The sequence below is a fragment of the Cryptomeria japonica genome, chromosome 11, assembly GCF_030272615.1.
Source record: "Cryptomeria japonica chromosome 11, Sugi_1.0, whole genome shotgun sequence".
In the NCBI taxonomy this organism is placed as follows: Eukaryota; Viridiplantae; Streptophyta; class Pinopsida; order Cupressales; family Cupressaceae; genus Cryptomeria; species Cryptomeria japonica.
Window position 1 is genome coordinate 177,912,637 of NC_081415.1, and position 72,089 is coordinate 177,984,725.

Here is a 72,089-nt window from a genome sequence, read left to right on the forward strand (position 1 = left end):
GTCTAATATAGGTGTACAAGGTGTAGGTGAAGAAAGTGAAGTGGGTGTCCCTCCTTTGGGAATACAAGTGAAGATCAAGAACAAAACATTTCATAGAATATAGGGAATGTTGTAGGAGAGAATAAAAGAGTAATTGGTGGAGATGATAAAAAGAAAGAGGACAATTTTGAAAGAGATCATAATGTAGCATAGGATTTAGTGAAGTAAGAGACATCTATGGATATAGATCAAGGTTCTACATTTTTAGATTCTTTCAAGGACCTACTAGGACTATAGATGCAATTTCAACATGTGGTGACACCACAATTGTTGCAGATTCCAACACATGAGGGACAAGTTGACTTGTCCAACATTTCTCCCCTTCATAAGTTGTAGTTTGGTGACATCTTGCATGCTTCTACAAGAAAAAAGATGTTGCAGGAACATTTGAAGAAGACTTGTCTGATTGATGATGTAGTGAAGGTGATACAGGAAGGATTACCACAGGTAAACATAGATTCCTCTTTGGCTCTGGAGAAAAAATTGAAATTGTTAATGGGTTCTTTCAAGGATCATTCACCACATGTTGAGAAAAAATAGAACAAGAGATAGTAAGGAAGTTGAATGATAAAAGGCTGGTAGAATCATAAGATAGGTGTGCTAATTTACACAATAAATTGCAAGAAAACTTGAAGATGTTTAAAGATTGTGTTGATGAGGTAAATTTTATTTACTAGTTTTTCTTCAAATGGCCAAGTTCCACTAAAAGTATCAACAGTCAGATTGATTATTGAATCACAAATTTGTCAAATGGCTAGTACATATGACTTGTCAAAGGACAAGGATGGAGCAAGTAGAGCACACATAGAAAACCTACATTTACAATTGCCCTTACTTAAGAACCAAAGGTGGAAAAAAAAAATACAATTAGTTGAGATAAGCAATGAAATTGAGGTTGGCTTCATTATCCAAACTACTTGGTGAAGCAAAGAAAATTGAACAAAATGTGAAGGTCACCAGAAGTGTGGATGAAGTTGAGGATTTGTATAATACAGTTTGAATTTCAGAATCCCATTATCACCTTAGCTAATTTGAAAATTCGGATTCAACTCTGGCCCACCTTAAGGTAATTTATAAGGTTATTGTACCCTCTAAGGGAGTTTCAAAAGTGTAGATAAGGCAATTTTTTCCTTGTATAGTTTTTCAAAGGTTTGTTGTATCAATTTTTGTTTTTTGTTGAAGACTTCATGTACATAGCATTAGTTTTGGAGGATCTCCATCCAAGGGAGATAAATTTTGGTAGAGATCATACAATTAAAAAAAATTCATGGACACTTTTTAGTTGTTATAAGTAGGAGATAGTATGCCATTTTCCCTTGATGTCAAAGGGGGGGAGAAGGCTTGTAGTTTCCATTAATGACAAAGAGGGAGATTGTTGACAATGTCTGTAACATTTTGTTGTCATTGATGTCAACCCAATATGTTGTCATTGATGTTAGCTTGAGGTCAACTTGATGACCTATCAAAATTGTATAGAGGATGATTGATATTGTTGAAGAGGTTGATAAATGGGGGGAGATTAGCATATTTGACAGAGGCATTTGAGAAATATAGTTTGATATGATCAAATATGATTGAAGTCAACCGGGAAGAGCATCAATTCTATCCATGGCATAATATTAGTCCAAATGCATGTTATGTATATGGTAACACATTTTTACACATGCTTTATACATTAGTTGTGGGATGCAGTGACATTAGTTGATGATGACATGCTCAAGAGTTAGTTGATTGACATTTAAGTTTGGATCCATACTTATGTTGTTGAGGAAAATTATCTAAGGGTTGAACAATGTATTTTTTCCAAGTCAATGAGTCAGTATTTTGGTCCGAATTCCTTCGCCCTGCATGGTTTGGCCTTGCAATTTTAAGGATAAACTTGATAGTTCTATTTTTCATTTAGGAGGCTAACAATAATTTTTAAAGTTTTTTATAAGTAAATTTTGAATAAATCTTTCAATTATTTTGTAGTGAAGTTTTGGTTAAGTTATCTTTAATAAATTTATTGCACTACTATTATTATTTTATTTTATTCACTAAAGGGATAAAAATGTATTCAACACAAAGAGAATTACAAAGCAATAAGAGCTAGAAGGCCTACAAAGAACAATACATTAAACATTTCTATCTACATCAACAATCTGCTCCAACATGTGAGACAATTCCAAAGTTAATTGGCTCTTATCCTCAATATTTCATCCATCCCTTCGATTAGAAGCCAATTTGGCATGGAAGTCTGCAACTCCATTCTTCTCCCTAGGAATGTGAGTAAAAATAACAGATGTCAAAGAACAAGACAACCATAAAATCTATCTAACAACCTAGACTAAGTGTTAATCACCATCATCAAATTGTTGCTCATTCAGTAGAGTAACCACAACTTGTGAATCAAATTCAAAAATAATCCTAATCCAACTAATATCACAACCTCTTTCCATAGCATACAACATGGTGGGAGCCTCCATGTAATTATTTGTAGACAAACCTTTATAAATTGAAAAGATGAATTGGACAAGACCAGAGCTATCATGCTCTACACCACCAATACAAGCATGACCGGGGTTCTGCCTAGAAGAGTTATTAGTATTTATCTTCAAAATTCCATGAGGAAGAGGGTCCTGACAACCCAAACGATTAATATTTTGCAAAGGTTGCCTACCCCTATTCCTCTAAGCCTACTTGAAGCCTGCTCCAAGAGAAAGAACAACCCTCTGAACAAGAAAATTGAGCTAATTGTAAATATCAACATCTCCAAGATCCACATCGCTAGCAAGATCAGACTTTTCCAAGATAGTCTCATGAAGAGTGTGAACAATCCTCCCCCACAAATGGTGAACAACCATTCTAGCATCTTGAAAGATTTGCATATTCCTTTCCAATCAAATATGCCAAATAATGAAAGTGAGTCCAAGAACCCAAGCAACCTAAAGAAAAGAAGGCTTAACTGGAGGCTTACCCCAACGATCCCAAAACTCAACCAAAAAGGAACTCAACCAAAAAGGAGACATGCCAAAAGACCTACTACCAAACTCCCCAGTAGAGGTGCCAAATCACCCTAGAAAAAGAGCACTAAAAAAAGAGAAACGCGCTCTTCACTCTTACAACACAACACACACAATCTTCCTCGGGTCCCAAAAAAGAGCAAGGCCTCCAAAGCTACCTAAGGCTCCATGCACTGACACTGACCCAACTGCCAAATATGAGGAGCACATTGTAGCATGCCATCCACTAAAAGCTTAGTTTCTTGGACACAAATAATATTCGGAGAATGAGCCGCAACCAAATCACGAATAGCCTTTTGATGAGGGGTGCTATTCAACCCCCTTACATTCCAGGAAAGAATAATCATTGAAGAGATTGGGTGAAATGAGCATCAATATGTTTCACGGACCTAGACTCCACCAACATCTCTCAAGCCAATTTAACCTTCTCTTGATCCTTCTTTTGACCTACCTTAGAAGGCCCTTTCTTAAGGGATCGTTGTTGTAAGCCCAAATCCTAAGAAGAATCCTTGCTTGAGCCAAATTCTATCACCTCCTTGAATCACTTGGATTCGGCAGAGTAAGACTTCTAGGAGGCAACTAGGGATCCAACATACCTTGAGAAGATTGAATATCTAGAATGGTCCCTAGCTCCTACACCACATCCATTCCCACAACAATAGCTCTAGAAGTCAAGTCAACTAGAATCCCCTCTTTCGAGGTCAAAGTCTCAAACACCTCAAACCGATTAAATCCCTCCTCATTCTGCCTATCCTTGAAAGCCCTCTTCTATCCCCACTCCTTATTACGAAGCTTAACAAGCGTAAAACTATCCTTAGTGGATCCACTATCAATAGTAGGGGTTTTTCCTTTGTCCCCTTTATCCACCTTCAAAATTAGGATAGGAGAAAATTTGTTACCACGAGCAACTTTATTTACCTTAGGACATTGTCATTGAAGGTGTCCATACTCATGACAAATCCAACAGTAAAAAGGAATAGTTTCATTATCTAACTATTGAACCCAAGACAAAGAACCTAGATAAATTTCCAATGAATCTAGCAAGGAGTTATTCAAATCAATCTCCACACAAATACGAGCAAAGGTAATTACCTTTTTATTAAGGGTTTGTTGAGTCGTTCCAACTGGCTTCCCAAGCAAAGTAGTAATCTTTTGCAAAATATCAAGTTGTCAAAACTCCAATGGAAGTCAAGGAAGACGTACCCAGATAGGAACCCTAGAAGGAAGTTCATTGGCCAAATTCAAACCTACATGTTAAGGTATAATGAATAAGCCAACTTGATTGAAAAAGTTGGGACCACCCTCAGAAACCCAATTCCAATCAGCCATGCTTGAAAAAAACTACCATAAAATAACTATTGGCAGCCAACATTAGTTATGTTTCCCTTCAACTTGCCAAGTACAAGGGATTCATGATTCTAGCACTGACAACGAAATATGAATTCCAAGAAATTTGCAAATGAGAGCATGATTCTTCAAGTAAGAGACATCTTCCATGACCAGTTCTGGTGGAATGACCAAAATCAGACGATCTGAGCTCTTGGCCAAACAACCATTAACTTTTTTGAATTTGGAAACCCCGCCCACATAAAAGGACTCTGGCGAATGCTCATGCACCCCCGAAGACGAACCTTCGTGCTTCAAAGCACAAAGAAATTGCTATTTGGAAGAAGATCAAAGCTCCTCCATTACCACCAAACCCTTAGCACCACAAATACAAAATCAAACACTAATCAAAAGCCCTACAACCCCAATCGCACCTCCCAGATAGCTTACTGAAAATCCTGCACCCCCCAAACACCTTATCGACAACCCTGCACCCCCGAATAGTTTGCAAAAAAACGACGCACCCCACAATAGTCTCCCACCTCACTCCTGGGCCCACGTCGTTGAAGCACCCATATCCTGCACAAAAGAAATAAATAGAACATGTGAGGCTAGCATTGCAATAATAATTCAAACCAAAATGATTATTTCATTTAAATAATGTTTTTTATATGTTACAACTCCATATGCCATTGGCATATTGATCTTACATAAATCTATGTAAAAGACACCAAGAGATGATCAAAGATCAAACATAGCAGTTGAACAATGACAGATTGACACTAGGTGCATAAAAAATAACCAAAGGCTCCAAGTTTCAACTAGGAAATGACAAACATAAAAATTATATGGTTGACCCTAACCACTAGATGCAACTAGAAGATCTAAATCAAAATCAAAACTTGAGTTTGAATCACTACCATTATAAGGGGTTGCTCAAATAATGGAACCCAAAGCAATCCCTCCTTTGTCTCCTCCTCATCAATCTATATAACATCTTTGAGATTTTCATACTAGCATAGGGTTGAAGTTTGACGATACTCAAGAATTTGTCAATCCTATAGCTGCAAAGCATTGTGTATAGCCACTAGCTTCTCCAATCATCTAGAGGTAAGGTTGTTCCACTTTATCAATTGGATGAAGATATATGTGGACCAATTGCTCTCTACAATAGAGAAATTGGCAACCTGTGAAAGAAGACGAATGGCAAATAACCTTAACTCTAATGCATCTTTGTCATGCCACGTCCACCATCCAATGGATCAATTTGAGCTAATGTAGCTCTATTTGACCTCGCCTCCAATTTGCTAAAAATTGGACCACAAAGATTGATAAATGTAAGCCACTATGTGCAAAATAAAGCAAATTCCTCTTCAGTACACATTTTCCCAAGGACCTTCATGAAGTCGTCTTTCACCTCTTCATCATAAGATGGAGTCACTTTCCCAAGTCTTGTTGCACACTATTTGGGATTGAGATTATAGACAGCCATATGAAGCAGTGTGTTCATCTTTTACACCTTCACGTCACAATGGGCATAAGATGCTCTTCATTAAATCTTAAAGTAGGGTCTCTGTTATGAATTGCTTGCTTAATTTGTCCAATCATGTTAATAAAGGTATCATAAATCTCTCCAAGGCTAGGAAAGTCAATGTCAACATATCTAATCACTCGCATAATACACTCAATGAAGGAGCAAACATATCTGCAAGTGCCAACAAGTTACAAAAAATAAAATCACAAAAAGAACTGGAAATATTTTACGAGTTAGAAACATTAATAAATTATTAAATTAATACATTAAAAATTGAAATATAAAATGAGTAATTTTCTTACCTCGTTGTGGACCACCAATCATCATGAAAGATTTTTTGGTTTCACAATGCTTCCTTCCGATGTGCTTGCCTCTTGCCATCTAGCCGACTTTGTGTTGTAAAGCACCCTCTCTAGAAAAATGAAGTAGTTGGCATATCTAGTCTCCATAGGTTTGAGGAACTCCTTTCTCGAAAATGTCCTAAAACAAAGTAAGTGAAGTGTGATAGTTGTGAATGAACGTTTACACATCTCTAACCTCTGACACTACTGCCTTCACTCAATCTATCTTCTCAATGTCTAGGTATTGTTCAATGCAAATTCAAATAAAAGAATTTCAAACAAATTTGCAATTTCAAATAAAAGATAAAATACATTTACAATGCTCTTTTTGTATGTTAGAAATTTTGAAAAAATGCAAAACAAAAGTAAGATTAAGTGTTTACCTCTAATGTGGTGGATTTGAAGTCCTGGTCTTCTTTTTCAACTGTTATTCACTCCTCGTTAACTCGTTGCTATTCTCTTGAGTTACTCAACACTCATTTGCAAATGTCAAAATGAGAATGTTTTTTTTTTTTTTTAATAAAATAAGTTCAAGTTATGTTTGAAGAGATGGGGAAGTCCTTGTGGACCCATCCATGACTTTTTTTATTTTATTTTTTAACTGAATTTACACCTTCTTGGGCCATAGGGTACAACTAGCCATCTTTAAGACAGTTGAGGATGCTTAGGCATCCCTTGGCCATCCCATGCCATCCCCTGGCTTTTAAGATCCATTTTGGGGATGTCTCCTATTTTTTAGGCAATAGGGGACAACGGGACATTTTTTAACCATCTCAGACTCCTCAAAACATCCCCTACAAGAGACGAGGCAAAATACATAGGGATGTGTCCTCGAGGAGCATAGTTTAAGAGGGAAAAAAAAAATCTCAAAAGGATGTATTATATCTTATGCTATGGCATGTTGAATCATTTTGCTTGTTCGTGGTGGTGTATCTTTACTTTGAGGTATTTTACTCATGTTTTATTCATATATCCCAATCATCCTATGAAATTTTAATTGGTTATTTATATATCCCAATCATCCTATGAAATTTTAACTGGTTTGGATATAATTATTATAGTCCTATGATATTCTAATTGATTGTCTTTAAATTTCTAAATAGAGACTGAGTTGATTGATAAATGACAACTATGTTTCTAAATGAACTTAAGAAAAATAAAGAGAAATTATGAGTGTATAGTTAATTCACATTTAATTAAATTATTAAATATTATTTAATAAATAACTTTGAAGTTGTAATTATAGGTCCAAATAAATTTATCCGTCATATAAAATAGCTATTGGTTCAAATAAATATCTTGGAATTGTAATTATAATTCCAAATAAACTAATGTTATAAACTAGTTAAAAAATACCCATTTTATTGGAAACAATAAGCCAACCAGAATAGACCAAAGATTGTGTTCCAGAAAAGATTGTGAATCATGTTATTGAGAACTTACGAGAATCAACAGGAGGGTCAAATTCCATCAAAGAGCAAGAAAAAACCAAATCATAAATGCACATATTATTTAAATTTGAATGAAATTTGTCCATTCCACCAAAGAGTCTCTTCACACTAAACAAGCTGTACAGATGTCAAAAAATGACAGTAATTTTACATGTGCACATGTCATGAATTTACACAAGGCACTGTTGAGAACGGTTTGTTCTTTGCCACCAATGAAAATATTTACATGCAGGAAAAAGGCATATTTTATAGATACAATTCCTGCAGAGAAAAGAATCTAATTACACACGATCCATTGAAGATTCAACCCTACAATAGGATCTTAATTCCGTAAACCCACCAGGACAAGGCAATATAAGATGATGGAGCGCCCAAACCACCTGTGCAACCAATAGCTTCAAATAATACACATATTAACCCTAACCCTAACCCTAAACATGGTGAAAAACAAAATCTCGTTTTGTGCAAACCTATTAAGAATTTCTTAACTTTGCTAGGACCATAATTACTGCTTCTGCAAAAGCTTCTGCAGCTTCCGCTTCAGCTTCTGCAGACTCAACTTCCAGTGCTGCCTGTTCTGCTGCTGCTGTAGCTGCTTCTGCTCGAGCAACGATAATAGCTGCTGCCTTTGCAGCCTCTTCAGCATTCATTGTCCTAATTTTTGCTAGTTCAACATCAAATTCGGATTCAACTTCAATCTTGACTTTCTCTACTACTTTCTTTAAGGATTCATTAATGGCTGTAATATGTTTTGCCTTTTTCTCACTTTTGGGAGATTTTTCTTCCGATTGTGGGAAACTGCCATTGAGCATGTAGTTATGTCTAATCTGCATCACCAAGCATAGATAAATTTATGTTTAACTGCATATTACCCATGAGATGTTGCTTCCAATGCACGCTACTACTAACCTTAACCAATTTACCACTTGCTGTTAATGATTTTAACTTTGAGGACAGCAGCCTTCTGAAGTTTGGAGGTGCAGTATGGGTCTCCTGCATATATGGATTTTGATGATATTTTATCATTCAATATCTATTAACAAGATAAAAGAAAATAAAGAACTCACAAGGAAAGTGAAAGTAAAGTAATAGAAATGCAAACCACAAATCATACAAGTTCCTCTCACATTTCACTTGATTTTAAAATACGAGCATATATCTAATCATGCTGTCTTCACACTTTAATTGCTTTCCACAACACATCCCTTGGTAATGCTTTAAAAAAATTACCTCAATGTACATTGCAATTGCAGATTTGCTTGATCCATTCGGGTCCTTTAAGCAAGAGACAGCATCCAAAATGAGGTTATCAAGCCTACAAAAAAGTTACATATGTTGTTAATCTGGAATCCAAATTTTATATAGGCTTTTTATGTACAAGGCAGCATATTTTGCCCCTTTCAAGTCGCATTTTGATCCCTTGGATCAAATTATAGAAGCATTGGTTTCTCAAATATATGAGCAAAATTCACAATTTGAAGAGGAGATCAGGTCTGTATAGCTTCTTTCGAAATGAAAATCTATTGCCTATTAGGCCATTACTGATATTCTTATGCGGTGAATTTTTGAGCTTTCTGCTCGAGTGTCATTCTAGTTCTATTGCTTCTAACATCACCTAATATATTGCTACTTTTGCCTGATTGTTATATTTATGAGTAAGTTACAAATTATGGCCCCTGAAACTCTATTACTATTGATATAAACTATGAAGTAGAGATTTTTATTTCACGGTTAGAGTAATTTTTATTTGTCAAATACTTCCAGCAGTGGCTAAATAAAAACCTCAATTAACTCAACTTTGATTGCAACTTACTACAAAAATACATTAAAACACGCTTGAAGCAGTTTGCCATGCCTGACACTAAGAAACTAGCAGCACAGGTAGCTAACCCATAAAAGTAACATCAACAACAAATATGCAGGCAGAATTCTATTGTAGTTACTAACCGTGAAGTTGATTTCTTTGTATGTGAGCTTTGTATGTATGGTTTAAAAGATGTCAATGGTTTAACATCAAGAACGGCATCTACATGTCCATTACTTAATGAGCTAAGGGCAATTTGCTTGCCAGGGTGCTTTGCATTGTGTGTACTTCTTTTTAGTGCTAGTCTTGCCTTTTCCCTTGAACCCCAGCCATTTGCAGTAACACTCATATTCCGCCATTTATCCTGTTAAAAATAACATGAAAGCATCACAACCATTAACATTAACATTGTCTCTCTTATAACTCAATAATAAACTTCTGAAATAAATAGCTGCAAAATAGAATAGATTTTATATGATCTTAAATGATCTCCTAAGTAGGAAGCAAACATATATGATTCAAGACCTACCACCAGAAACATGGGTGTTATGTATGCAGTATGATCATTACACAACAAATGATTTTTTGATAATTGGGTGTACATCTTTATTAAGTACCAGTTATCAAATAAAGCCTCACTGAAAACAATATAAACAATTCCAAACAGCTGTCCTAATGGCATGATTCGCATGTACAGTTATCAGATAGAGGCTATGCTGAACTTTTACTTTTTTATTTTTTTGTTAAAAAGGTTTTAATTACATTCTATCAGAAAAAATATTCCACTAAAGAATGATTATTAAGTTCTGCTCCTTTTGGGGGTTCACCCCACAGCGTGACGGCATGTCACGAGCCCTAGAACAGGGTGATCATCAGTTTGATTCTCTTCCTTGCAGGTTGTACCCGTTTCGCATGTTGTCCCCCCTGATAAACTGAGTTTGAATGGTGTTGATGCCAAGAAAAATGCTCGCTGGCTGATTGACCACCGACGTAGGAGCACAGCGGACCTTGGACCTGCAGACCGATACTTGCAAGCCCACAGTGGACGTAGATGGCCTGGTGGGATATAGTCGATACTTCTTGATGGCTGCGAATTCCGAGCTACGTGGATGGAGAGATAACGGTCGTGCTTGGTGGATCGATAAGGGTGCTCGGAGCAGCAAAAGAGACATGTGGAGTGATAAGGAGCGGGAGATATAAGGAGTAAGATGGAGTGATAAGGGTGAAGTGATAAGGAGCAGGAGATATAAGGAGTGGGAGGTATAAGGAGTAAAATGGAGTGATAAGGGTAGCAGATTGATAAGGTGAAGCTTCGATAGGTTGCACACATATGAGCTTGGAGGTGTTAATACCTCAGATGAACTGAGTTTGAATGGTGTTGATGCCAAGAAAAATGCTCGCTGGCTGACTGACCACCGACGTAGGAGCACAGCGGACCTTGGACCTGCAGACTGATACTTGATACCCCCTGATAAACTGAGTTTGAATGGTGTTGATGCCAAGAAAAATGCTCGCTGGCTGATTGACCACCGACGTAGGAGCACAACGGACCTTGGACCTGCAGACCGATAATTGCAAGCCCACAGTGGATGTAGATGGCCCGGTGGGATATGGTCGATACTTCTTGATGGCTGCGAATTCCGAGCTACGTGGATGGAGAGATAACGGTCGTGCTTGGTGGAGCGATAAGGGTGCTCGGAGCAGCAAAAGAGACATGTGGAGTGATAAGGAGCAGGAGATATAAGGAGTAAGATGGAGTGATAAGGGTGAAGTGATAAGAAGCGGGAGATATAAGGAGTGGGAGGTATAAGGAGTAAAATGGAGTGATAAGGGTAGCAGATTGATAAGGTGAAGCTTCGATAGGTTGCACACATATGAGCTTGGAGGTGTTAATACCTCAGATGAACTGTAACCATGGGGAGGGGGTCCCCCAACTGTGACCCTCACTGGTTAGAAACTCCAGTATAAAAAAGACATTACCAACCAAAACAAAAAGTCTCTGCTCCTTTTATAAATGACTCTCACCCGTTCCTTGAAGAAAATCGAAAGGCCTTTATATTAGAGGAATTTTCCCTTATTAAGAGGGCCATGAAACTAATTGATGACATAAGGGGTACATAAAGTATTGGGTAAAAGAGTTATGTGCAACTTAATTACATTCTATTAAAAGAAATATTCCTCAAGAGAATGAATATGAAGCCTCCGCTCCTCTATAAAAGATTCTTACCAGTTTTAATTGCATCCTCTTAAAAGAAACATTCCACAAAAGAATGATAATAAAGTTTCTGCTCCTCTATAAATGATTCTCACCTGTGCCTTGACAAAATTTGTTAGGCCTTCTTTACATTAGAAGAATTTGCCTTCATTCAGAGAGCCATGAAAATAATTGATGACATAAAGGGTACATAAAGTAGTTTTGCTCCCATCCAAACCTCTCAGAGGAATGTATGGCTTAATGAGAAGCTTGATTGAAGTAATTTCCTTCCTGTTGCAGTTGGTGGAGACCAGTACTTCTCAAGCCACAAATAGCAGATGTTATTATGCCATAAAAGGTCATTCAAATTGTCAACCAGGAATTAGAGTTTAACCATTGGATCATTAAGTGAATAAAAGCATATATATTTAATCAAATAAGCATTACCCCTGCAAGCAGCATAATTGAACCAACAAAATTGTCTCACTTAGCCATGATACTAATTCTTGCCACAAGCATATACAATATACCAGGTTGAGAGGAAGATGTTGTGATGACAGATAAGATATATGCAAATCATGCTAAGTGTATGGAAGGCTTCTAAGGAGCAACAGGCATTAATTCATTCTCCAAGACCATACATCACTTACAGCAAACCCTGATTTTCGTCAAGGTAATTACACGACACTGTGAAGCAAAAAACCAATCAACTGGAAATCTAAGGTATCACTGATTCCCATCTATACAAGTAACACCAGATTATAAATTCTCAGAAGATAATTCAAAACCAATAAACTCTATGTACCTTCAGATCAACATTGGATCGTGATGCCAAGCACAAACTCCAGTTAGGGTCTTTCAGAATTGCACGCCATTTACCAGGTCCATATTTCTCTACCCCTGCCCTAAGAGCAGCCTCCTCTTCATGTGTCCACTTCTGCTTTGGAGCCCCCATCTACTAAAAGTTGAAACTCTTAACAATACTCTGCTGCACCAGATCTTTAATCCTGTGCTACCAAACCCTTAAAAATTATTTTACCTGTGTGCCATCCCTGTGACAAATAAAGTATCGAATTTTAAATATGGCATGCTTTGCCTTTCATATTCCATGCAGGAAGAAACAAAGATAATATGACCAAGAACAATGGGAGTCAAAATTCAGCAAGTTATAGTAGTTAATCAGAAATACTAAAAAGGACTTCCAACAACGAAACATGCAAATCTAATAATAAATCTAGAATAATAAAATTACATCAAGGAGGCAAAATAATAGAGGATTACACCCAAGCAGGTAAGCACTTGATAAAACTATATACACAGAGACATGTATTACAAAACAACTGTGCAAAACACAGGTCCCATGCCAAAATAAGTTATGTTGGAAACTTAATGAAATTGAATGCCAATGGAAAGAGAATCTACTGTCCTACCCTTAAAAATGAATCTTCATGCATAGCATCTTTGCAATGGATGCAACTGCCAATTTTATAGTAAACTAGGTGTAACATCCCTCTTCCAAACAAGGGTTTTAATTTAAATAATGCAAATGTATGAAAGGCCGAACATTGATATTTTATTGCTTTCTTATGTGAATGTGTAATCTTAAGTCTATAATTTATAGAAAGACATGAATGAATATGAATGGCTAATGTTCAACTTTACTTTATGTACATATATATGCTCATGCAATGAATGAGGAGATAAGTTTTGTCTAACTATTTTCTTTTGACCAAGTGGATGCAGGATAAGCTGCACCCTCAAGGAGGGAGAGTATCATCAAGGAGAGGACTGCAGACTTTGGAAGAGATCAACTTGCCATTGAACCCTGAGCCATGAGCAAGTTGTTTTGAGTGGTTGTCACCTTGGCCATCTAGGTAGTTGTCTCGCCTTGTCAGTCCTTGGTCGATCAGTCTTATCTCAATTTGCCTGCCGTATGGGTTGCCAATGTGTTGTGTCCTTATGTTTTATAATCTAATAGTTATGAATGAATTGAATGGCTAATAATCATCTATTTATTAGACTTATTAACTTATGATATTTTATATACATATATAGATATATGTCCAAATATAGATTATATGGAATACATACATACATATACGTATATGCATATACGTAAACATACCTTCTATCTTTATGGAATAATGTACGTATAAATACATGAATATAAATACGTATGTATGTATGCATATAATTTACACATGAATAGATATTTATATGAGTATATTTCTTTTGATCTCTTAAACATTAATTAGAGTTAATATTGTCTTGGAACCGAATTGCTGATAGTATAGGGAGGTGGGGTGGAGACGTTATCCCATTTCTCCCCACCACCGCACTCTATAAAGTGGTGAATCACTGTCAACAAGATGGGAAAGGCGTTACCAAACTGCATGAGTGAAACCTTGGCAGGGAAGTTCTTCTAGCACTATAAATCTCATTTTTTATTGGGAGGAGAAAGAAAAGCACGTCGGAGGCCTTCTGCAAAGGGAATACATTTGTCTTCTTCGGCATTATTACTTGCTGCCTTAACTTCTTTGGATGTTCATCCTTCTTTCCTCGGCTTAACTAGAGGAGGAGAATCGCAAGGGGGCTTACATAAGCATCAGGGCTGCGGCACTGTTACCAGAGGAGTCACTCATATCGTATCGCAGACCTCATGCATGTTTATTTAATTCTTTATAGTGGAAGCATCATATCAAACATAGATAGCATGAAATCTGTATATGTTATTAAAGCCGAATGGAATATTGTTGCAATTATGTTTGTTGTTTTATTAGAAGTTATACTGATGGTATGCTGCCTGCTTGCCCAGTTAATGGCATGACAGAGCAGCATACCAACAGCATATCTTCTTATTGTTATACCTGCGGATCATGAATGCAATCGGATCATATCTGATTGTAATATAGAGTTCAATCATGCATTGTCTAGACGAATGGAAATATGCTCTTAAAAGTATAAGCAGGAATCAAAGATCAACTATGTAGCTAATGCAAACTTTGATGCTTATTTGTGTTTACTCTGTCTTGTATGGCTGTAAAATTCTGATCTGTATACTGATGCTTAATTGATGCAAAGAGACCAAGAAAATAAGACTACTTGAATACTGTTGACGGGTGTTTTATGACCACACCAACACAGAATAAAGTTTTCCAATGGTCACTTTATCCTCTCTTGATCAAAATCAATATATGCTAAGATTGCGTTGGTAATCCAAGGGGACTTACGCACAATTGAAAAAGACTTAAAACAAATTTCTAAACTTTCAAGGAGATTTGGCAAATGATTTGGCTATAAATGCCTCTTTTGTAGAACTTTTCAATAAGATAATGCAGAAAGTAAAATAGGAAGGGTTTAGGAAAGCTATTATAAATCTAAGAACTCAATAGATAACAATGATTCAGATGAGATCAACCACACTTTACTTCGCCACTACTAGACAACTACATAAAGAGGGTGCATGTAATGTCCCCTATTTATACACTATCAATTACCAAGGGCAACATCTATGTTACTACATTCTATTGCTATTAATTGAGCATAACTAACTAATTCTTTGTAATATAACTTATGATGCCACTAAAACCATGCCTAAACCCAAACCAATCTCACCCCATTCCCAGAAGAGGGCTTGGCTGCCTAGGGCGCTTGACACCACCTCCTTAATGTAGCCCAGATTACCAGAACTCAGTCCATTCACCCTTGGGGCCTGCAATCCAGATTTTAGGAGGAGTCCTTTAACCATTGGGGCTTTCTATTGAAGTGGTTTTACTCTGCCCTTCCCTTGCAGCACCCATCTCCCTTGGGGAATAGAAGGATTATTATAGATTTATGACTTAGGACAAAGTTATGGCAATATCACTTTGTACTATCAATGTATATTATGACTGTCATACATATTGCAGTCTATATTAATATTACTATTAAATTATGCATAAGAACATTATCAAGCTTCATATATTAAACATACATATTAAGCACATCCCCATGCATACCACCAAGAACAAGGATGTTACTGCCTGTAACATAGTAACAGTTCTGATCTGATCTAATCGATGGTGATCTTCCTGGATGCTTTTGATTCCTTTCCTTTATATCTCTTAATGTGAGGGAGAGGTCACACCTCTTCATCATGTATGCCCTTTGGTAAGAGACACACCCTTTCACCATAAGCAACTCTTCATTATTTCTGCCCTTTGAAATGGACACAACCTTCACAATCAGATCTGCACTTCTTATTTAAATCAGACCTGCACTTCTAATTCCCAAATTATGCCCCCCTCAAATGAAGTTATCTTCTCCCTTTTATATCTCATATTGGAAGGACTCACAATTTTTCATTTTATGTCTTTTGACTATTCATTGACTTAATTAAATCTTAATTATATTTAATTATATTCTTTTATATTTTAATTTAACTTTTTTAATATTTTAATTTTATTATTTATTATTTATTGTTTATTATTAAATTCTATTTCAAAGTGGGGACATCACAGTCGACCCCACTCAAGATTGCTTGTCCTCAAGCAATGATCATGGAGTGTTCAAAATGATTCCCAATATGAAACACACATAGAATATGCATGCTGGAAACATATCGGGCATGAACCAAACACGGAGCATACACATGGATATATGCAAATAGGGAGCATAAACACAAATACATGTATTGTTAGATTCCTTCTTATGGACTATAATGATTCATTGATTTGTGTTTACCCTGCAGGATGGCAAGATCAAAACTCTGATACCATTGTAATGTCCCCTATTTATACACTGTCAATTACCAAGGGGAACATCTATGTTACTAACTTCTATTGCTATTAATTAAGGATCACTAACTAGTTCTTTGTAATATAACTTATGATGCCATTAAAACCATGCCTAAACCCAAACCAATCTGACCCCATTCTCAGAAGAGGGCTTGGCTGCGTCAGGCGCTTGACACCACCTCCTTAATGTAGCCCAGATTACCGGAACTCAGTCCATTCACCCTTGGACCCTGCAGCCCAGATTTCAGGAGGAGTCCTTTCACCCTTGGGGCTTTCTATTGAAGTGGTTTTACTCTGCCCTTCCCTAGAAGCACCCACCTCCCTTGGGGAATAGAAGGATTAGAATAGATTTATGACTTAGGACAAAGTTATGGCAATATCACTTTGTACTATCGATGTATATTATGACTGTCATACATACTGCAGCCTATATTAATATTACTATTAAATTATGCATAAGAACATTATCAAGCTTCATATATTAAACATACATATTAAGCACATCCCCGTGCATACCACCAAGAACAGGGATGTTACTGCCTGTAACATAGTAACAGTTCTGATCTAATCTGATCAATGGTGATCTCCCTGGATGCTTTTGATTCCTTTCCTTTATATCTCTTAACATGAGGGAGAGGTCACACCTCTTCATCATGTATGCCCTTTGGCAAGAGACACACCCTTTCACCATAAGCAACTCTTCATTATTTCTGCCCTTTGAAAGGGACACAACCTTCACAATCAGATCTGCACTTCTTATTTAAATCAGACCTGCACTTTTGTTTGCCCTCTCGGGTGAATAACTTAAAGTACACAGATAAAGCACGTAATGCCGAATGATAACGCCATAGATATCAGACAAGTATAAGAGATGTTATTCCATTCATAATTGTCGTTGTCCCCTCACAAGTTACATTCAGAAGTATATAAAGATACTGAGGGGGTGCGAACGCCAACCGTCGCACCGCAACTGCCACCCCTCGGTTGCCAGCTAACCAACACAATTACGACTTAATTAACTAGTTTTATTTCTGTGTACAATATTGCCGCCAATATCATCCCACAAAAAAAAAGAAGTCGTCTCCAGATGACTTAATACAAAATAGAGATGACATCCGATGCTCAAGTGCAGATTTCAACATTAGTGCTTCCTTTGACATCACAATCCCCCTGTGCCTAAACCAAACTTGTCTGCAAAACATGTTTTTCAGTCTTAGCCTCCACCAACTGCTACTCAAATGATACTGTCTCCCTAGCCAATTTGTCCTCGATAGCCACCGGCGTTGCCCTCTCGGCATCCAACTCTTGGGTACACTGAGCTAAGTCTCACGCTAGTACTGCCTCCAACCTGGTGGTCAGCTCCTCCCGAGTCCTCTCTGTATCCACCAAGGCAACCTCATGTCCAGTCGAGACCTACTCCAAGTTCCTCAAAGCGTACCATTCCTGCATGGAGGTGGCCACAACCCGCTGGCACAAAGGCTAGGAGACACCTCAAATCCTCCATCACACTCCCCAAAGGCTAATAACTGAACTGAATAACTCCCTGGTGTCATACAACTGCGCGGACCTGCAATGCCTTCCCTCAAACTCTGTTTGTTCCCAACCTCCAAATCCGTCTCCCTCTACGGCTTATGCCTTCCCCGCCAATGCTTAGCTACAGGCTTCTTTCTCACAGTACGGACAACCACAACACTTACCGTGACATCTCTAATGCCCTTCGCCCAACTCCAACAAGTGTACTGTAGCTCAAAAATAAACTGGGGTCTGGAGGCAGTGCCCCCAGCGGGGTCGAGGGGCAGCGCCCCTCGCCAGGTCCGGGGGCTCCCTGCAGCCTCGTCCTTCGTTTCTTCAGGTTACCTTCTCCTTCACACTCCGATTCCAAAGATGATGCCAGTTCCTCACTAACTAACTGTGTCCCGAGGTCTTGTTGGCATTTTTGATGTTTATGTTGTGATTGTCATTGATGGACACACACTTGCATTAAGATCCTCTTTGTATGTATGAGTTAGAGCACAACCGGTATTTGTTTCAACCGGTATTTTGCAGGTATGTTGTATTATAGTCATCACACTATTGATGTTTTGCAGAATGTGTTTACCGGTCTAAAGCGGCATGTTGACCTCAAGCGGTATGAGGGATTAAAGCGGCATAACACATTTCTACCAATCTTCATTTTTGTCAAACCGACAACCGGCTTTTTGTATGAACTGGTAATACTCTGTGATGAGTTACCAACCGGCATTTTGTGATGAGTTACCAATCCACCGATTGTTTGACGGTGCCGACACACTGGCGGTGCTTCTTGTGTCGTGTTACTGAGTATGTCTAGATTCATTGAACCTAGGAAATTGAAATGTAATCCAATTGGACCAACATGAAATCAAATTCCTTTAGAAGGACATCATGTCTAGGGTTTTAGGTTGTTGTTGAAAGGGTTTATGATGTTGCTAGGGTTTAAGGTGGTTGAGGGGTTGAAAAGAATCTGAATGTGTAGAAGACTGAAGTAATGCAGGAGTGCATTAAGAACGAGCTATCAAGGATCTAATCGAGCAGTCTATGCTATTAGATAGATCAAACACTTGTTGATTACTCACATCTTTGACAAGTCTGTAGCCCTTAACCGGGTAGGCCCAAAAGCCTTTTGTAAAATCTTCTAACAAGGTGGTTCACCTCTGTGAATCTAAAATCCTCTAGCAAGGTAATCCTTGATCAAACTTATCTCCTAACAGAGATTGAGATTTCTAACAGGATCTGTTCTGGTGAAGAACATTGTAAGACCTTAACCGGTCTGGTTTCTATTCTGCAGATAGTGACTTGTGAGTTCCATCTCACCGTGGTTTTTCCCATTTGGGTTTCCACGTCAAATATCTGGTGTTATGGTTGTATTGCTTTTGTAGGTGAATGCTTTATTTGCATTTTGGTTTGCATGTGTGATAACCAATCTGTCTGTTAAACTGTTTTACCGGTTTATCTTTAGACTGTTTAAGTGTTTAAGTGTAGTGTTTTTCGGTATACTAATTCACACCCCCCCCCCCCCTCTTAGTATTCATCAATTGGTATCAGAGCCTACCTTTCTATAAGTTTAATCACTTGGAAAGAGATATGGAGGAATACACCTTGAGGGAACTTACTCAACGGCTCACTCAGTTTGAGCAAGCCTATGATGATCTTATGGTCAAATACAAGGCATCTCAAGCAAAAAGGAGAGAACATGCAGAAAAGCTGATGGAGTTGTCTGAAAATAGTTCTGCAAATGAAGTAGATATGGTAGCCCTAATTGCAGAAGTAAATAAGCTGAATGAATCAAACTCCAACCTGAGAAAGGAGTTGGAAGGACTGACTATCCAGATGTGTCAAAAGCTTGAGAACCGGAGAAAAACTGAAGACCTAGTGAAAGAAAGAGATTTTGAGATCTCCAAGTTGAAACAAGAGATGAGTGCCCTAAATGCTCAACTCCATGCAAGCAAGGTGGAAAAGGAAGACATGCAAGGAGAACTGAACACTGCCATCTCTGAGAATGAAAACCTATTGGAAACAAATGCTGCTATTTCCAAAGAACTCTCTGAGTCAAAGGAAATACTTGCTATGTTCAGCAAAAGTACTGTCAAGCTAGAGCAAAAGCTTGAGTCGACTAGACCGGTAAAGAATACCAATGGACTTGGTTTCTTTGAACATGAGGAAGGAGAATCCTCAGGAACAAATGCTAAAGCATCAAAGAAGCAACCGGCATTCAAAGGAAAAGGTAAGCAAAAATTCAAACCTGTTTGCTTTAACTGTCTTAAAGAAGGACACACCGCCAATGTATGTAGAAGCAAAGCCTACAATATTTTTCCTTACTTTATTAACAATGCACCTAGATCCAATAAGTTCAATGGTCATTGTTATGCATGCAACAAGTATGGGCATAGAGCATTTGAATGCAAGTCTGTCATGAATGACACTGGAAGATATCCTCAGAGGACCCAAGGAGTTGGTCCTGAACCTTTTGTGAACCGGAATCACAACCGGTTTAATGTCTTCAATCATCAGCCAAGAAGCGGTGACTATCAAGCGGCAACCAGATGGAGAGCAAATTGTATGATCTGTCATGGTCATGGTCACACTGCTGCAACATGCAGAAGGAAGAATGGAAACATGAACAATGGACCTTGGAGAGCACCTGGATTGGTTTGCTATCACTGCAACAAATCGGGTCACATTGCAAGATTCTGCAGAAGCAGAAAGAGTATATCTGATGAAATACCGGTCACTCAGGAAGGAGGAATTGATGTTGAAACAGTTCAAGCGAACATGAACAAAACCTAGAAGAGGAAACCAGTAATGTTGGAAGAGGAACTGGTTTCTGCACCTAGTGTGGAAATATCGGAACCGGCAAACTAAGCTTCAAAAAGCTTAGGGGGAGCAAACGGCAAAATGTTTTCGAACCCTCGATTTATACCGGCAAAAGACCTTAACCGGTATATGATACCTGTCGCTTGGCAGAAGACCGGAAACGATAAAAAGGTAAATTAGGGTTTATGCCCTAATGGAGGAGCATTAATGACGGTAGATGAGGACTATGTTTAAAAGCATTTTTTAAATCATTTCTCACTATCAGTTTTCGAGCGAAGAAAAGTTTTTCAAAGAGCAGAGCGACGAAAAGGCGATTTGAACAGAGACTTGGAGAAATTGAGAAACTGCAAAGGAGATCCAAATTCAAATAGCAAACGGTCAAGTGGAGAACACAAAGCGGTGATTCGGCTACCGACGAAGTGAGGAGTGAAGGAGAATCGGAAAGCCCTAAATTCGCGTGTTTTAAAAAGGTATTTCTCGAGTTCTTAAAATTTCTACAATGGCTTCCGCATCTCATACCAGTTCTAGTGCATCTATTGAGTCTGAAAGTTTTATTCAACGGAAGTCAAAGTATAATGCCCTATCACAAGTTCCGGCTAGAGTGATAGTAGAAGAGGGAATTTCTGACTACATAGATTGCAAGATTGAAGACCTAGGGTCTCTAGCCATCCACTCCCAACTAGGTCTGTTTTGTGGAAAGGATAAGAAAATCAAACTGGAGTATAGCATCTTGGAGAAGAAGAAACTCCACAATGTTGTATACTTCCCGGAAGACTTTACAGAGGATCATATAAGGATCATTTTGAGCAGAGTCCATGGTGACAAAATGTACCTGGAGAGGACGCATGATATCACGCCGCAAGCAATCCATGCAGTCACCGGTTTCTACAATAAAGGGGAAGTACCAGCCCTAAGGACTATTAGCAAAACTGAAATGTCCAAGCTCACCGGTTCAGTGAGTGACTCACACGGCATGACAGTCAATTCAATCAAAGGATGATCTAGTGAAGTATGCGTGTATGGTGATTGGATACCGGACATTCTCAGCCAGCAGGATTAACTCTGTATCTACTGCAACGGTAAATGCCACTTACCGGATGATAAAGGAGGATGCATCATTTGACCTATGCACCAGTATGTAGAGGCAACTCCTATTGAACCTGAAATCAATCAAACAAGATAATGCACTGAGGTTCAAGTTCGGACAACTATTGGTTGGGTTGTTCTTTTACTTTCAAGGATACTTCCCAGGAGTGGGAGACATTCAGTGGTCTGCGGACCAACAGGTTACCAAACAAATAAAGGAAAGTTTGCAAGCAGTGGGAACCGGTTATCCTGAACAAGTATTTTGATGAGTTCAGACGAAAAATGAGCCAAAGGATGAGGATCTCACGTGATATCGTCAACAAATATGAAGATGACATCTGTTTCACCATCCAGGTGGACAAATGCATAATGAAGGCTGTTGAGCCTAGAATGGAAGAAGTGGAGCCAATGGGCTATGAGGTGATGTACGACATGCTGGAAGGGTATGCCTCTACCCTTATTGCCTCACCGCTTGATCCTAAGGCGAAGAGAACCGGCACCTACCTAGAGAGGATAGCACCAGCTGAGGAACCACCAACAGTGAAAGAGAAAGAACCGGCAGTGAAGAAGGCAAAGGCAGTGCCTGCAGCATCCGCACCGGTTAAACTACAACTCCAAGAGTGACCAAGCAGTCACCAGCCAAAAAGAAACCAAAAGCAGCACCGACTAAAGCCTTCGAGAGGAAAAGGAAGACAAAAAGCAACTCTCCAGACTCAGAAGAAACTGTGTCTGAGGAGCAGCCCAAAAAGGCGAGACAAACAAGAAAGAAGACAAAGAGTGAACCGGCATCATCAGCATCGGTAAATATAGATATCTCCTCCTACAAACCTTTGACGCATTGTCAAAGAACTATCAAAAACATTAGGAGAAAAGTATTGAATGATTTAATTGATTATTTTGATGACTTTAATGATGATGAAAAGGAGGTGGTGGAAAAAGAAATAATTCAATATTTATGTATTAATGATCGGTCCCCTTCAGAAATTAGATCTGAAACACCGGATTCTTTGTATAAGTCCTTAGACAATAAATGGCGCATTGCCATAGAGTAGGAACAGGAAATGAGAGAAAAAGTTTTTGCTGAACACTTTCCTGATGTATCAAATTTGGAACTGTTAGATGTAATGAACAAATACAAAGGTCTTTTCTTCATGAGAAGAAGAAGACTCTTGTTACTAGAAGGAAAAGGTAAGGAAGTGCTCAAGGATACACACACTTGTGCTCTAGATGCTCTAAAGATGCATCGACTGGTTGAAGCCAATCGGCAAGCTGAGAAAGAACTGGTTATATCCAAACCGGATGAAGCATTTGATGATGAAGGAAACCTGGTTGATGAACCGGTCGACACTATTGATGTCGATGCCCTGGATGAAGAAGATGTTACTCAAGGAATACCATCTGAGGTAACAGGACAAGAACAATAGGCTGAACAGGAGAAGAAAGCCAAGGACAGACAGGAAGCGGCAAAGGAAGAGGCAGAGCAGAGGAAAAAGGATGAAGAAGAGAAGCAGAAGAAGCAGGAAGAAGAGAAAAAGAAGAAGAATGAAGAGGAGAAGCAAAAGAAGAATGAAACGAAGCAGAAGAAGGATGAAGAGGAGAAAAAGAAGCAAGAAGATGAAAAGAAAAAGAAAGAAGAAGAAGATAAGGAACAATAGAAGAAGAAGGAAGCAAAAAAGAAAAAGGTTGAGGAGGACAAGGAAGCAGAGAAGAGGAGAGAAGCGGAGAAGAAGAAAGCGGAAGAGGACAAGGCATGAGAAGCGACGAAGGGCACCCAGATGGAGACTCCGAAGGCAACCGGGAGTCAAGCCAAATCGGCTGACCTCTCTAGTCCTATAGATCTCCAGTCTACAAGTGAATCGGAGCTAATGCAGAGCATCAAGGTTGCTCAAGAGCGCCTTGAAATCATTCGAAGGAAGAAGGAGCAGGATATAATTCAAGCGGCTATGGACACACTTACTGGTTTGATACCCGGTACAAATCTTCCAAACACTGATTCATCATTAGCTAGACTAAAGCTCCTATGTACAGTAGTGGATGATCAGGTGCAGAGCCTGGAAGAAGCAGCTGAGGCAAATGTCAAGAAAGAGCATCAAAAAACTCTTAACATTGCTCTGGTAAAGAAGTTGAATGAGCTCCCGTCTGAATTGCAGAAAGACCAAAAGGATATAAGTGACGCTTTGGATGAGGGAAATCTGCTACTTAGCAAAATCTGCCAACCCCATCTATTCTATGATGATGTGCTAGCTCAGAAGCAAAAGCTTCAAACAGACTTACAATCTTACTTGAGCACATTCAAGCCACCCTATGATTCCTTCACAACTTATGGGCAAACCGTTAACCGGTTTCATATCCAGTCCGCCAAAATGGAGCAAAAGATCAGCACACGGTCTAGAGATTTGCAGGAGCTTCAACTGGTTTTACTTCCACGTCTGCAAATTCTTCATAAGTGTTATCTGAACCTGGATGCCTTGACAGTTACACAGGAGATGAGCACAGTTGATGCCATGGAAGAACAGGTCTCCCAGATGCAAACAGAGAAAGAAGTGGCCACCCCCCTACTTGAGTCCTGGTCTCTATCAATGAAGCAATTCTTGCAGGACTATAAATCTGTTTTTGACAAGTACTGTTCCTTATTGTCATAAACTTTTATTATTTTTATATACCAAATGGAAACAGGGTTGTTTAGCGGTACTTTGTCATTGTTGGCAAAGGGGGACAAGTATTCTATTTTGGAGAAGTATAGGGGAGAAGTATCTGGTACTTAAAATTTTGCTATATGCTATATGCTCTGATATCTCAATGTTTATGCTCTGTATGCAAAATTGCTATACATTGTATTGATTAAGGGATAGTGTATATGCTTAGGGGGAGCAATTTTGCTAAATGGCATGATTTTGTTGTAAAACACTTAGATGTCAAAATTTTATTTTCCTAAGTGTTGCCATCAATGCCAAAGGGAGAGATTGTTGGCATTTTTTATGTTTATGTTGTGATTGTCATTGATGGACACGCACTTGCATTAAGATCCTCTTTATATGTATGAGTTAGAGCACAAGCGGTATTTGTTTCAACCGGTATGTTGCAGATATGTTGTATTATAGTCATTACACTATTGATGTTTTGCAGAATGTGTTTACCGGTCTAAAGCGGCATGTTGACCTCAAGCGGTATGAGGGATTAAAGCGGCATAACACATTTCTACCAATCTTCATTTTTGTCAAACCGGCAACCGGCTTTTTGTATGAACCGGTAATACTCTGTGATGAGTTACCAACCGGCATTTTGTGATGAGTTACCAATCCACCAATTGTTTGACGGTGCCGACACACTAGAGGTGCTTCTTGTGTCGTGTTACTAAGTATGTCTAGATTCATTGAACCTAGGAAATTGAAATGTAATCCTATTGGACCGACATGAAATCAAATTCCTTTAAAAGGACATCATGTCTAGGGTTTTAGGTTGTTGCTGAAAGGGTTTATGATGTTGCTAGGGTTTAAGGTGGTTGAGGGGTTGAAAAGAATATGAATGTGTAGAAGACTGAAGTAATGCAGGAGTGCATTAAGAACGAGCTATCAAGGATCTAACCGAGCAGTCTGTGCTATTAGATAGATCAAACACTTGTTGATTACTCACATCTTTGACAAGTCTGTAGCCCTTAACCGGGTAGGCCCAAAAGCCTTTTGTAAAATCCTCTAACAAGGTGGTTCACCTCTGTGAATCTAAAATCCTCTAGCAAGGTAGTCCTTGATCGGACTTATCTCCTAACAGAGATTGAGATTCCTAACAGGATCTGTTCTCGTGAAGAACATTGTAAGACCTTAACCGGTCTGGTTTCTATTCTGCAGATAGTGACTTGTGAGTTCCATCTCAACGTGGTTTTTCCCATTTGGGTTTCCACATCAAATATCTGGTGTTATGGTTGTATTGCTTTTGTGGGTGAATGCTTTATTTGCATTTTGGTTTGCATGTGTGATAACCGATCTGCTTGTTAAATTGTTTTACCCGTTTATCTTTAGACTATTTAAGTGTTTAAGTGCAGTGTTTTTCGGTATACTAATTCACCCCCCCCCCCCTCTTAGTATTCATCAGGTCTGATAAACTTCCTTCCTCCATTCTCCGTAGACAAAGTGTTCTTCTTCTAGTTGTGGGTGGCCTTGGCTGCCACCAGCCACCCTCTCCGTAAGATCGCATCATACCCTTTTTTCTTTAGTGGGATTACCACGAAGTCCAGTATGAAGGGTTGCGTCCCGATGGTCACTTGTTGGCCCATCAGTGTCCCGATGGGTTTGATTCCATGCTGATCTGCTTCGAGCAGATTGAATGTAGATGGCCACGGCGTCGGCTTCCCCAGCTTCCGCCAGGTTTCTTCTGGAAGAACATTCACTCCTGATCCACCATCGACAATGGTATCAGTTAAAATGGTGCCAAGGATACCCATCTCCACAATGGCCGGGTTCCTTCCAGTGTTAACTGCCAACAGCATGGGGTCTACTGCAGACCCCTCAGGAACATCTGTGCGGTGGTTGGTATTGGTGCGTGGTTGGGAGAGATTATTCAGCAACACCGTTCCTAATTGAGGCATCGTCTAGAGGAGGTCGTGTACCTTCACAGGCACCTCCAGTTTTAATTTTAAAATTTGATTTAGTATAGCGTCCTCCGCCTTCAGTTGGCTGGAAGTACTCGTCGTACCCTTTGCCTTCGCCCTTTCTCGTATCTCTTTCTCAATTTCTTCCCGTGCTTCTCGTGCCCTTCGCTTCTCCATCTCCGGGTCTGGGCACATTGCGTGTCTGGCTTGGGCGCGGGTTACGGCCAGCACTTCCTTCCTCGACATTGAGCGAAGTGCTCCCACTGGCTGCATGCTCTGCATTGTACCATCAGTCGACCTTTGGAGTCGTATTGGATCTAGCTACTTGTGTTGTTATTGTTGTTTCGTCCTCCCCACCAGTTATCTCGGTAGCCTCCCGAGGTTGCATTGTTGTTCACCTGGGAGCTGTCGATACCGCCCGATGTAGTTGGTTGGTCCTGCATAAGCAATACTTGTTGGCTTCGTGTTTTCATGTTGTATAAGCACTCCTTGGTGGAGTGTCCCATCACTTGGCAAATCTTGCAGAATGCCTTCTTTTGGCAAGTACCCTTTGTATGCCCCTCCTCTTTGCACTCAATGCACCATATGTCCCCTTCAGTCCGACTGGTGCTTTTCATTGATTTGAACTCCCTCCTCATTCGCTCCATGTCTTTCTGGAGCGCTTGCACCCATTTGCCAGCCTCGCTGTCGCTGCTGCTTTCCTGTGACGAGTCATCCTCCTCGAACAAGCTATCCTCCTTTTTCTTCAATGTCTTGGTCTCGCTCTCGAGATCCATCGCTCTATTGTATGCGTCTTTGTACCATGTAGGTGGAACGATTTTCATCTTCTTTCGGAGGGAATGCTTTAGTCCCTCCACGAACCATCACTTTTTCAACCCATCTGCTGGTTGACTCTCCATTTTTCCCAATAGTTCCTTCAGCCGCCGACTATAGGCTCGGACAGTCTCGTTCTTGTTCTGATTCGTTCCATAGACCTCGGCGACTATTTCGTTGTCATCTCTCAGGAGGCAGAACTCTGTCCCAAACTCCTTCTTCAAGTCGGGCCATGTGTCAACTTTGGCCTTGTCCATATCTGAGTACCAGTCTATGGCCACTCCTCTCAAGGTTGCTAGGAATTGTGTTACCCATTCGTCTTGGTCGGTAACATCGTTCGCTGACCATATGGTTTCGCACGTTCGACAATGGCGAACGGGATCTTCCTTCCCGTCGCCATTGAACTTCGGCAGTTTCTGTTTACTCCCCATCGATGGGTGTTGTCTTCCTGGAGGTGGTTGTGGTTGTGTCCGTGCCCCTACGCCGTTCCCTCCGGTGCCGGTGGTGTGTCCTGCGTGGGTCACTGGAGGTACGGTGTTTTGCCTGCCGAGTGTGGCACCTACCGTACGGTTATCCTCCCCTTCGTTGTCACCCGCGCCCACTCATGGCTTCCTTTGGTGATCCTCACTTTGTGGTGTAAGGGATAAGTTTCTAAACTGATCCCGGGTCTCTTCGACTAGATCTCTCCTTAACCTTGTTTCCTCCAGAAACTCTTCGTGGCTCCGCACCCTATGGTGTTCTGGCAACGCGTAGAAATTTCCGTTGGCTTCTGCACCCTCCGTGACACCTCCTCGATTCCCCTCAGGCCACCCTTCGGCAGGTCGTCCTTCGGCAAGTTGCCTCAGCGTACGTCTACGTTCTACTTGCTGCTTCAGAATCAAGGCCCTCTGCGCGGCCTCCCACTCGTCTGTTTCTGCTTTTTTATTTATATCTTTATTTAATACATTGGGTATAAATCACTTCCGCACATAGCAAGCACACGCCATGTACACAAAAAAAAAACTTTTATTATTTTTCCTTTCGGCCACAATTTATCTCAACATTGTGTCAGGATTATTACAGGGTTCAATTTCCCCTTTGCCTCTTGCCATCACGCTCTACATCCCACGACGATTGTTCTGTTTGCGCGTCGTCGGCCTCTAGGTTAATCTCACCAATGGGTAGGCCCATCATGTCTGTGCGCCATCCGCGTTTTCTGTTCCCAAGTACGTCTAGGCAACAACGCCAAATGTTTGCCCTCTCGGGTGAATAACTTAAAGTACACAGATAAAGCACGTAATGCCAAATGATAACGCCATAGATATCAGACAAATATAAGAGATGTTATTTCATTCATAATTGTCGTTGTCCCCTCACGAGTTACATTCAGAAGTATATAAAGATACCGAGGGGGTGCAAGCGCCAACCGTCGCACCGCAACTGCCACCCCTCGGTTGCCAACTAACCAACACAATTACAACTTAATTAACTAGTTTTATTTCTGTGTACAATATTGCCGCCAACAACTTCTCATTCCCAAATTAAGCCCCCCTCCAATGAAATTATCTTCTCCCTTTTATATCTCATATTTGAAGGACTCACAACTTTTCATTTTATGTCTTTTGACTATTCATCAACTTAATTAAATCTTAATTATATTTAATTATATTCTTTTATATTTTAATTTAACTTTAATAATATTTTAATTTTATTATTTATTATTTATCATTAAAATCTATTTCAAAGTGGGGACATCACTGTGCAATCTTCAAAGGTTGTGTTTGAAAGATTTTAAACCATTGATGAACACCATCAGAGAACAATGTTCATCCAACGATTCAGATTAACAACATACATATAAGAGCTCAGTCCAACCTTGCACTATGGATAGAAATCATCTATCAACAAAAGGTATGAGCAAGCAATCTCACCATAAAACACTGCAATCAAGTTTGTTCATCTAAATGCTTGAAACAAATCTAAACTAAGTGAGGAAGGTGAAACCATGCAAGTTTTGAAACAACATAAAATGAACAACAAAGCCAATGTTTCACTATTATTATTTCAAAAACTTATCACAACAAATTTCATACAAATCTCCCTCCATTACAAATGAAGGGGTGAACCCCTTTTATAGGCCTTCAGAAGGAAAATGGACAGCCGAGATTACAAACCAATCAATGGCTAAGATTAAACATGCAAAACCCTAATTAGGGTTTGACAAAGATTCCCAACCATGATGCCAAGTAGTGGGAATAAACATTAATAAGGAATCACATCCACTACCAATTAACTGCTCCTTGCTCTAAAAATGGTGTCCATAATGCATTAAATGCCCCATTACATGCAACATCACTCAAAATGCATTAAATGCACCACTATCTCCAGAATCGCGCAACATGCATTAAATGAGCCACTACCTCCTTGAATATGCCAGACGCCATGCAATTAATCAGCCACCACTTGGTCAAATGCCCATTGGCAATAAATGTGCCACCATGTCATCATGCAATTAATAGATTCTTGTCCAAAATTGGACGACCATTATCCTATTCATTTATGTCGAATTCAATGAATTTGGCAATGACGGCTTCCAACTCCCCAACGAAGACACTTGGCACTGTTTCCATTTTGAATTAGAGCAACGAAATATCCTCTTCGAACTTGGAAAAAAACTTCCCCCAACTTGGCATAGCTTCTTGAGTCCTTCGCATTGGGTTGGAGAACAAGGAAACATTTTTCAGATGTTCCTTGGAGAAGGATTCCATGAAGAAGAATTCATGCAACTTGTCCTTCAAGAAGTCAATTGTCAAGTCCTCATTAGTCAAACTTCTTGCGAATAATGCTTCAACTGCATCATGGATTTCTTCCTGAACCTTCTTGGCTGATTCTTCGATGATGTTGACTCTTTGTTGAATCTTTCAAATAATTCCTTCCCAACGCAGACGGCATAAAACCACAGAGGGAAGTCGTAAATTTCATTCTCCTGGACGACCTTCCCATCAATCAAAGTTTGCCTGGGAATTCCCATTAATGCTCTCAAGCATGGAATTATCAAGTCCTGGTAAACATGCACATCTTCCCATTAACTATCCGCAATCTCAAGTCTGTTCAAGATAGTAAGAATTCTCCAGTGGAAGTGAGCCAAGTCTTCAATAAATTTTCTAGCTAAAGCGAAGACATCTTCTACTCATTCCTTGGAACATTGAGCTCTTCTCATCATTTCTTCAATGCCATCAATGGATTCCTTGGGAAGAGAAGGAGGAACAAAGGATGGATCTTCTCTAATTGGATGCTTCAAGCACTGCAGATATTCACACAAGGCTTTGTTCTTGCTCTTCAGCCTCTTATTCTTCTCTTTCATTCTTTTCATTTTCTCTTTTAGTGCTAAGGAAGATTCATCAAAGTCTTCCACCACCTATGTTGTGGAAGCATGCCCTAAGTTGACTTCTTTGATTTCATATTTATCGCGCGTGATTTCACTCCTATCCTTGTCCACTCTGGGCATAGTTAAGTGCAATGTCCTGGATCCTAGCTAGTCTCTTGTGATCTTGGAAAACTTCCTAGTTGCCTTCTTCTCTGCTAGCTTATCTATTCTGCTTAGAAGTTCCTCCAATTCCTGTGCAAGATCCATCTCTTCTTCTAGCTCCTTCGTTATCCTTTCCTTCAGCCAACCTAGAGCGGCTACAGGCTGATCCTAAACTTTCAGTTGTGTCTGTTCGAAGAAGCATCATCACAAGATTGTAATATTCGGTGAAGAAGTTCCAGCCATCAATGCAGAATAAGTGAAGAACAATTCAAATGTAAGTCCCTTTGTGTTACCAACATATCACATCAAGCCAAACAAGCTCATATCCAGCAGAAAGTCGCGTCCGTAGTAGGAACCTTGGAGTCACCTATATGATCTTTGCAAACTTAGCATACGAGGGGTCTTTTCTCAAGAGAGGATAGAGCGTCCTTTGGCACTTTTATTCTGTGTTGGTGTGGTCATAAAACACCCATCAACACGTCCCTGTGCCGTAGAATGACAAGCAGCATTTTGTAAATCTCATTAGCAAGATTATGTACGACATGCGATCATATAAATACAAACATAGGTACTCTTAATACAGTTCTCAGTTCTGAAGAAAACAGTCTAAACAATAATGCAGCAAAGTAAATTGAATCTAGTATGGATTTGAATCTTTATGGCCATTACCTTAAGTCTAGTGTTATGTTTAGATGGTTCGAAGTCATTGATCGGATTACTAGGACCTTTCTTTGGTCAGTTATATGATTTCAGTTAAAGAATGGGTGGTTAATGCAATGTTACCCTATGAGGTGTTAAAACTGTCAATGTGAGTAGACATAAGAATCTTAATTAAAAATCCAGTGGGATAAGTGATCCTCTATGTTATGTGAGTCAGTTGTACTCTAGTGTGGATAAGTCGAGTAAGGGTGGTGAAGTCTGACAACGCGTGTGTGCACTTTTGGCCAAGGTGGCACTGCATTTAGCATCAATTTACATGAACCAAATACACCTCTAGTCAAATGGTCATACCAGCTAGGAGGTACCTATAGTGTGTGACCGGCTAGTACGTGTAGGTTCTAAACACCAGGCTCATAAGGAAAATGGCATTTTGGTCTATCCCTTAGTCTGCTACCCTAGCGAAGGGTTGGGATCTTCTAGATGGAAGACGCACAGGAGACTATCAAGTCTATGGTTGGGTGGAAAAGCCCTTGATGATGCTCTCCCTCTCCAAGACTATGCCAAGGCTTGTACCAATTATCAATAGGTACCTATTTCAGTTGATTTGGTTTAACTACTTTTTAGTTGATTGGTTAGTTTCTAAGTTGTCAGTTTGAGTTCAGGTTCAATTTCGGGTTCAAATAACCGGTTCGCCGGTACGGTAAAATATTGAAATGGGGTTTGGGTTTGTTAGTACAAAAACATGTAATGTGTGTGTGTGTGCGTGTGCGTGCATGTGTGTGTGTGTATCCTATAAGCAACATAATATCATATAAACAACAAAAACACCATAAACTTGTAATCATAGCATCATGATCATAATTCACACCATCATAGCATCATATAATTCAGGTTCAACATCAAAATATTAAAATGATAATATCAAGTTCAAGTATCATTGTTTCAAAATTCAACTTGCAACGATTGGAATTTTATACAAGTTTAAATCATCTAATGGATTCTTCTTCTTGCAATAGCAGTCAAGAATAACAGCAAAAGTCTTTCACGGAAATGACTAATGCCATTGAAGATGATGAAGAAGAAGAAGAAGAATGAGCAGTCAAGAAAGTGAGCTCGGGAAACTGAAAAATTTTGTTGCTTTTCATATGTCGAGGATTGTAAATCAGAATGAGCTAATGCATGGGTATTTTGCTGTTGTGATTGAGCATTGCTCTAGTACATTGTATAAGGTTAACAAGTAAGAGGTCAGAACTCAATTGTTGCTGCTCTGTTTTATCTTGCTTCAAACATAAAAAAATTGAATAAATCTATCGTCTGTTGTTGTTCTTAATAATTTTAAGTCTTAACTTGCATGATAACTTACAAAACAATCACACAAGTCTGCAAGTCTGAACTCATTGCTATAAATTTTATAAAATTTTGCAAAAAATTTGGGCACCCAAGTGTCCAGGTTCGCCCCGGATGAACCAGCTTGCCCAAGTACAAACCCTGACTGAACTCAAAACGAACTAGACGAGTACAAGGCCGGCGAACCTGGCGAACCCTGCAATTTAGGTTAGTTTTCAATTTCGGATGAAAGTTAGTTAACTGTTTCTTTTTCAGCTGAAGTTGAAATTAATTTTTTATTCATTCATTAAATGTTATGATAGTTATTGTTTTCCTTAATTAAGATTAGTGGTTGTTACACTAGGGTTTATATAGTTATTTTCAACCAAAGAAGAGGCGCTAGATATAAAGAAATAAATAATGAGCACAAAACACAAACACACAACACAATATTATATTGTGATATACTAGTGTGTGAATTACAAAAAGGTTTCATTTCCTTATATAGAGATTGTGAAATATAATCAACAATAACTTAATAACCAACTTTCATAACACACCACTAAGTCACTAGGGTGACTTTATTACAGAAGCTAAGCCTTATATTCTAACACCTCCTGTTAAGGCTGTACTGAAAGTAAAAACATACTAACAAAAAATAAAAATAAAATCACATATTCTTCATAAGCTTTCTTTTTAAAATAGTTCTCGGACCAGATAAAACTCCATCAAGTTGCCTCATAATCCTTGTAAAGATGAAGCATCAGAGCTGAATTCTCAAGTTCTCAAATTCCACCTTCCCAAACTCTCAAATTATGAACCTCCCAAATTATTGCACAACCATCCATGTTAAGCTACATCCACAATTCTGCATCAAGCTGTCTCATGACTCTCATAAAGGTATAATTTCCAAGATCCACAAACTCCCAAACTATCGAAATAGCCATTCATACTAAATTTCATCTACACTAGATCCTCCCTATCTTCAAAGTGTGGACTTCTTGATATACAAATTCTTCATCATTGAATTCTTCACCACTGCCAACATCCGATGGAGCTTTAGCAATGGCTACATAGCTACATTTGGTTTGTCATTGAGCTTTCTCTTGAAAACATCATTGGCTCAAATTCTACAATTCCAAGCTGTGTGACCTGATTTCTTATATTAGTAACAATCAATCTTATCTGTCTTTATCTTCTATGATTGCTTCTTGAATATGAAACACTCTCAAGTTGAAGATCATCTTTTGTATTTCTTACAGCTGTTCTCTTTTCTTCAGCTAAAATCGCTGAAATCACATATTCCAAAGTTTGAGAAGGCATCTGATTGAGAGTAAAAATCACATTGGAATATATAGAAGTCAAATTGTTTAACAAAATCACTTTGGGATCCTCTGTTCATCTACAAAAGTACTAACTTCTGCTAGCTGTCTAATAAGAGATCTCAAATTGCTTACATGGCTAGACATAGTGACTGACAACCATCTTTTCTCTGAATAATCAAAACTTTAGAACAAACTTTGCATCACTTTTGCTCCAAAAAGTTTATTCCAATTTTCCCACATTTTCTTAGCTGATTCTTCCATATATATATGATGTAAGTCAAAATCTGAGAGAGAAAGACCAATAATGGCTTTGGTTTTATGGTTACCATCTCTGTTTTCTATTTGGATCTGTAGGTAGCTTCTCATTCCTATATACTATTCCCCACAAGTTCTTGTTCATTAGCTACATCTTGATTTTTACTTTCCAAGACTGGAAATTGAGACCCAAATATTTTTCTAATGAAATTTCCATTCTAAAAATATTAACTGTGAATGCAGAGTCTTTTTCAATGTGTGACAAAAGGAATCCATTTGCTCTATCACTAGTAAACACAGCGGCTAGATCACGTGTGCATAAAAAAATATAGATTTCTTTGTAGTGATATGACTGCAAATATTGAAATTACAAGATCTTGCAAGAAATTAAAAAATTGAAACACTCACAAATCATGCCCTAGGCATGACAAGAAAGAAACCCTGGGTGTTGTAAAAATCGTGCAAATGGTATTGAAAATTGCAACTGTATTTGTGAATCTCTACTACTCACATGTTGCCAAAACAGCAAACCACTTGACTCATAAAAAACAAATGCCCTAAAACATGATTTTTCCTGCCTGTAACAGTATTCTTTGCAACCCATGAGTTTCTACCCCGTGTATTCTTTTATCCTTCATGACTGTTGGTCCTGCACCTTAAATGCATCTTAGAATAGTAGATCTAGCTTAACGGCCACATTTTGCTTCCTTAGTAGTTGAGTATAATCTTTACATGGTAGCTCCTCTATTAGCATCTTGCACCTAATACAGTAGCTATCTTTCAAAACCTAACAATAAACTAAGCTCAAGTTGAGGTCCCTCTTGCTCTAACACCATATAAAGGAACAAGCAATGAGTACAATATGAGGTATACAAACCATAGATGAAAAACTCGGATTTTGCAATAACTCGGCAAGGCCAAAAAATTTTAAAAACTCGGGACTCGCCAAAACTCGGCAAAAAACTCGGCAAAACTCGGCAACTTTATCGAACATTTGAAAATACATTTTTTTTTTATATATAATTCAAAAACACACATTTACACCAAATTTGTATAACATATATGATTTCCATGATATATAAATCAAATTTTTTTGGTAATACATAGCAACAAATGCAAGTATCATAGCATAAACCAAAAACCAAGTGCAACATATGTACAATTGACTGTGTAATACACAGTCATTAATTACAATGTACATTAATGATTAATGTATTACACAGTCATCAGTCATTTGAAAATGACTATGTATTACACAGTCATTTCAAAATTTGAAAATGACTGTGTATTACACAGTCATCAGTCATTTGAAAATGACTGTGTATTACACAGTCATCAGTCATTTGAAATTTTGAAATGACTGTAATGACTGTGTATTACACAGTCATTTGAAAATGACTGTGTAATACACAGTCATTTCTCATTTGAAATGACTGTAATGACTGTGTATTACAGAGTCATTTGAAAATGACTGTGTAATACACAGTCATTTGGAAATGACTGTGTATTACACAGTCATTTCAAATGACTGATGACTGTGTAATACACAGTCATTTGGAAATGACTGTGTATTACACAGTCATCAGTCATTTGAAAATGAATGTGTATTACACAGTCATTTGAATTTGAAATGACTGTGACTGTGTAATACACAGTCATGTGAAATGACTGTGACTGTGTAATGATGACTGTGTAATACACAGTCATTTGAAAATTTGAAATGACTGTGTATTACACAGTCATTTGAAAATTGAAATGACTGTGATTGTGTAATGATGACTGTGTAATACACAGTCATTTGAAAATTTGAAATGACTGTGTATTACATAGTCATTTGAAATGACTGTGACTGTGTAATACACAGTCATTTTGAAACGACTGTGTATTACACAGTCATTTTGAAACGACTGTGTATTACACAGTCATTTTGAAACGACTGTGTATTACACAGTCATTTGAAATGACTGTGTATTACACAGTCATTTCAAATGACTGATGACTGTGTAATACACAGTCATTTGAAATGACTGTAAATTGTAATTACTAATGATTGTGTATTACACAGTCATTTGAAATGACTGTGAGTCTGTGACTGTGTAATACACAGTCATTTGAAATGACTAAGACTGTGTAATACACAGTCATTTTCAAATGACTGTGTATTACACAGTCTTAGTCATTCGAAATAAAACAATACAAAAAGATACCTGGTCGTGCATGCAAATGCAAACAATACAGTCATTTTGACTGTGTAATACACAGTCATTTCAAATGACTGTGTATTACACAGTCAAAATGACTGTGTATTCGAAATAAAACAATACAAAAAGATACCTGGTCGTGCGTGCAAATGCAAACAATACAGTCATTTTGACTGTGTAATACACAGTCATTTCAAATGACTGTGTATTACACAGTCAAAATGACTGTGTATTCGAAATAAAACAATACAAAAAGATACCTGGTCGTGCGTGCAAATGCAAACCCTATGCAAATCGCATGGCGTTTTTTGCCTTCCGGAGTCGCGCGAGCCGCGAAATGGAATAAAGACTTCGGTTTTTTTTTTGCCTGCGACTTAAGTCGCGTTTTTCTCGCATTTTGTGCCGCGTTTCGGGCGGGTTTTGGCCATTAACGGCGATTATTTGCCAAAAAAATCGCGGCGAGTATATAAAAAAATCGGCCCGAGTATTTCCGCGATTAACTCGCGCAGCATTTTGGATCGCGATTACTCGCGAGTTTTTGAATTGCTCGCCGAGTTTTGCAAGTATGATACAAACAATCATCTCTAAAAATCAACAAGCATAAAATGGTCTATTCCTCAAGAAAAAATGATGTATCGCATTTCAAAGGCCATGGAAATATTATCTCAACCTTGCACACCTGCATTATTGCTTCCATCAAAATTTCTAACTCTCAAAAGGAGGATGCTATGGGCGAACAAACATTTTGTAATTGAGAAAGAGAGGAAATTAAAAATTCCAAAATGTTATTATCTAAGATCGATTTAGAAGCTTTCCTCAACTTCAAATCCTATCAGCAGGACCCTACTCACTAAATATGTGCCAATCAACTCACAAGGGGCAAATTAATGTGAAACATGGCAGGTTACAATTAATTGGGAAGTCCTTATTCAAAGTCTAATGCTTTTTACTTAGAAGATTTAAAGGGTTTGGAGGACTTTGAAAAATGCCATATAACTTGAAGGTCTATGTGATTTCAATATTTTTAATTTGGACTTGTTGCCAAGGGCTCTTCCCCTCATCCCACCGTATATTGACAAGAAGGGTGCTAGGGGCATTGCCCCTCGACCTAGATCCTCACTCTAGTTTTAAAAAGAAAAAAAGAAAAAATCATTTTGGGTCATGTTGGATGGAAATGCAACATTTTTTAAACATAGATGACTACAGCTTTTGGGCATTTTATTGTAATTTGTATATAATATATATGCACATTGACAATGAAAGCAATGAAATTTTGGCATTTGTTAATTTGTGTGTCAACTCCCATGTGAAATCTCAATTCAGCTCTAATGTTATGTAATAAGATTCTAAAATCTTTATGATGAATGCCTTGTTAACTTCCAAGTGAAATCTCAATTCAGCTCTAATGTTATGTAATAAGATTCTATAATCTTTATGATGAATGCCTTATCAATGTTATCAAATGAATATTTGAAATTTGTCTTTTTTTAAATCGCCATCTATTGTGACGTATTCACACATCCCCCCATTACAAATGGGAACCCCTACTTGTTTTTGCTTTCTAGGTGTTTAGGGTTCGTCTGTTAGCCTTTGCATTTTGAGTGTCGCCAGGGGGTCAATAGGATGGTAGGCTTTGCTTGAGCCAAGGGAGTCAGCAGGTGCTCCAGGTTAGGGTTTCTTTGAGAATCTTCTTTAGGGCCTGGTTTTGCGCTTATTGCTAATTGTGTCTTGCTTTGTGAGTGGGTATCATCCTTGAAGATCTGAGTTAGGTCGAGTCGGTGAGTGATGAAGTCTGGAATGTCATCTTGATCTTCAAATGCCCTGAAATTTGGCTAAGTCTGGAATGCCTGCCCTGAAATTTCCTTGAAGATCTAAGTTAGGTCGAGTCGGTGAGTGATGAAGTCTGGAATGTCATCCTGATCTTCAAATGCCCCGAAATTTGGCTAAGTCTGGAATGCCTGCCCTGAAATTTGGCTAAGTCTGGAATGTCCTGATCCTGAAATTTGACTAAGTCTGGAAAACTGATGAATCCTCCAAAAACTAGATTTTGCAATATAACTCCTGGAGGTCCGAAACCACTCTCAAACATCCTAAAAGTATATATGGAATATAACTTAAAGTATAAGAAATGTCACTTATACTTGAATGTTATGTTCCATAAAATGATCCTGACGGAGAGCTCAAAAAGTCAAATTTCGATCCTGATCCTTCCAAAGGGTCCAAAGCGAATTTCGCTCCTGACCCTTCCAAAGGGTCCAAAGCAAATTTTCTCAAAACCTCTTTTGCTATCAAGTTTTTTGCTAGTTCAAGTGTGGGATGAGGCAAAATCAAGAAGAGCATGCCCTTAAGAATGACTTTAAGTTGTTAAAGACCATGAATGATGAAGGAATTGAGCCTAGACAAGATTTTCGCTCCTGACCCTTCCAAAGGGTCCAGAGCGAAATTTCTAAAATTCCCCTTTTTCCTTGCAATTCAAGATAAGATTTTGGTTTTTATACCATAGGAAGGAGAAAGACAAGATGTTCTATGCCTTGGAAGTGATTTGAAGTTGGAAGGATGGCAAGATAGCCCTAAAACAAGATTTTCGCTCCTGACCCTTCCAAAGGGTCCAGGGCGAAAATCTCAAAATCCCCTATTTTGCCTTGCAGGAACAAACCAAGCTTGGATGGAGTGAATGAAGAAGACCTTTGCCTAGCCTTGAGGGGTGGATTCAAGACAAAATGATGAAGGAGTAAGCCTAAGCAAGGAAAATCGCTCCTGACCCTTCCAAAGGGTCCAAGGCGAAAAACATCAAAGTCATCTTTTCCTCCAAAATTCAAGTGAAACTAGGCCTGGGCTACAGTAAAAGATGCCATTTGGAATGCCTTGAAGAAATTTAGACCTTCACAAAATGAGAATTTTGAGCTCAGGAGGGAATTTCGCTCCTGACCCTTCCAAAGGGTCCAGAGCGAAATTCCCAAAAATGCAATATTTCCTTCAAAGTTTTGATGAGCTAACCCAATAATGGAGATAAATGAACCCTGGAGATTGCCTTGGAGGAGGTCAACGATCAAACTAAGGTGAATTTTGACCTAATAAGCAAAAATCGCTCTTGACCCTTCCAAAGGGTCCAGGGCAAAATTTACATTTTCACCTAATTTCCTCATGTGAAATGATAAAAGTTTGAAATGCAAGACTTTGATTAGGTCACAACAAGCATAAGCTCGCCTTCCGGGAGATTTTGGAGTCGAAAAACAAGGTATTCAGGACCTAATTTGAAAAATCGCTCCTGACCCTTCCAAAGGGTCCAAGGCAAAATTCTTGAAAACACCTATTATTCACCTTGTTTAGGCTAAGTTGAAGGCAAAATGCAAAATTGTGATGGCAAACCTAGGTTGTGAAGATTTTGATTCATGAAGCAAACTAGCCTAGATGAGAATTCAAACAAGTCTTGAAATAATTTAGGCCTTCATCACTTTGGATATTTCAGTGACTAAGAAGCAAAGAGCCTTCATTAAGCCTTGATCAAGCCTTGATATTCCTCAATTTTCACTAATTAGCCAAATTCAAGACATTTGGGGAGTCTAAATCAAGTTCACATAAATTAAGGCATTTGCAATTTAATTAATTAATTTCTAGGCCTTGAAATAATTGAAAAAAATCCACCTTTGAGCTTTGGAATTAATTTAAAAATTAAAAAATTATGCTTAAGCGCTCAAAAATCGTTATTGTGCCTTTACAAACAAGTCGGCCATCTTTTGAGAGGAGTTTTATTTTATTTTATTCCCTATTTGCCAAGTCGGCCTTGAGGGAAATCAAGGTGAGCGCCCTATATAAGGGAGGTGTATTGTAGCATATTCAAATCATTCTTTCATTATCTCTCATGCGAACTTGAAGAGCATATTTGGAGGTGCAAGTTGGAGGATAATTTCCAGATTTTGGAAGGTGTTTGAAGGCGAATTTCCAGATTTTGAGAAGCTAGTGGAAGGCGAAGTTTTTTGAAGGCTAATTGAGGCATAATTCATCCAAAGGAAGACCACAATTCAATCCTTATCCAGCAAAATCTGATCTTCTTTCTTCATTTTTCAAGGCTCATAGTTAGGCTTTCAAAGGAGAAGGTATGAAGAATCCTTTTTGAAGTTCTTATTCAAGACTTGTTTTGATTTTATAGCAATCTTTTAAAGTCTAAGTCTTGAAAAATCTAATTTCTATTCATAATTAATTTGAAAATTTAGAATTCTTGAATTTATTTTGTCATTTTCAAATTAATGTCTAATATGTTCCCTTGAAAGGTCTTATAGATCCTATGCTATAAGATATTATACTCAAAGACTAACTTTAATCTTTTGTGTAGGCATCAAATGACGACCCCCAAAGCCGGAGGATCAACTACTTGGCAGACCCTCATCAAAGAAGATCAAGTCAGGACAAGGACAATCTCCTCCAGTCCAACATCATTAAGGACGACCTTCTCCATCTATCTTCCAATCCAGCATTTGAAGGAAGGCATCACCAAATTGGCATCAACCAAGTGTTTGACAAGGTGGCATCCCAGTCATCACTCCTCCATTCGGATTGGTCCACCTCAGCATGTCCAGATTCAACGTACCTGATTCATCAAGAAATGGCACTAACTTCGATGTACCTACCCCGACTATCCATTGGTCGAATATTCCAAAGAAGACATGTGTCCAAATAATGCAATTATTTCATTGGTCAGAATTAAGTTTGTTGTAACAAACCCTAATTAGGGTTTCATTGTAGAATCTTGGCCATTGATCTCAAATTGATCTAAGCCATTGAATTGTATTGAGGGCGCTATATAAGCCCTGGCTCCTCATTTGTAAAGGCTAATAGTTAGTCAAGAATAGTTAGTCAATAGTTGATAGTAGGTGAATAGTTAGCTAGTAGTGAATAATTAGTTGATAGAATAGCAATTAGAGTAGAATAGCAAGAGAAGGCAAAGATTGTTGCCAAGATGTTGTAAAAGACTTGTAAAACTTCATTGAAGAAATGGTGAAATCTATGGGTCGATTCAACAATTTGCATGGTCTTTATACTTCTCAAATTTGATTTCATGTTATTAGATGAGTGGAAGAAATGTGTTTGATTGATGGTGAAATTTGTATATCCATACTACTAGCAGTTTGTTAATTGCAGACTTGCCTTGTGTAGTCAACTGGAATCATTCAGCTTAAGCTTAACTTCAATTGTCGCTTCTTCATTGATATGCATCAGCCTGATGGTGTCTATGCCTATAGCGATGATCTGAACATCATAAAGCTTTCCTCCGAAGATCGCACTAACCTTGTGGAGATGGTCCTGGGATGTCAAGACAAGACTTAGTTAGAATTTCATCAAAGATCAATCATTGCTCCTACATTCTTAGTGTCAGAATTAGATCCTTCCCTCGCCCTCATCCTTTTTTCTTTTTTTTCAAAATCTAGGCTAGTGAAATCCTGTGATTCTAGCAAATTAGACGTTCAGTCATCGAGTGTAAGTCCCCTTGTGATTCCAGCAAAATCACATCGTACAACAGAGAGCTTATCCACGAGTAGAGAACCTACATACAAGAACCTTGGAGTTGCCTCGACTGATCCTTCGGCAAGATCTTCAGCAGTCGGGAAACTTTGTTCAAGAGAGGATAAGGTACCTTTAGGTATTTTATTCTGTGTTTGGTCGTGTACAAAAGACACATCAACACCATCCCTAACAAATGGCCTCCCAAAAAATCCATCCTAAAAACATATCCACTGTCACCAACAGTCCCCATTTTAAAAATTTGGTGTAACTGAATGCTACGATAGATTTCACTCAGGTCATGTGAGAAACTGAATGCTACAATAGATTACACTCAAGTCATGTGAAAATAGTTGTGGCATTTTTGCTGAGTAAACATTGTGCTACCTTGAAATGATCAACATAAAAATAATCATGATTTTTCAGCTTAAAGAATCTTGTCCAATTGGCAGACAACTTATGGCCTAACTTGAGAGCAGAATTTTCTTGGTTTGGATGAAGATGCGACAATTTTTTTGAATTTGACAAGGATTCAGCCTGGGCTGAACCTTGGGCGAACCCACATGCTGTCCCAGCCCCAAACCAGTACAGAACTGCTTTTTTGCAATTACGGGCCTCTTTTCAAAGAACCCAGCAACATATAGGTTTAAAGGTTTATTGAGTATAATGTCATATCCCCTGCCAGTGTATGAGATCACAGCTTTTGATAAATTTGCAGATTTATGTGATGGAAGACTTCATATTACTTATGGATTGCCTGACACTGATATTAGACCTAAAGTATTGCCTATTATATAAGTGAAAATAATTAATGTATTATTGGGTTTTGTTGGGGCCTACCTCTTTAAAGAATCTCCATCTTAGGTCGACCCTCCTCATGTGGATCGCCACTTTCAAGAATTTAATTTTTAAATAAATTAATCTTTTCCCATTTACTAGCCAACCTACAATTTAAGGCGATTCAAAAAGAAATTATGACCTTGTATTATGGCGGACTCCTTGAGGAATCGCCCCTCTTAAGAAATCAGAAAAAAAAAAAAAAATGTAAGGGCCGACCTGTTTGGTGTTTTAAAATAAATTAAAACCATATTGTTTTAAGGCCGACCTTTGTGAAGAATCGCCTCTCTTGTGAAGAGGCATGAAGAAGGCATTTAAAGACATAACGTGGAAGAATAAAAAGGCGGCGGAGAAGTGCAAAAAGGAATTAAGTTCAGAACTAATTAGCAGCAGAAAATAATTAAATTATAGCAGAAATCCAAGTTATTTACATCAGCCTAGAATTAGTAAGTACATTTGTGAAAATATGGTATGAGTATAGGGGATTAGAAATCATCAAGTCTGACTCTGAATATACAATACAAAAGAATAGAATGAACCAATAGAAGAGGATTCTCATACATACATATATCTGAATATAAGCAGAAAAACAGATTGATATAAACAGCAGACCTGTGCATTAATAAGTATTTGGTATGCATGAGATGCATGCTTAGTGTATATGCATTATGAAGATATAATCTAATATGTAATTTCTTATGTGTTAGGCATAGATAGTAATGTGAAATACATATCCTAAAACATTAATCTATTTATAACCGGCAAGCAATCATGTGGAGAAGAGAAGGAAATGCAATGAAGGGGAGCAGATACAAGATCACCATCTAAGTAGACCACCCCATGATGGATGTCCAATGTGCCTGCCACTTGCAGCCAATAGGGTGAGTGTCCGCTCTTGGGCTTAAATAGGTGGATTTCCAGGCACCTTATTGTGATTTCCTCTCCAATCTCTATGATGGTTGATTGTTGTAGAAATCAACCATCCCATTGTGAAGTGAAGGATGAAATACATGATAAGGAGGCAGCAGCACTGAATCCCCCATCAAGTACGCCAACCCCTAGGTGGGGCCAAGAGGCTGAATGACTGGATGTTCATTCCATGCTCTTGGGTTTGATTGGAAAGGACAGGCTCCCTGCGCCTTATATGATTTCCCGAGGGATTCCATAGTGTGGATTGGTTGTTAGGGAAAGTCTTTAATTGAATCTCACATGCACATCATGTAATTTGCAATGGTGATATAAGGATTAGGATTCTCCTTACAATGTTATTGATTATACATTTTCCAATCTTTCATGAATATTAGACAATCATCATCAATTATATTAGAAACGATAACTAACTTGGTTGCAGGATCTAAATCAAGATTTTAAGTAGGTAATTTTGCATTCCTTAAATATACTTCATTCCTTATTTACTTAATTGATGATTCTAGGACAAAATCTAGGGTAATCCCAAAAGGGGACATTACATATAACCTTTCCCTATTTCTAACTTTATTCATTATGTTATTGCTGAAAAAGGTTATAACAACATCTAAACAGATAAATAGCTTTTAAAAAAGGAAAAATTATCAAAAATGTTTTGTATTTAATCTTTTTATATATTTTGTGCAAATTACGGCTTTTCTAATATTTTATATATTTTTCTATAGCTTGATACTGAGAATTAAAAAAATTGGCAAATCACTCTTACCAAAAGTTCTGAACACCAAACCCATACCCAAACCAGCAACTTTGTGAATCTAAGTTAAAAAGAAGTGCAACAGTAGAAACGAAAACATAACAACAAAAAGTTCAACAAAACAAAAAAAAGGGTTGGCTAATAATGCATAAGTGAATGATTTCCTGAATTGCGTTTATCCACAAACAAAAGAACAAAATTTCAAGTATTGTATGGTTTGTCTTTTCAATTCCAGTTGAAAACCCCTTCAGCAAGATTTTTGCTGCAAGGCATCACTATAGAAAATAGAAGAACAAATATTCGTATAATAATTTTTTTTCAAACCAAAAATGGAGAACTGAACTAATTCAATCCAGTTGAATGAATCGTCAAATGGCATGAGCTTCAGCTATTAATCATTGGGAGTTTGATAGTGGAACCTATGTTCAAATCCCCTTGAGACATGTTATATCTTAAAATTGTTTAAAGTTAAAACAGATTATCAATAATGGTTGTTTATACTTTTTAAGGTCGCAGCCAAGCTAGATGTCAATATGCATACATTATTCGGATTCCCCTTCCAGAAGGGGGTTTGTTTCCAATTGCCTAATCTATTGTTCAAATTTTAAACCCTGGCTTTCAACCTTGTAACTATGCTCAATTGTAAACCAGAAATTGAAAATCCATCTATACCCACAGTGCAGTCTAACCACACCCAGAATACTACATCCAACTCAACGGTGGGAATGCCCCAGCAGATAAGACCCATGCAAGCAGTGAGTTTAACTGAAGATTAAACTATCAATTGTGGCACCTGAGCCAAAGGTTACAAGAGAAACATATTTATCAATATAAACAAAATGTCATTCTGGAAATTATGCTTCCAAACCCAAGAAACCTAATTCTCTCTGCATAGCACATACAGGCACCAAAAACAAGTACATAAAAATTTTATTTTCCATTGCAACAAAAGGCTGTTAGGTTTGAGCCTGCGAATGTTTCAGAAAATTTTATTCCAAATCAAAATGAGGAAAGAATTAGTTATTTCATTTAGAACCTGTTGAAGGGCTAAAATCTGTTAGCTCGTTTAAACCTGGCCATTATGTTTACTCCTTTGAAATAGTGAGAAGATGAGAAAGACTTGAGTGGATCCAAAACACCCAAGCTTGGCATAAAATGTTTTCTAGTTTCCAACTGGGAGGTCACCTATTAATGATGGCTTTGATAATGATCACAGAATCATCTTCAATATGTAGCTTCAAACGACAAGATGGACATTTGAAACCCTAAAACCAAAGCATGGGCCTCTGCCTATTACTAGTGCCCACCATCAACTTCTTAAATGCTGCTCTAATTATAGAGACAATATAATCTCTAATTACACAACCAACAACTGAAACACCTGGATTGCCCCCAGAGGTGCCACCAAAATTTTATTTTAAGATCTCAGCAGTTGGTGTATCCAATTAGCCAAAGCCCTAACAGCCTTAGAGGAGTTTACCCTTCTTTCCCCTTAACAAAATGTTTTCTAGTTTCCAACTGGGAGGTCACCTATTAATGATGGCTTTGATAATAATCACAGAATCATCTTCAATATGTAGCTTCAAACGACAGGATGGACATTTGAAACCCTAAAACCAAAGCATGGGCCTCTGCCTATTTACTAGTGCCCACCATCAACTTCTTAAATGCTGCTCTAATTATAGAGACAATATAATCTCTAATTACACAACCAACAACTGGAACGCCTGGATTGCCCCCAGAGGTGCCACCAAAATTTTATTTGAAGATCTCAGCAGTTGCTGTATCCAATTAGCCAAAGCCCTAAAAGCCTTAGAGGAGTTTACCCTTCTCTCTGCATAGCAGTAGAGGTTTTCTAGTTTCTTCTCCACACCTTAATCTGCTGGATCTCCAAGAAGCCCCCATTCCACCTCTATGCAAAGAAGAGAGAAATGGCATTTAGGGGTCTGCTCAAAGACTTAGGCTGATTAAGGTTTTCTTTATTCATGACATACAGATTGAGCAGGCCATCAATGAGGTCTTGGGAGTTGGTTATTTGGAGATGAATGTTCATAAATTCTGACGTGGCCTCCATGTTTCTTTCCAATCTTACTAATTTGACTGACAGCAAAGACAAAGTTCTTCATTTGGTAGCATGCTTTGCTCGGATTGAATTTAAGGGTGGTTCGGAGGCAGTGCTGGAGTTTGTTGATGGGCATCCCACCCCATCTCTCCCCATTGCTGGCACAGAGTTCAGAGGACAGTTGTATATGGCATCTTTCAGAAAATTGGAAAGGCAGTTTGTTGCTCTGGTTTGACAAATGGAGAAACTTCATACATAGGTCGTGTAAGGAGAAGTCAATAGAGAACTCAAGACTTTCCACTTCCCTGCTCTACAGGCCATTTAGCACTCTTTCTCCATGGCAGTATCATGAAAGAAATGCTAGGGCTGGTCAGCCTGCAAAGGCTTACAAAGGTTGTGTGCCATTCGAGGTCGATGCCACGATTATGACACCATGGTTCTCTAATTGATCTGGGGTATTTTACTTGTTTGTTAAACTGCTTTTGAGTTAATTTTGTATTCCTCATTTTGGTATAAATAGTTGGGGGTTTGTAATCTTTGGGTTCATGTTGACTGTTAAGCTTTCCTCAGTTCAGTTGAGGAAGGTTTTATGAAACTTGTGTAAGAACTGAAAAATTGGGCGAACATGCATGCAATGGACCAATAAAAGCAACCACAATCTTAGATCTATTACTAATCTCCGATCGTAAACAATCAAAGCATGCTAACAAATTCAACACAAGAACAAATCAATTATATCAATAACTAAACAAACTCAAAGTTGAATCCAAGCAAATGGCTTCCATTGCTCTTCTCCTCCATGTGGCATATGATGGTAGTGAATCTCAAAGTCGTACAATACCTACAGAGTGATAGCACAAGAATTCAAGGAATGTGTTGATCATGATTGAGAATAAAAGTTGATTTTATAGATTTTTGGAATTTTAGTGAATGGTTGAGAAAGATTTGACAGCAGAGTCCATCAACAGTTGAGAACTGATGAGACAAGTTGGTTACGAGATGATCACTCAAAGCGACTGAAATTAATTAAGAAATTTACTAATTTGACTGATTTAGTTAGTGGATAGATGAGTTAGTCAGGATAAGATATTTCGAAAAGGATCAACTGATTGACTGATTAGAAAAAGGTGATTGATGACTCACTAGTGGGAACTAAGAGTCAGTGGCAGTTAGTCATTTTCGACATATGCTGTAGGAAATTGAATGAAATTAGCATTTCAATTAATTTGGAGAGAATTTGATTTTTCAAAATGTGAGAAAAATGAAATAATTCGAACTGTGAGAGAAATGACATTAATTTGATATTGCTCCAAACTCACCCAGAAACAAAATGAACAAAATGGTAAAATAAAACCCTTTTCTATTGCTTCCATAAGGATTAGGGTTTCTTTATGTTGCCCTATCCAATAGTGGAAATTGTGTTGCACATTTCATTAACAACTAATCTAATATGCAGTTTAATAAATCTGGTTTGATCAATGAGTTAATCCATGGTGGGGTTCCATGTGACTAGGAACCCTGAAATTAATTTCAAATGGGAAAGAAATTAAATTAAATAAATTAGAAAATTTATTCAATTGAGAGGACATTTTTAGCTAATTAAATAATTTGGGGTAATTATTTAATTATGAGAGGATAGAAGAAATTGATTTAATTAAACAATCAAGATTATTTAATTAAAGTAAATAATTGGGATTAATTAAATGATTAAAGATTATTTAATTATGGAATTAGAGGGAAATTTGAATGTTAAATTTGAAAATAAAAGAATACTATTAATTTAGAAGAATAGATCTGATTAATTAAATAATTAATTATGTAATTAACAAAGTTGAATAATTAGTCAAATTAGCATTCGCAGGCACAAACCAGTTTTAGGTGTCTACAGCTTGCAAACAATGTAATATCTTATTCAGTTAATATAGTCGGTGAGGGTTCCAACTCCCTTATTTACCAATCAAATGTATACATATCCTCTTTAAAATAATGACAAAACTGAAAATAAAGAAAAATTCAATGTAACAGAAACATTTGTCTGTTTCCAGACTCAAAAACCACAATTAATGCCTATTAGTGTTTGGAAAGAGAAATTCTTGTTAGCATTTGGTAACAAAATTTATATGTTGGGATTTCTGAGGGTTTAGAAACATAAGTATTTTGTTACTCCCTAGTAACTTTAACTGAAGAAGATATCTATAAGTTGTGGAAACTAAGCCAAAGGTTACACCACAAATTGAATCTACTAATAAACAATATAGATATAATGTTAAACTCTGCTATCAAACTTGGGAAAAAAGAATTATAAATTAAAGGCCCTCTAGTTGTCATAGGGTTTCTAGTTGTTAGTTAAACTGTTTTCCGGTTAGTTTTTTATTCCCCATTTTGCTATAGCAAGGGAACAGTTGAAGTCTTGTTATTTTTGGTTAGTGGTGATTAGGCTTTACTTAGTCCAGTTGTGAAGAAGTTGTGAAACTTGCAAACAATGTAATCGCTTTCTCAGTTAATACAATGGGTGAGGGATCCAACTCCCTTATTTACCAATCAAAGATATGTACATATATAAAAGGTCCTCTAGTTGTTCTGGGGTGTTCTAATTAGTTAGTAAAACTGTTTTTCAGTTAATTTTTTACTCACCATTTTGCTATAGCATTGGGGCAGTTGAAGGTTTGTAATCTTTGGGTTAGTGATGGCTAAGCTTTCCTTAGTCCAGTTGTGAGGGAGCTTTTGTGAATCTTACAAACAATGTAATAATGGGTGAGGGATCCAACTCCCTTATTTACCGAATCTATATACTCTTCAAGAAAAATAACTAAACTGGAAGAAATAAAAAATTCAACATAATTGAAAAATGTCTTTTCCAGACTTGCAAACCACAGTTGAAGCTTGTTAGCGTTTGGCAAGAGAAAATTTTGTTAGTATTTGGCAGCTGAACACTTCAAAGGGTTTAGAAACAGTAGTATTGCATTACTCCCTCACAAATTTCACCGAAGAAGATATGTATAAGCTGTAAAAAAATAAGCCAAAGATGACACAACAAGTCAAATCTACTAATTAAAAACATAAATATAAACGAATGCAAGTATTAAAATTCTGCTACCAAACTTTAAAAAGTAGTCGTCCCTGACTAGCATAAAAAGGTACCCAAAAAAGGTCAGTACTGGCATAGTGTGATGGTTTAAACATGGCATTGTTGTTCTTTCCACCAAGGTTCAAACCCCATTAGGGTGTTCTTGTTGACTGTTATGTTAGGGATGAGGTTTCCCATTTGTGACCTCACTAGTTCATAGCTCTGAGTGAAAAGTATTTCCCATTGCACCCAAAGAAAATTACAAAACACAACAAATTCAGTAAAATTCAGTGCAGTCACTAAAAATTTCCATTTTTTAACATCTAATATGAGGGAAATCCTAGTGCCATAATGGCTCATGATGTATTCTTTTTCAGAAAGAGGAACATATCAACCAAAGTGTTATCTAATATGAGGAAAATCATGGTTCCATAATGGTTCATGATGTATCTTTTTCAGGAAAATGAACATATCAACTAAAACTCAAATGCAATTTCAAAAAAATATAAACCCGAATTAAGACTTACTAGGATTTAGCAAGAATAATTTTGAATTTTAATGGATTTGGGTACATAATTTTGTTGGTGTTTGGTAAGAATTGTTTTCGTTAGGGTTTGGCAAGAGAGAATTTTGTTAGGGTTTGTCAAAAGAGAACTAAGTTAAGCTTTGGCAAGAAATGTTTTTGTTCGGGTTTGCCATCGAAACAAGTTATGAGGATAAGGTTTATGAGCAGTAAAATTTTGTTAGGGTTTGGCAAAAGAAGTTCTTATAGTTTGGCATCAGAAGTTTTTGGTTTTGATAATTGAAGTAGCAATTTGAACATTCTGAACATTCTAGGGTTTGAAATTCAAACTTTATACATTAAAAAGCTAAAGCTTGAAACAGTAAGGATTTCATAACTTTGTCTTTAATCAATAAATTCTACAGTTTTAAACGTAGAAAACTGTTACATCCAAATACAAACCATGCGGTAAAACCAAGTGCCATAGTTTAACTGAATTTTGGTTCACATTCTTATTTAGCTCGGAAAAATACATAATTTTAAATTTTAATGGATTTGGGTAGATAATTTTGTTGGTGTTTGGTAAGAATTGTTTTTGTGAGCGTTTGGCAAGAGAGAATCAGGTTAGGGTTTGTCAAAAGAGAACCAAGTTAATCTTTGGCAAGAAAATATTCTGTTAGGATGTTAAGAAATGTTTTTATTGGGATTTGCCATCAAAAAAAGTTACGAGGATAAGGTTTGTGGGCAGTAAAATTTTGTTAGGGTTTGGCAAAAGAAGTTCTTATTGTTTGGCATCAGAATTTTTTTGCTTTTGATAATTGAAGTAGCAATTTGAACATTCTAAGGTTTGAAATTCGAACTTTATACATTAAAAAGCTAAAGGTTGAAACAGGTAAGGATTTCATAACTTTAAATTTGACGAATAAATTCTACAGTTTAAAACGTAGAAAAATGATATATCCGAATAGAAACCATGTGGTAAAACCAAGTGCAATAGTTTAACTGAATTTTGGTTCAGAGTCTTATTTAGCTCGGAAATTCATATATAACCAAGCAAAATTCAACGTACTTCAAAAATGCTAACATAATCGGCAAATTTTACGTTACAATCCTTGAAAAAATTACTCTCGCAATAATGCAAGTAACGAGAATCAGAATTGAAGTTTGTTAGGGTTTGAAATTAGAACCAAAAAATCAGTAAAATTTACTGCTAGTCAAGAGTTCTGTAATTTGGCAGAGTGAAGAACTTATTATCAGATTCATTTAATTAACGAGATGTGTAATGAATCAAAATTCATACCTTACTGCCTGTAGATTAGGGTTAGGTTTTTGATAGATTGTGCAGTGCATGGAAGTACAGACATACGCGTGTCTGCAGACAAGTCTCCATGTCGTTAAATAGCTTAAATCTTTATTCTAATGATACAAGTTGAAATGCAATTTCTTTGGATTTTGTATTTATATGATATGAGAATTTTTAAAGAAGATTTATATTTTTTGGTCTGGAGGGGAAAGGTGTTTTTTAGAAGTCCGGAAGAAAGGAATTTCTTTCTTAGTTAAATTTTTCAGTTATTGCAAGGTTATGGTTTTGTCAACCACAACTTTTTTTTTACTTAAAAGGACATGTGCATTTAAAGACTATTGTTTAGTTTTTGGGCATTCTTCACATTTTTAAGTTATCAAGTTATTAAAATTATTGATTAATTTAATTTAATTAGCATTTTTAATAAAAAAGATTGAGGTATGATTTTTGTTCTTAAATATTTGTATATGAAAAAGTGTATGCTTTATTTTTTTCCTCATGATTTTTTTTTTGTTATTATTTAAAATATATTGGCTTCACATTCAATTTGATATATTTTATGTATTAGTAAGTACTTATTCAATACTATTGTATTCATTTAAAAGTTTAATTAATATTTTTCATATTAATCAAAAATAATTATTTTTGTTTGTTTTCAAAATAATTTATATTTTTAAACTAGAAATTATTTATGTAGATGAAAAAATTAGTGTTATAGGAGCAAATTTATAAGAATGATACATTTTATAGGCTTTTTTTTTTTTAATATTTAAAAAATAAATGTCTATTTTAAATTTTAAAAATTATTGACAATTCTGTAAATAAAGTGATTTTTCTATATATATATATATATTTTAAATATAAGTAATAAAATTGATTAACTATTATATAAGGATTTGCATCACACCATTTAATAAAATTAAATTAAATTTTAAATAAATAATTAAAGTATTTTATAACAAGCATTACATAACAAATATTTCTATTAAAAAAATTAACTCAAATATCTATTTTTTATAATAATAATTTAATATTTTTTTTAAATCATTCTATTTTTCCTTCTCCTTTTCCTAGGGTTTTTTCCAACCATCTGAAAACCATCATGTTGATCTTCATCCATCTGTTTCAGGGCTTCTGAAATTGCAAAATGGGAGGCGAGGATATCATTGGAGTTCTCACTATTAGCATTTTTGTCAGGATCAGGGGATACATTAATCTCTCCATTAATAGCTCTATTGATCTTTTTACTAAGGGAGTCAAGTTTATCCATGAGTGGAGCATGGTTTTTGTGGACTGGTGGAGGGTCGTTAGCACCATTACGGGCCTTCTCCATTCCTTTATGCCGATTAACAATGGGGCAATTCTTCTGAATATGTCCCTCTTTTCTACAGAGGAAGCACGCATTAATTCATCCAAGAATTTCAATGGGGCAAGACACAATTTCACTCCCTAAATCAATGTTTAACGAATTGGGAAGGTCACAGCCAGGGTTGATCGAAACCAGAACCCTAGCACCCAAGTGAGGTATAAGGGAGGCCAAATTATCCAACCGGATAGTCTTGCCCATAGGTTCAAGCATTTGTGATATGAATCTCCATAGCAGTGGAGGAACATTTTTAACCAGAAGCCACCTAGGGCACGAAAGTGCCAAAATTTCTTCATTGACCGCTTCAAGAGACCACCCTAGGGCACATAAGGTACATTTAACCACCGTCCAGTATTTTTTGCTAATGACTTCCAATTGAGCCTTATGATCCTTGAAAAAAACTACGAATAAACTTTTTTAAATTAATCTACAGAATGAAACATGGTAACCTAATTTAATATTCCAAACATTTCTAAACCAGTCATCAAGAAATTTTTGGGCTGGAAATTTATCAACATCAACATTTGCAAAGAAAATAGCAATATCTTTTAATCTATTCTTTTCCAGAGCAATTTCATTACACATTAATTCATTAGGAGTAATGGAGATGGAGCCCAAGATAGAGTTAGGGTCCTTACCTTCTCCACGGGGGTTGCCATTATCTAGAGACACAAACCTAGCACCCTCTGCGATGGCGATGAAAGGTTGATGGATGACTTCTTTGAAGGTTTTCTTCTTCACATCTTCGGCTCCCGGTCTGTCATTCATTTTGGAGATGCCTCCGGATGAGCCCTCCATAAATGCTCATTAACCCACACATGCAGAGAGGAGTGCGAGCGACGACGAGGAAGGACGAGCGAAAAAAGCAAACTCAAAACACAAGAAAAATGGACACCCAAGAAGCAAGAGAAACTTACCTGCGTGGAGGAGGTCGTCTGCACTCCCCCACGTCAGTGGCTATGACCCTTGTAGCCTCGTGCCAAACCCTAAAGACGTGACGTAGATGCAGGCGTGGTTGCAGAGCCTTTCTCCAACTTTTTTCGAATCCTCTGGAGAAAATTAGAGCGACTAACCCTAATAACTTTAAGCATAGAGAGGCTAAAACATCTGTGGTGAACAACCTGGCATCGCTTATGTCAGATGACGTGCAGGAGATCCCCCGAGAAAGGAGATTCTCAAACTCGAATGCAACCTTCGCCCATGTTAGATCCATAGCAAAGAATTCGAAGAGAGGGACGGTGTCAGCAATGATTTTGGTAAGGGAGGGAGCTCTAGTGGGACATTGAGCTTAAAGGCTACTCATAAGAACTCTGCAGATATGGATGTTTCCTATGAGCTTGCCTTAACCTATGTCCCTGATAATACGATAAGAGCCCCCTCTCTTTCAAAATCCACTCCTGAAACGGTCATCTCCCTTCCCCCTAAGAAGTTTGTTGAAATTGAGGATAACTGTGTGATTGAGGTCATTGTTGTTGACCCTAATAGTTTTGATGTCAGGCTTAGTAAGCCTTTAGCTCTTGAGGATGAAACCCTAGGCAATTGTAATAGTTTGAAGGCATCTGGGCCTTGTTCTGAGAGTGGAGAGGCCCCCAGTCAGCTTGATCCCAATAAGGATCTTGATTTCGAGGATGACTTAAAATGATGAATACACCGGAAAAGAAGGGGAGTGGATGACTGGTAGTGAGAACACTGAGGTTATACCCATAAGAAGAAGAGGTAGACCACTGGGCTCCAAGAACAAGGTTTCAACCAATAGAAGGAAAATTAAAGAAAAGAAAGATCTCCCCAGGTGTTTTAACAGTTTCAAGACTGCTAAAATATAAAAACTCTCATTTAGTTATGATGAAGTGCATCTCTTAGAATATTAGAGGTCTAGAGTCACCAGACAGGAAGCAGATGGTTAGGAAGTTTGTTAACCAGCATAAGGATGCGGATGTTGTCATGTTACAAGAATTAAAAGTGGTCAAATTTACCTTGGAGGTCAATCTAGAATTCATCTGGAAAGACTCTATTAAGATTTGTTCAGACCATGTTAAAGGAAGAGGGGGAGTTGGGATTCTCATCAACCCCAAATGGAAAGATCACATTGTTAACCAAGGGTGCTCACCATGTAACAGAGCAGTGTGGGCCTCACTGGACATTAACAAAACTGTCATTGGCGTGTGCTCAATATATGTTGCCAGTGACTATAGCGAAAGGACCAAATTATGGGACTGGATTGCCTCCCTCCCTGATATTCCATGAGTTATTGGGGGAGACTTCAACATGGTTGAAAGTCATGAGGATAAATGTGGTGGTGTAGCTATGGAATGGAAAGGAGTGGAGAAATTGCATTGGGAAAGAATGAAGAATTGTAGGAAACTCTTTGACCCCCTACTTGGTAACAAGAAGGATGCGAAAGGAATTTGGTTCACTTGGTTAAATTACCAGAGAGGAAAACATAGAATATATTGTAGACTAGATAGGTTTTATGTTGATAGAGAACAATTCTCCTTTATACCGGATAATCAGGGTAATGTTGTGACAGTATGGTCAGCTTCACTCTCAGACCATCACCCTGTGATTTTCCTAATTAGGTTCAAAGACACTCTAGCAAAGCAAGGGAAAGAAGGAGATAAATTCATCCTCAACACCCATCTCCTTAAGGATCCAGATGTGTTGGTCGCCATAAAAATTATTAGATTATTCAACAAAGGAAATAAGGAATTGAAATCTCATGTAAACAGATGGAACCAAAATGTTAAAAGTTGGCGGACCCTACTACAGACTATCAGGCAGAAAAAAGCTAAAGATTATAGATCGTTGGAGAAAACACTTACCAATGAAATGTATCGATGCGAGGTAGATGTCCAGAACAACCCGAGCAAAGTGGAATTATCAGACAAAGTTGCTCAGGTGAGGGATGGTCTGAGGAAACATCAATAGGTTAAGATTAGAGGTGTAATGATAAGGGCCCGAAGTCAATGGATGCAATTTGGTGACAAAAGGTCTAAATTCTTTTTCAATATGCTTAAGCAGAAATAATCTAGAGAAAAGATTGATACGATATGGGTAGACAACAAAGAGGTGGTGGAAGTAGAAGAAATTAAAGAGACGTTTTGCTTGTTCTACAGAGGACTCTTCTCCTCAAAAGATTCCCCTAAGTCACTGGAAGCTAGAGAGAAATGCAAAGCAATTATTTTCAGTAGGATTACTGTGGAGGACTCACAAGCATTGAGGGAAATTATCTATGTGGATGAGCTTAAAAATACCATTAGAAACCTGAACAATGACAAGACTTCGAGCCCGGATGGATTGTCTGTTGAGTTTATAAAGCTAATGAGGAGTGGATTTGCCAAGACCTCCAGGAACTATATGCAGAGGCTTATGAGAGTGGTTCTATAGGAGAATTGATCAATAAAGGGACTATTAAGCTATTACCTAAAGAGGGGGACAAGTCACTCATAAAAAATTGGAGACCCATTACTCTCCTCAATGTGTCCTATAAAATTTTGTCCAAGGCTCTTACACTCAGACTATAGAATGTGCTACCCAAATTCATCTGTCCCACTCAAACAGGGTTCATAAAGGGAAGATTCATATTGAAAAATCTAATTACCAGTTGGGAGGCGATGGACTGGGCAAATGTATCAGGGTAGAATGCGGCCATGTTTCTTATAGATTTTGAGAAGGCCTATGAAAGGGTTGAATGGGAGTTTATTTTGATGATGCTATAATCTTTTGGATTTCCTGTGGAATTCTGCAAATGGGTGAAAATTCTCCTTAAAGATGTGTCCGCACGGGTAGAGATTAATGGTCTCTCACTCAGGTTATTAAGCTCGGCAAGTCTATTAGACAAGTTTGCCCTCTTGCCCCTGGGCTATTTGTTATAGCTTCTGATGCCCTATACTATATTTTAAGAGATTACACTATATCCCCTAAAATAGGAGGTGTTAAGCTTCTTGATGGGTCCGAACTGATTAATACCCAATTTGTTGATGACACTGCACTTTTTTTAGAACTCACCAAGCAAAACATGGAAGCCCTGGAGTGCAAAATTAAGTTCTTAGGTGAGATTTTAGGGGCAAAAATCTCTCAGGCTAAATCTACCCTGCTTGGGTGGAAAGAAGAACCTCCGAATTGGTTACACCATTTTGCATTCCAATGGGGGTGGATAATAAGATTGCCAGATACTCGGGGATACCCTTCACCATCTCCCCCTCTCTCAAGGAGATGTGGATATGGGTTAGAGGCAAAATTGACAAGAAGCTCAATAAATGGAATAATAGGTATCTTTCGCTTGTTGGTAGAGTGCAAGTTTATCAAAAAATTCTATCCTCATACAACATTTACTATTCCTCTGTTTGGATGTTCTCCAACTATCAAATCTTGTAAATACAAAAAGCTATTAGGAACTTCCTATGGTCTGACAGGAAAGGAAATAAAAAGATACACTCTGTTAAATGGGGGGGGTGGTACCACATAGAGAAGAGTCTAGGAGGGCTCGGGTTAAAAGCCTTGAGAATACAAGGGGTTTCTCTTGCTGCAAAATGGATCTTCCAGGCTTTTGATGGCAGTGAACCATGGAAAAATTTGGTGAGAAACAACATCATGAGAGTTGTCCCTAAGAAGGCTAAATCCTAGAAATCTCTACCCTTTTGTGACCTAGTGGCTGGAGGATTTGCAGTCTCAGTGCAAGGTTCAAGTGTCTTTAAGTCTATTTGGAAAGTTTGGGAAAGTATTAGACCTTTCATCACCAATAGTAGGGCCATCAACAATGACCACATCCATGGGGAAAGGTCTATCTGGTGGAACCTTCTCCATTCTTCTAAACCTCTCGCACTTACTCAAGGGTGCTCTGCTAAATCCTGGGCCGTTAAAGGCACTCGTTTCTTTAAAGACATTATTGAGAATGATAGGCTTATTAGCTGGGATACCCTTAGAGTTAGATATGATCTACAGAATTCCCAAAAGAGAACCTACAATATGGTGAAACATGCCTGTACTGATTTGCATTTGCCTAAGAACTGCAAGATAATTAATGAAAGATGTTCTAATCTTATGTGGAATGATAATATTTTTGTGTCCAATATCAAAGCTATTAATGTTTATAATACCCTAACATATGATGAATCTATTATAATGTATGCTAACACTATGTGGTATGCAAACCTCTCTGTGAAACAATGGTAGAAGATATTCTCATGACTATGGAGCAACCCTATCACACCCAAGAAAAAATGTTTCAAATGGCTGATGATTATTAACAAGCTGCCATTTAGAAATATCATAGTAATAATGATATCTGCATCGTGTGTAGAGTACCTGAGTCTGTTAGGCACATTTTCTTTGAGTGTAATATTGCTAGAGAAATTTGGTTGTTGTTTGATATCTCTATTCCTAATCAGATTCCTATTATAGATGTTCTCACTGGGTATATTTTATCCACTAAAATTTTATGGTATATATGGAAAATTAGAAATGAAGATAAGTTCCAAGGTAAAGCTAGGGCCCTTACTGAGTCATTTCGTGGACTCACTCTTCATCGCATTTTTTTGCAGGTATCTGTTATAATGAACATTGAGAAGAACAAATTCCTTAGATTCCTTAAAGGCAGACAAGCCAAGATGTTCTTACATGAGTTGGAGAATGGGCACAAGTGGAGGCAAGCCGCAAGGGAACACCAGTCTATTGATTTAGCAATGGAGAGCTTTGGGTTGGAGATTGGGAAAACCAAAGACCTGGTGAAGGAACACATTCAAATGCTTAGTCAACTACTTGAGGGTAAGCATGTCATGTGGATGCAAGGCCCTCTGGGGTGGACGGCCTAGATGGAGGCATTTCAGTACTATGAGCAGATGTGATCTGGCTTCTCCATTCCATTACCTCACCCATGTGATTTGGATATTACACACTACAAATATATGCATAGTATTGTATAGTTTTGTTTATAGACTACTATAGTTTTTCTAGATCAACGATCCATATGTACACTCAGTTGGAGTCAGTAAGATATTGGTAATGTCAGTTTTTTTTGTATCGGTTAACTCCTTATATGCAATAGAAAAAAAAATCATTCTATTTTTTAATTAAACCTTTTGAAATCATAATTTTCTTTTTAATCATTTTAATATATACAATATAATTTTATAACATTTAATCATAAATTTATATATTTTTCATTTAGTGATTTAAAATACCTGTTTTCACTTTATTGTTTGTATTATATGATTTTATAATTATTAAAGTTATTTTATTAAGATCAATTATAATTATTATTACCTAAAATAATTAAAATAATATATAATCTTATAACATTTAATCATAAATTTATATATTTTTCATTTAGTGATTAAAAATACATGTTTTCACTTTATTGTTTATATTATATAATTTTATAATTATTAAAAGTTATTTTATTAAGATCAATTATAATCAAAAGAAAATTTATGTGAGATCGGATGGCATCGTGCGTGTGAGGGCTCGCGGCGGCTGAGCTAGGGTTTCGATGCCCTAGCTCATGGACGGAGGAGTTGCAGGTGCATCGAGGAGGGGAAGTGTAGGTGCGTCGGGGGAGAGCTGTGGAAGACGGAGTAGGACAAGGAACAGTTGAGGGTGTGGAGGGTGGTGCAGTTGTCAACATAAGGGGTTTTGGCTGCACACGGCTGGGGTCTGGTTTGCAGCGGGACGAAGGTTTCCAGTGGGTCAGGGAGATACGGCTGTCTCCCCCTCTCGGTGGTGCTTGGGAGGGGTGGGGTCTTGAGTGTCGTGTCATCTCGAGTGGCTCCTTGGGGTGTGGGTCCTCAATTTTCTCTTATAATTATTTGAGCTCCGATGTCAAGTAATGGTAGTGAGGCCTCGAAGGTACCTCCCGCTATGGATTTTCATGTTGCTGTGGGCTCAAAACCCCCACCCCAGAGTATGAATACTTTTAACAATAACCTTTTCTCATTAGAATCGGGGTCTGGGAGTGCTAGTAGCTCTCGCATTATGAAGATTAATGGTTTCCTAGAGAGATGTAGTGAGAGGCCGAATTGGTTATTCCTCCTGAGATGATAGCTGAAGACGTTGAATACTTTTCAAAACACTTGCTATATTGCAATTTTTGGGAATGAGGGTTTCTTTGCAGTTCTTGGAAAACTGGGCGCAGAGGATGTGAGCATTGAAAGGGGAAATGGAGATTATGATGCTCGCAAATAACTACTTCATGGTTACTTTCAATTGCATGGAGGATCGCAATAGGGTCTTTGAAGGAGGCTCACATTTTTACAACCAGGTGGGATTGTTCATCAAACCTTGGCATGTGGGGTTCAACCCTTTGAAGGAACTCCCAAATAAGGTTCTAGTGTGGGTTCGTTCGCCACGTTTTCCAGTGGAATGTTGTCGGGAGGATGTGCTACGGATGCTTACCACACTGCTTGGGAAGCCAGTGGGATATTCGACGCAAACCCTAGGGAGGAAGGTAATGACCTTTGCGTGTATCTATGTTGAAATTAATCTTAGTAAACCTTTGTCAGATGCTATAGATATGTGTGTGGGCTCTTACTCATGGGTTCAACAGTTAGATTATGAGACTTTACCATTCTGATGTCATATGTGTCATGAGTATGGTCATTTATAGCGTAAGTGCCCTAGATTTAAACTGATGGTGCGCTAACCTCAACAACAGGCCCAAAGCCAAGATAGGGGTGATAAGGGAAAAGCTGCTATGTCGGTAGAGGTAGTGGATGCTGATGGTTTTGTCTCTGTAGACACCTAAAATTGTCATGTCTAATTAAATAAATATTTATATTTATTTAATTATTTTAGCCTAACTCTTCTATTAATTAAATAAATCTTTATTTATTTAATTAATTCATTTATCCTCTTCTAGCCTTATTTCTCATTTAAATAAATACATTTATTTATTTAGATTAACCTTTTCCTAAATTAAATAAATATCTTATTTATTCAATTGATCCCACTTCTTCTATTAATTAAATAAATCTTTATTTATTCAATTAATTCATTAGCCTTTTCTACCTATGACACATGTCATTCATCTCTTAATTCCTACACTACCTACCCTTTCATTATTTTCTTATTTCCTCTACCTACCATTTAATCATAGCCAACCATTTATCTTTTACACCTCTCAAACTTATCCCTCCATTTCATATAGTGTCTTCTATATAAAGAGATGCTTCCTTCATTATCAACCCTAACTACTTGATCAATTGACTACACTACGCCTTTGCACTTTCATATGCGATCCTACTTGCAACCACATTTCCGTTCTTTGTTGAGCTCTTGTGCACATATAAAATTTGAGAGCAAATATATCAAGCAAGATCAATGGAGATAGGAAGAATGGAGATCCAAACTCTATTGGACATGTGATGGTATAATCTTTGTGATTTTATTTGATTTGCATTGTCTTAGGTAATCTTCATATGTTATGGTGGATCTTTGATGTTGTTAGGTTAGGGTTTTGTGGTTGAATTCATTTTGTCTTTCAATATTGTTGTTATCCACTTTCACCATATACATTTTGGCACGCCCGGTAAGACTCTTGTCCCTTTTGCATTTAACATCTTTTGTTGCAAGATTTTTGTGTTTTACAGTTGCAGATCTGACATTTCCGACAAACTTTTGATAATTTCGTGTCTACGTGCTTTCGGATCACGTTTTTTGGTTTTCTGTCGCATTTGTGACATTTGGAATCGCGTCTATGCCCTCGATAGTTTTTTTTTTTGTTGCAGATTCCAAGAAACACATCTATTTTCCCTAATCATGTTTGTGAAGTCTTCAGGCGCGTCTGCGTCCAGGAGTCACATCTATGTTCTAGAAACGCGTCTGTGTCGGATCTAAGCGCGTCTACGAAGTTATATAGCATTTGTGTTTCTGATAACCACGTCTATGTGAGGTTGTTACATTTGGGTTTCTTTGATTCGGTTTTTCATCATTTGGGTTTTCAAATCTGGTTAATTTTGAGCTAACATCTTCAGATCTAGCTAACGAAATTGGTGCAGCTTGTTTTGGAAAGCAAAATCGTTTTGTTGAAGGCCCCTATTTCACAAAGTCTTTTGGATCTAAAATATACCTAACGTATGTACTTGCAGGAAGGGGTGATCATTTGAAACAATCCAAACTACTAATAGATCTTTGTTGCAGAACCTTGGCAAGGGTTTTTGATCTTTATTGTGTGCCTTGTTTTCATAGATTAGCAAACACTTCAATTGGTGCACTAAAATTGAATCATTGTCTTTTGTGTCTTGAGCAACAGGCTCTTTTTGTTTAATCTTTAGAGGGCCTGTCTCCCCGTGTGGTCATTAGGACTACTAGTGAGGAGAGAACGACCCAAGTGGTAGCGAGGAAAACCCACCTCTTCTGAACCACTATAAACAACTGTATCCATGGTGAAAACTATGGATAACGTGTGCTGATTAGTTCATACCGACACTATCCCCCCATAAACCCGTTTGATCAAATTTATTTGATCAAGTTGTAGGGCGTAACCCCTACTGGCTGGGAGCCTTCTGTATTTACAGAGCTGAAAGTGCCGCATGTATGACCACATGAGCGGATGCCCTTACTAGCACCTTTTTGTTTTAGAAGCCAAAATCCTTCTAGTTGTTGGGGCAGGAGGTCGGACCTCTGGTAGCGGCCCACACACATATGGTTCTTGGTAGAGATACAAAGTTCACCATGAGGAGTTTTCATGGGGACTGATGCTTGGCTGCCCCGAGAAGTGAGTGCTGAGGGTGGAGCCAGTGGGGTCAAGCATCTAAGTATCCGCTCTGAATAGCGTAGCCTCGGGGGAAACTCCATGTGGGATCAACACCTATTGTCTTGGCCAGCCATAAGAATTGTGCTTGACTTATTTTAAAAAATCAAACATTCAAAACCAAACACCAAAACATTGTGTCTTTTGTGTCTTCAAGTGTATGCAAAACATTTTTACATCAAACAACACACTTTTCTTTGAGTCATTTTGAGTCTAAACACTTGCAAACATTGAGCCCTTATCAACACTGTGTTCTCTTGTCACGAAAAATAGTCAAACATTCAGATTTGGTCACAACAAAACAACTTCACAGATTGGAAAAATTGCACAAAATTTTCAGAAGCACGTCTATGTCATATAACTGTGTCTGTGAAGGGCAGAAACGCATATGTGTTCTCTTGAGCAACATTGCATTTACAACATCTCAGAAACACGTCTGTGTTTGACAAAACCACGTCTGTGTCATTTAAGCACGTTTGTGTCTGACATAATAGCGTCTGTGTCCTTTAAGCGCGTCTGTGAAGTATACAGGCACATCTGTGTTCATAATTGAAAACTTTCATAATCCAACAAACAAGGAACAGTCAGTTTCAGACTTATTGAGCTTCCTAGGTATCTCTTTGGGTTTTCATCTAGCATTCAACCTATCTTTGGGTCTCACAAAGTCCATCATTACTTTACACCTTACATTACATTCACATTTGTCTAAACTTGAGTCAAAAGGTCACTCGCTTGTCCTCATCATACTTTGTCAACACATTACATACAGCGTCATTTTGCTAAGTGGTCCCTCATCAAGGTCTATCACCTTTGGGTCTCATTTGGTCTTACTTAGAGTCAAGGTCAACTTACCTCATCAAGAGAAACTATCATCTCTTTGGAAGCCACACCTACTCTACTACATACATACTTGGTCTTACACTTTGGACATTGCAAGTACACCTCAGATTCATTTACATTTCATCCAACTCTTGGTCTTCCATACTCTTTTCCATTTTCATCTACTTTCACACATCTTGGTCAAGACCTAGTTCATGGTTGAAACCCATTCCCAAAAATCTAGGAGAGAAACCAAAGAGGCTCAAGAGTCCGCAAACATGAGTTCCTATGAATATGACAATGATATCTTTTTCAATTCTGATCATAACACATTACCTAACATGGATGCTTATATAAACATTCCAAATGTTGAGAACATGGATACTATAAATAACAATGATACATACAATGACAATATGGACAACTTTTCCATACATTCAGGAGAAGTGGAAGAAACCATTATGGATCCCCGTTTTAATAGATTGGTCGAGGAAATAATGAAGAGAGATAGACAATATTTCTTACAAGTGATGGCACATAGTGGAGCCAAGATTCCTCATGATTTTGACATGTCTCAAATAATGGAAAATCGACCTTTGCAACAATCTCACTCCAACATGGATCAAAGGAGGCCTAATAATGGAGGCAATAGAGGACCGCATATGGTGCCTGAATCACCATCATCTTTGTTTCAAAAACCCAAGGTCCCATACACACATGGTCAAGCATATGATACTCACCTTCGCAAACCATTATGGAAGTCTTATGTAGAAAAATATACTCAATCACATACCAATGCTAAGGATCAACCACCAAAGCAATCGGATATTCAAAGGCATGCTCAAAATTTGGACACAAGGAAACCCCGCGTCAAATTTGGGGGCAACACACTAGAACAAACTCATGACATTCTTATAGAGTATGGTATACAAGGACAAAGCAGATATTCTGCTCCTCATCATGAATCTATACCAAGTCATCCATATACGCAACATCATTATAGACCTCCTCCATATGAACATGTGTATGATCAATACCATCCATATATGCAACATGCTCCTCCACCTGGTGGTTCAAGCATGGGGTATGGTCCAAGAAGTCGGTCTCCACCTAAGAATAATTTGGAACAACAAATCAAGGATTTACAAAAGAAAATGGAGGACATAAATACACTGAAGCCAACATACACAATGAGAGATATATGTCCTTATCCATTCGACAAGAGCATTCCAATGCCTCCATTTCCTACACACTTTGTGACACCTAAGTTTGATAAGTATAGAGGAAAAGGGGATCCTAAGGCACACATAAGACAATTTTTCACATCTTGCATTGAGGTAGCAGCAGAAGAGACATATTTGATGAGATTATTCCCACAGAGCTTAGGTGATCAAGCTATGGAATGGTTCTCCCAACTCCCGCCTGAAATTAAATCATGGGGTGACTTAGTAGAGGCATTTATCCAACATTTCTCATACAACATAGAGACAGACATATCAGTGACTACTTTGTGCAACACCAAACAAAAGGATGGAGAATCTTTTTCATCATTTTTACAAAGATGGAGAAATCTAGCCAGCAGATGCTCTTGTGAAATTCCACAAAAACAAATGGTAGAGATGTTCACCCAAAATGTTAACAAAGACATTGGTTATGACCTAAGAAAAGCTTGTTTGTCCACCTTCAAGGACGTCATTGAAAAAGGCTTAGCAACAAAGAAAGTCCTAATTGAACAAGGAGTCATTAAGATATTCAAAGAAAACAAAGATAACTTTAAAGGAAAAGATAAGCCAAGATTTTGGAATAAAAACAAGAACACAATCAATGATGGTGTTGTGGATGCCAATACAGTACAACCCAAAATCATTTTTTCTAGATCAAGCTCTACAAACAATCAAGTGAATACTCAAACAACTTCCAAGTCACGAAGGAAGTACACTCCATTGGGAGAACCACTAGAGTTAGTTTTCAAAAAGCTAGTGGCAAACAAGATAATCACAATTCCAGATTTTCCTCCATATGAGCCAAAGGTCAAACCAAATTGGTGGAATGATGATGAGTATTGTGAATTTCATAAGAGAAAAGGACATAAAATAGGAAATTACCATCGACTGAAGAACATCATACAAGATCTTATTGATAGAGGTGACATTGAGATTGAAGGACACTCATCCAATCAAGAACATGAAATGTTTAAGGAACCATTCCCAAAGCATGACAAGGGAAAAGCTAAAGCCACAGATGACCAAACCAACTATACCAGAGCATCCTATAACTATGATTCAACTAGCAATCACATTTCGATGGACAATTATGTCTCTACCATTATCATCAAGGACAAAACACCTGAGAATTCTACCCAAAGACCCAAGATTGTCCTAAAAGGCATCGGATCTTCTTCTGAACCTACCTCTGAATGTAATTTTACAACTCGTCAAGGTAAATTCACTTTGCAAGGTGCTCCAACTAAAAACACCGCTTCTTCATCAACCAAACCTGAGTATGACCTTGTAGAACAGTTAGGGAAGACACCCGCGCTCATTTACATCCTTGAGCTCTTACGCATATCCCCCGCACATAAAGCTATTCTTGACAAAGTCTTAAGAGACACTGTTGTCCCTACTGATCTGAATGTGGACCAGTTTCAAGCCATGGTGGGATACCTTTCTATTCCACACTCCCTTACATTCACAAAAGTTGATGATGCCTCAGTAAGTCAGCCACATAATGCACCATTACACATTGAAGCCTTCATACACAAACATCGAATAAAACGAGTCCTGATAGATGGAGGAGCAGGTCTAAACATTTGTACATTGAGCACTATTAAACAATTGGGATATTCTGATAAAGCTGTGAATTCTACAAACAAAATTACCATCAAGGCATATGATGATGAAGAGCATTCATCCAAGGGCACAGTCACCTTACCTCTCAGAGTTGGGCCAGTTATGAAGGATGTGGTTTGTCAAGTCCTAGACCTGGATCTCACATACAATATATTACTAGGATGTCCTTGGATTCATAAAATGAGGGCAATCCCATCTACATATCACCAATGCATCAAGTTTCCTCACAATGGAGTTGAGATAACAGTTAATGGTGATCCTAATCCATTCATATACTGCGATAACTTGAGACCGAAAACTGAGACGATTATTCCAAGTAATAGGGAAGTTGTCCCTTCTTCTGCATACATTGATCCTGAATCATTAAAACCTTCGACCTCAAAACAAGGTGAGGGCATGGGTGAATACACTTTGAATCAAACCATGTGCTTACAACAAGTTATGAGTTCACCAAAAGAATATGGAAGACCACATCCTAATTGTAGCGTCCTAAAATTGCGACACTTGCAATTTCGACTGCATTTGGGTCTTCACGATGGTGGCGCAACACTGAACCTGAATGGAGACCCCGAAACTTGTCCATGACATCAAAAACTGCATTTTCCAACACCCTGGCCTGATCCTCCTTGCACCCTGCTGTCCCTGGAGGTGGGACCATGGCGCCCAGCGCCCTGGTCCCTGGCCCTATTTTGGGCCCGGTCTCTTTTGGGGCCTCGGGTCTTTAAGTTTGCAAATTGGAAAATAACCTTTCCTGGTCGGCCTAAGGTCGGAAAAATCAGTCTATCAACCCTAATTGACAAGTATATAAACTACATTTTCTCTCCCATTTTGAGGAGGAAGGACATATGTGTACAAGACGTGGAAACGATACTCAAACATTCAAGCATTCAAGCATTCAAGCATTCCTTCAAACAATTGATCATTCTAAGTCTCCATTCAAGGCTAAGTGTTGCATTCAAGACAAGGATTCAACCATTGAAGAGGAGATCACTTACAACACATTACATACAACAACATTTACACCTTCGCATGTAAGAATGCAAACATTCTTACAACAAGGTATCAGTACTTGTTTAAATTACAAACAATTACATTTACAACATTCTCATTTCTTGGTTAATTCCAAAACCGAGGTTTGACCTAAAGGCAAACCCCTCATCCCTAACCCCCCAATCGTCCTCTCTTTTCTATGTGTAGGTTGCAGGTACGCGGCTGTAATTGAAGATCTGGAGTCCTTGTACAGAGACAAACAGATCCCCCTTCGTTTCGCGGATTTTTCGGAGGACCGTGTGCACGCCGGGCGCCATCGTTCCGTCAACTTTCGCTCAAATTTGCAGAACAGCACCGTCTCAACATTTTACTGCTAATTCCAGGTCCGCAGCTTCATCCTATATTCCTATCTCTGTTTATAAGTGAATCTTTCTCACTTTTCATGCATTCCTAGCTTAATCTTTCTATCCACATTTCTTTACAAAAGAGAGTATCCTTGATGTCTTAACCCTTGAAACTCATTTAGAATCCAATCTTGCATTGCGTGGGATTGGATCTTGTGGGTTTCAACCCCTCTTTTGAATGTAAAGTCTCTCCCAAGTGAAAACCATCAACCCTAGTGACTCTCTCTTCTCTCTCCTTGGAGTTGGGGAGGGGAGAACGACTAGGGTTCGATTTTTCTGCTTTACATTTTGGTGAACCCGACGTGAACATCCTCATTTTGATTATTCATGGTTAGATCTGAAAATTTTGTTTCCTTAATTACATTTCCATGTTTGATCTTTTGCAAATTTTAGAGGCTAATTGCATAAAAACCCTAAAATTTTCTTTTAAGTAATTAAACTTGTGAAACGTTTAATTATTAATGCTTGTTTCAGATCTACCCTTCTATTACAAATTGTCAATTCATATTTGTGCTTTAATTCTGAAAATTAAGTGGTTAAATGTCAAAACCCTAATTTTTAAGACCTTCTTGATTCAACCTTTGACTGATAAATTCACTAATCAAAATACCTCCAAATCGGCTGTAACTTTGGATTCCGCAATAAAATCACAATATCTTTCATCCCTGAAAATTTGGAAAAAAGTTGCGAGGACCGTGTGCACCCCGAGCGCCATCGTCCTCGACATTTTTTCCGAAATTTCGGGAGCTAGATCTTACTGTATTTTTCTGCTAAAATCCAGAATTTTGGCTGATTTTATCAATTTTAACACCTTCAAAATTAAAGTCAAAGTTGGTCTAGTGATTGCTTGGTTTGAGGCTTCTAATCATTCAAAAATTGTTGAAATTGAAATTTGTGTCAAAATTGTGTTTCTTACTGTCCTAAATCTGAAAAGTGTGTTAGCATTCATTCGAAATTTCAGTGTTTTATTCAAATTTTTGCAGTTTGTGACTTTTGAAATTAAGTGTTTAATCGCAACAACTCTGATTTCCACTTTCAAAATCGAATTTTGCATGAAATCGAGTCAACTTTTAAATTTCAAAGCCTGTATTGCTTTTAGTATTCCCTCTAAAATCATAAAATTCAAAATTTCAGTTTCCCTCTCTTTTTCAAAATTCAAATTTTACATTTTTCAACAATCTTGGTAGGGTTCAATTTTGAGATTGCAACTTTAATTTGGCCTATCTACAGATCGTAAAATCACTCAATTTTTTCAGATTAGCTTTAAAATCATCATAACTTTCATCCCTGAAAATTTCGAAAAAAGTTGCGAGGACCATGTGCACTCCGTTCGCCACGGTCCCGGACATTTTTTCCGAAATTTCGGGAGATTGTCCTGATTGCATTTAACAGCTTAAATCTAGGAGATTGGCTGATTTTATTGAAATTTGCTACCTCTAAAATTCAAAATCTTCTCTCTTTCTTTAGTGCATGAGTTTTACAACAATAAGCCCTACTTACACTATTCCCGTTAGACGAAGCCTTAGAATTAAGTCTTTCCAAGGTGTAATTACCAAGGAGATGGAACCTAATTTGAATGGCCTTTTTAACGAGGACATGGGTAATTTGTCTAATCCTCTTAATGATGAAGAAGCTCTCCATGAGGTTTCTGTAGAACAACTTTCAGAATTGGATAACCAATTTGATGATTTTTGACAATGGATGTCTCAAGAATACCTTGATAGTGAAGCTCTTTCATTAATTGAGGGTCTAAAACGTATGGTTCAAAGTGATAAGAATGGAATTGATATTTTGTGTGGTATTGCACACATTGTGGATTCGAATGTGATGTCTATGAAGAGTTGTGCCGAAACCTTAGGTTATACACAACCTCCTACTGAAGTTAATCATTCTATTCCTTTGACAACTCCTATTGCTAGTATACCTACTTTTACATCAAACATAATGACTACTTCAACACAAGACATTCCTCCTATGATCACTAGTCATGGGGGCAATCCCTCTTCTTCAATCAACCCTCTTCCTTCATTCAATCCAGCTTCTTCATTCATTCCTTCAATGAGTGTTCCTATTATATCTCCACAAATGAACATGACGCAAGGGGGCAATTCATTTAACCATTCCATTCCTCCTTGTAGTGTTCCTCCTTTCCAATCATCACCTATGACTAACTATCATAGTGTCCCACCACCTTACTCTCTACCTTCTTTCAATAACATAACACCTCCATCACAATCTAACACGTCTAATATGAACTCTTCGACTGAAGCGACCATTAACAATCTTGCACAAACTGTCTCTTCTTTACAGCAACAAATTGCCTCTATGAATCAATCTAAGTTTAGTGTGCCCACATTTGATGTTGCGAGCCCACTTTCTCTTAACATTGTTTGAGCTATTCCCCCTAAACATGTTGAAATTCCACATTTGGAGCTTTATAATGGTAAGGGTGATCCTCTAACACATGTTAAGACCTTTCAAACAATATGTACCGATTTTGCTTATGACCAAAGGTTGCTTGCAAAACTGTTTATTAGAACATTAAGAGATAAAGCCCTACAATGGTATTGCTCGTTGCCTTCCTATTCTATTACTTCTTTCGAACAACTTGCAAATGCTTTCATTCAACAATTTCAAAACAATATAAGTCCTAAAGTTACTTTGATTGATTTAATGCATTGTAAACAAGGTGTTAAAGAAAAAGTGATTGATTTCATTGGTAGATATAAGCATTTGTATGCTCAAATTTCTTTTCCAGTGCCTGACAATGACATTCAAAGAATCTTTATTTCTAATTTACAAAAAGACATTAGAGAAAAACTCATGTTTTCTGAGTTTACTTCTTTCCAACAGTTGTGCGCAACTCTTCACAATTATCAACTGACTGTGAGTCAAATGGAACAAGCAAATCCTATGGCTCCGAGTGATAAGGGTGATAGTAGTCAACAACCATTTGGGAAGTTTAAACCGAAAAGAGAGTCCATTAAATTCAATGAAAACATCATCAACAACAATGTGAATGTGGCATCATGTGTGCCTCCTATTTCTAAGTTTTTCAAGAGAGAAAGAAAGTTTACTCCTTTGAATGAATCATTGCATAGTATTATGAATAAGTTATTGGAACAAAATGTGCTTACTCTTCCTCCTATAAGGCAAATAGATCCTGCAAAGATTAATTCACCCTATTTTGATAACAAATCTTTTTGCCAATTTCATCGTCATCCTGGGCATGATACTGAAAAATGTTTTGCTTTAAAGGGTAAAATTCAAGATTTGATTGATAATAATACTATCTCTGTTTCTGGTGTGAATGATAAAGGCAACACATCTGTAGCTCCTCCTAACCAAAATCTTAAGATTTTTACTGATCCATTGCCTTCTCATACCTCTAATGCGATTGATACTACTGATTCCTCTGTCTCACCTGATGATCTTGTGTCTATGACTCCTAATGTGATTAACTTTGTGGAGCAGCAGAAAATCCCTAAAGAACCTTCCATCACATTTGATTCCAGTGAAACTATCAGGGCACCTGATGGTCCTTTATATATAGTTGCAAAAGTCAAAAATACACCTTGTTGTGGAGTGCTTATTGATCCTTCTTGCATGGTTAATGTCATTACTGAAGAATTTCTTTTTACTTTGCAATTGAATCAAGTGATCTATGATGAAACAAATGTGGTTGTGAAATTATTTGATGCATTTTCTTCTCCTGCAATTGGTTCTATTACATTACCTATTGAGGTCCATAACAAATTCCTTGATGTGGACTTTGCTATTATTCCATCGTCTGAACAATTTCGTGTGAAGCTAGGCTATCCTTGGCTATCTTCCATGAAAGCTATTGCTTCTCCTATTCACAAGTGTTTGAAATTTACCCATAATGGTGAAGTTGTTACTGTCAATCATAGTCTCTTTAAACTAGCTGAAAGAACTTCTAGCGTTCCTATTGATTATTTTTGGCCTAAACAATTCCAATCTCTTCCTCTGCAAAGTGATCATCTTTTCAAATCTTATCAAAAGTGGAAGAAAGACATGATCCTATCTCTAAGTGAACCTAGAACACCCAAACTTGACATTCCTATCATTCTTGAGAAGGAAGTTCTTCCTTTGAAAGATAAAACTAATGTCTTTCCTCAAGAAGATTCCCAACCCATCCCTATGGATGTGACTATGCCTATATCTAATAAACTTCCTAAAAGTAGACCTATCCCTCCTCGTCATGATGGACTTGGTCTCCTTCCTAAACCGAATATTCCTCCCTTATATGGAGCAGTTCCTCCTCCTTCCTCTTATGGAGAGAAGAGACCTTCCTCTTCTCCTATTATTCAACCTAAGAGACCACAACCTAAACACCCAAGTGATAAGGATGAGAACATTCCTCCTCCTCAATCTTCGCAACTTCCTA

The 72,089-nt window shown here is 37.8% G+C and overlaps 1 protein-coding gene across 2 annotated transcripts; it reads right to left on the reverse strand.

The window, feature by feature from the left end:
* Positions 1-7,726: 7,726 nt before the first annotated feature.
* On the reverse strand, positions 7,727-51,729 carry LOC131036947 (telomere repeat-binding factor 1). 2 transcript variants are annotated; one of them, XM_057968972.2, is made up of 6 exons: positions 51,506-51,729; positions 12,497-12,743; positions 9,641-9,861; positions 8,924-9,008; positions 8,603-8,686; positions 7,727-8,520 (listed from the first exon to the last, which is right to left on the reverse strand). In XM_057968972.2, the coding sequence occupies exons 2-6, from the start codon at positions 12,644-12,646 to the stop codon at positions 8,167-8,169; spliced, it is 894 nt and encodes a 297-aa protein (XP_057824955.2). In that variant the 5' UTR covers positions 12,647-12,743; positions 51,506-51,729; the 3' UTR covers positions 7,727-8,166. The 2 variants fall into 2 exon arrangements, with proteins under 2 accessions (XP_057824955.2, XP_057824957.2); XM_057968974.2 differs by having other exon boundaries at positions 12,497-12,698; positions 51,506-51,672.
* Between the last annotated feature and the right edge of the window lie 20,360 nt (positions 51,730-72,089).

Coding starts and splice junctions, on each gene's coding strand:
- LOC131036947 (XM_057968972.2), bottom strand. CDS start 12,646: ATGGGGGCTCCAAAGCAGAAGTGGACACATGAAGAGGAGGCTGCTCTT. Junction 9,862..12,496: donor GATCCAATGTTGATCTGAAG/GTACATAGAGTT, acceptor TATTTTTAACAG/GATAAATGGCGGAATATGAG. Junction 8,687..8,923: donor CAATTGCAATGTACATTGAG/GTAATTTTTTTA, acceptor CCATATATGCAG/GAGACCCATACTGCACCTCC.